We start from the raw sequence: 58,591 nt of genomic DNA, 5'->3' as shown, positions 1-58,591 counted from the left end.
TGCCAGGCTGGGAGGAGGGGCCGCTGCTCAGATCTCCCCGCTGAACTTCAGCAGGGATGGCGCGGCAAGGGGGCTCAGGGTTAGGATGCGGGCGACCGCATGAGCCCCTCTGCCTAGCAGGTCGTGCCTCGGTGGAGGGCCCTCCCCTGCCCGCTGCTTCGGCCCCCTGCAGTCCAGAAGCTGCCCAGTTCCCTTTGGCAAATTCCTCTTAATTCACACAGCTTCTGTCACTGTGGCCAAATGGGGCTCAGAAGCAGCTGGAGGCCACTCCGGCTTGGTCGGGGCAGGGCCACCAGCTCCACCAGGCCCCCAGCACCTGGCCCCAGGCGTGCTCTGTGCTGCGAATCTCTGTCCCCGTCGTTCCTGCAGACGTTTCCTGCTAGGACCGGCGCTGGGTTCTGCGGCCCCTGCTAACCACTCCCTCACGCCTGTTCCTGCCATGTCGGCCGAGCCTTCTGGGCTCCTTGGCCTCCTTCCTGACCTCACTGCTGTGCTTCCCTGACCCTTGACCCGCCGGGCTGCTTGCTGGGTGCTGGCCGCTGTGGCTCCCGGCCTTGGTCCCAGCTCTCTGCTCCTCTGCCAGGCGCCCACGCCGACCCCTGTGCCCGGGGTCCACATCCCAGAGACCACGGTCTCCAGGTCGTCGCTGTGTGCTCTGCTTAGTGGGGGCCGAGGATGGCAGCGCCGTCCGAGTGGGTCTCCCCGTGCCCATCTGCCACCAGTCAGGCCCCAGCGCACACGGGGGCTCCCGGCTCCGCAGGGGTGCGGGGCAGAGCTGTCCGCGGGGCGATGGGCTCCTTGCCGCCACCTGCACCGAGGGAGGGAGCAGCGGGGTCTCTGCTGGCCCCATCCCCATCCTCTCTGCCTGCCTTCCTGCCCTTTCCTTTCTGTAGAAGTAGGTCTTAACTGAGCACACGCACGAGGATGAATTTCTGCACGTGTGCTTGTGCGTGCGGCCCGAGGGCCAGCGGGCCCTCAGGGCTGCCCCCGGGTCCTTCCCAGGCCAGTGTTCCAGCAGCGGTGGTTCTTGGTGAGAGTGGCTCAGCGGTTCTCAGACTTGGTGAAAACAGAACCCTACCGTCGGCTCCCTGGGTGGCTCGCCCACGGGCAGGGGCAGCTCATCCTTTCCACTGTGTGCAGCGTCCCACTGGACGTGTGGAGGGTGACTTCCCGTCCACACACTGGTGGACACTTGGTTGTTTCCAGATAAACCTGCCCGGAGCGCTCTTGTGCGTGGCTTTTGCTGAACACACACACATGTTTTGTGGGAGGAGTGCCGGTCTTGTGTTACCTTTGCTAGATAGACGGTTGGCCGGCATGGGCCCCCCCGCTCACACTGCCGCCGGTGCCCGGCGTTCCACGTGGACTGCACGTGCTGTCGGCTGTGAGCACCCGCTCCCTGGGGGCTTGTTTAGTTGTGAAAATGGTATGTGTGGAAACACAGATCGTAAGTCAACAGCTGGGTGAGTTTTGCTAGATAAATGTTCACACACATTAGCCAGCGGGCCCGGGTGGCCAGCGCTCCCAGCCCCTCCAGACTGTCTGCCTGCCCTGCACACGGCCATCACTCCAGTTTTCATAACTCAGGTGAGTTTCGCCTTCACTAAAATCAAATCACGGACTGAGCTCTTGGTCCCTGACTTGTCTCACCCAGAAACTCCCGTGGTCTCTGTGGGCCGCTGCTTCCCTATGCGCACCCGGCCTGGTTGTCCACCCGGCCATGGACACACAGGCGTTTCCCGGGACGTTGGCACCCCCGTCTCTGGACATTCCTTCTTCTCTCCTGGGTAAAAACCTGGAAGTAGAGTCCCCGTGTCCTGGTGTCGTCACGGGTTTACCGTCGCAGCCACCGAGGACTTCCTGGAGTGGCCACACGGTCCACGCCCCTCCGCTCGCCCCACCTCATTCTTTGCTATGTGTGTTTGTGCTCTGCGTTTCCTGGGCTGGGTCTGCCTCACTACCCGCTGAGAGGTTAGTCATAACTCCGTCAAGCCTTCTGCCCCTTCATCGTTGGATTACCGGTTATCTTCATTAGTAGGGATTCATGACACAGTCTGGCTACCGACCCTTTGTCAGAAATATGTACATACACTTTATTGACACTGTCATTTGATCAGCCGAGGTTTTAATTTTAGTCAAGTTCAATTTATCAATTTCTTCTTTTATGGTGAATGCCTTTTTGTATTCTGCGAAATATTTGCCTATCTCAACATCAGAATGATATTCTCTTATATCTTCTAGAAGGTTTAGTGTTAGCTTTTATGTTTAGGTCTGTGATACATCACAAATTAACCCGTGTGTGTGGTCCGAGGGAGAGGTTGAGGATCGTTTCTCCCCAGTGTGTTTACCCTGTTGTTCCGACATCAGAAGACTTTCTCCCCATTGAATGATGGCGGCTCCTTTGTTGGGAAAACCATCCCCTGACTCTCTGTCTGGGTCCCCTTCTGGATGTCCTCACGCCACACTCCACCTCAGTCACAGGAACTTCAATGGAATTCTTGAAACCAGGGAGTGCGAGTCCCTTTTGTTCTACTTATTTTCTAGGTTTTCAAGATTGTGTCAGCCGCTCTACCTCCCTTGCACCCACATGTAAATTTTAAAATCAGCTCTTAAAATTCTACCGGGAAAAAAAAACAGTCCGCTGGGATTTAAACTGGAATTGCGTAGAATCTCAAGATCGATTTGAGGACAGTCTTAGTCTGCTCAAGCTGGGCGGCTGAGACAGGAGGATATTTCCTCACGGTCCTGGAGGCCAGAGGTCCAGGACTACAGTGCTGGTAGTTGGGTCCTAGCGAGACCCCATCCGGCGCCTTCTCCCTGTGTCCTCCCAGGAGGGCACCAGTCCTGCTGCATCGGGGCCCCGCCCTTGTGACCTCACTTAACCTTAATTGCCTCCAGTCACACGGAGATATGGGTTTGGGGGAGGGGGTGCCGATTCAGTCTGTAACAGGGACTTGAAAATCGGCAGTCCTGAGTCTTCTAACCCGTGAACACAGGCTGTCTCTCCACATGTTTATTCAGATCTACCTTCATTTCTCTCATTTACATTTTATAGTTTTCAGTGTACATACCTTGCACATATTTTGTTACTTTAACCCTAATTATCTCATGATCTTTTTATTTTTTTTGTGGTACGCGGGCCTCTCACTGCTGTGGCCTCTCCCGTTGCGGAGCACAGGCTCTGGACGCGCAGGCTCAGCGGCCATGGCTCACGGGCGCAGCCGCTCCGCGGCACGTGGGATCTTCCCGGACCGGGGCACGAACCCGTGTCCCCTGCATCGGCAGGCGGACTCTCAACCACTGCGCCACCAGGGAAGCCCGATCTCATGATCAACGCTATTGTAAACTGAATCTTTAAATTTACCTTTCCAACATTTCCAATATGGTAACAGACAGACATAGAGCGATTTTGTATATTGACCTTGCATCCTGTGACCTTGCTAAACTCCCTCATTAATCTTAGTAGCTTTTTGGTAAATTTTAAGGAATTTTCTATGTACACAACTGTATCATATGTAAATAAAGACAGTTTACTTCTTTCTTCCTAATCGCATGCCTTGCTTCTCTTTTTCTTCCCTTCTTGTACCAGCCAGAGCCGCCAGCTCAGGGCTAAACAGGAGGGTGGACACCGTTGCCGTGTTTCCAATCTTGGGTGGAAAGCATTCTCTTTCACTGTTAAGGGTGATGCTTGCTGTAGGTTTTCCTGGGTGTTCTTTATCAGGTTGAGGGGGTCTCCTGAAAATTATTACCATAAACTGATGTTGAATTTTGTCAAATGTTCTTTAGTTTGTCTAAGGAAATTACCATATGATACTTCTTCTTTATTCTGTTGTCATGGAGAATTACATTTTTCGATTTTGAGTGGTTAAACACACCTTGCATTCCTGAGATAAATCCCACTTGGTATGTTATATTCTTAATGTATCCTGGATCTGTTCTGCTAGGCCTTTGCTAAGCACATGATCTATGACGTACTCTATTATTTTGTAATGTCTGTAGGACATGTAGTGATGTACCCTCTCATGCCCGTTGTTGGTCATTGGCTTCTCCTTATTTTTTCCTTGATCAGTCTCGCTAGAGTCAGTTTTCTATCAATTTTATAGATTATTACAAAGAAGCACCTTTTGGATTATTTTCCCTGTTGTTTGACTGTTTCTGTGTAACTGATTTCTGCTCTTTTCGTTTTCTTCCTTCCACTGATTCTGGGTTTAAGTGTTCTTTTTCCAGCTTCTTGAGGGGAAGATTAGATGACTGATTTGGGGCCTTTCATTTCTAACATAAACATCCCATACGTTTTAACGTTGTTTTTATTTTCATGCAGTTCAAAACATTTTAGTTTCCCTTGTGATTTTTTTCTGTGACCCACGGACTATTTCGGTGTCTGTTGGCTAATTTCCAAATACGTGGAGATTTTCCAGATATTTTTGTCATTAAATTCTGATTTAATTCTGAAAACCTTCCTGTAACATTTCTTCCACCACAGATCTGCTGGTGATGAATTCCCTCAGCTTCTATTTGTCTGAAAATGATTTTATTTCACCTTAGTTTAGTTTTGGGGGGACAATTCACTGTACATACAATTCAAGGTTAACAGTGTCTTTTTTTTTTTTTACTGCTGCAAGGGTTCTGTTCCATTTTCTTGGAGCTTGTGTTGTTTCAGGCGAGAAATCTGCGGCTCTTTTATCTTTGCAACACGCCTTTTCTCTCAGACTGCTTTTAAGGTGCGTCTTTGTCACTGGTTTTCCACTATTTGATTATGACGTGCCTTGAGTGGTTTTCTTCACATTCACGCTGCTTGGGGGTTAGCATCCTGAAACATCCGCTTTGGTTGTTTTACAGTATCTTTTTAGTTCTCACCACAGTTCAGCTTGGCTAATTTTATTTACTGATTCAACATTCAACGAGTGTGGAACACCTACTGCGTGCCTGGCATCATGGTACAAGACAAAGATCTCTGTTTTCACGGAGCATATGTCCTGAGAGCAGAAGAGGAAAAACCCCAATAATCTAGTAATAAGATTACAAGCCTGTAATCTTGTGAGTGTGAGATAGAGCTGTAAGCGCTGTGAGACAAAGTACAGGAGGTTAAAGGGCAGGCAGGCTGGGCAGGGGGCGGGGCGAGGGGAGGCTTGTCACAGCAAGGGAGGCGACAGGCTGCAGGAGAAAGTGCTGGGGTGGGATGAACAGACTTCCAGGCACGGGGTGGCTCCAGGAAGCCTGACGTGGCTGCAGGGATGAGGGGAGAGCAGGAGGGAGGAGGTGGGGCGGCCGGCACAGACCAGGAAGGCCCCGTGGGCTGATAAAGGCTTTTGCTTTGCTCTGGGATGGGAGCCACTGCAGGGGCGAAGGGGTGACATGATCTGACCTTAGCCTCTAGAGGGTCCCTCTGGCTGCTGCAAGGTGAATGGACCCTACGGGTCTGAGGGCGGAGTGGGCAGGGGTGACTGCAGTGACCCGCTGAGGGGGATGGTGGCAGGGACCTGCTGGTGGCTGTGGGTGACGGAAAGTGCTCGGATTCTGAATATGTTCTGAAAGTGGGCCTGTCTGGACTTCCAAGTCGGGTGAGAGGAAGAGGGGTCCAGGGGGACTCCAAGGTCACTGGCCCGAGTGAGTGGAAGGACAGACCACCATCCATCAGCTGACACCAGAGGGCGGTGGGCAGGTGGCTTAGGTGGTGCGGGCACAAGGCTGGACTGGGCCACACAAGCATCTTGGGCAACCTGGGTCGGGGCAGGGACAGCTCTTAGGAGTTGGGCCGCACAGGGCTGGGAGGAGCTGGAAAGAGTCGGGCCTCGTTTTGTCAGGAGACAGTTACCCTGTAGCTGCAGAAGGGAAGCAGCTCTTGGTTGCTCGGAGCAAACCAGAGGCCTGAGGTCTGGGCACAGAGAGGGCGGGTGGCCACTGCCTCTCTCTTTTCTGTGTCGTTTTTTTAATTCATCTTTGTCTTTTTCCTTCTTTCTTTTCCTTTCTCTAAATAGCTACTTATTGAGATGTAACTCACATACCACAAGAGCCACCCTTTCAAAATGTAAAACTCAACGTTTTAATACAGTAAGGAGGTTGGGCAGCCACCACCTCTAATTCTAGGTCACGTCTGTCACCCCGAGAAAGAACCCCTGTGCCCATGTGCAGGCGCTTCCCTTCCCTTCCCTCTGCCGTGGGTTTGCCCCTTCTGGACATTTTGTCCAAGTGGCATCACACATTTGCTCTTTTTGACGGCCTCCTTTCACTCAGTGTCCTGTGTTTAAGGTCCCTCGTGTTGTGGCGTTTCAGCGCTTCAAGCCCTTTTGAGGCTGGAGACAGGCGTCTGGTCACCGTCGGCCAGGGAGGGGCCCTGCCTGGGCTGCGCGCTAAGGCCGCGGCGGCCGCGCTCAGGGGCGGGCGGCCTCCAGCGCCGTCACCCCCTTCGGCCCCCACCCCGGGTCGCGGCACATCCCAGCTGCCCCCTGACGCCTCTCTGTGCCGGCGCCGCGGCACCCAGAGCCCGAGTGAGGCGGGCAAGAGCTGGGGAGGCGGCGGCGCTGCGGAGGTAGGGCCGGGCGCCCGGGGCCGGTAAGCGGGCGAGCGCCTCCCGAGGGCCTGGCTGCGGCGGGGCTCCGAGGACGCAGGGGCCGCCGGGTAGGGCGGCTGGGGTGCGGGGCCACCTGGCTGGGGGTGTCACCTGGCACCTGGGGTCCCCGGCCGCGTGAGGACACAACGCCCAGCCCGGGGTGTCCCCGCCTCCGGGACGTTCGGCAACGTCTCCCGGGGAGGGTCCCCCGGACACGGCTCCCAGCGCTGCCATCGGACCCGGGAAGTGTAGCCGCCCAGGCGAGGCTAGTGCCGACAGCGGGGGCGCCACTCCTCGGGGAGGGTTGGGGGTCAGCTGCCGAGGCCCCCAGCCCCGGGGAGCCCGCGCCCCCTCCCGGGTCCTCCGAGTGGCGTCTGGGGAAGGGTCTCCGGCGCTCCCGGAGAAACGCGCAGCGGCGCCCACCCGGGCGTCCCGTCGCAGGGGCGGGGCCGGGCCGGGGGACAGCAGTCCTCCCGGCGGCGACGCCGTGAACGCCAAGCTCGCACCCCTCAGCCCGGCCCCGCCCCGTCCCCCGCGCACGCGGCTCCTTTAAGAACTTGCTGCGCCCGCCCGCCTCCTTTTTCTCGCGCGTCGCCCTCCCAGGCCGCCCCGCCCCTGCCGGGAGCGCGCCTGCGTCACCGCGCAGACCTCGGCCCTGACCCCACGTCCGCGCCTCGGAGGTCAGGGCGAGCCATTGCTTGCCGAGCTCGGCGGCGCGTGACAGGAGGTGGGCGGGGCCTCATCCGGAAGGGGCGGGCTAACTTGAGAGCAGCCGCGTCGCGGCGTAGACGCTATCGTGGCCGGGGCGACCTTCGCCCCCGCGCCGCCCGGGCCAGGGCGAGCCAATGACTGTCGCGATCTGGGGCATGTGACAGGGGGCGGGCCCTTCGCCGGAAGGGTGAGGTGAGGCGAGCGGCCGGGTCGCGCGGTAGGTATCGCGGTCCTGCGCCGCCGGGCAGGGGCGACGGGGCGGGGGCGGGGCCCGGAGGGCGAGCCCTCTCTCGGGGATGACCCCTGCGTCCCCCCCGTGATGCCCCTACCGCACCCCTCCCCAGACGCCCCCTCCTCAGTCCGGCCGCTCCCCGGACTTCAGGACGGGGGCGGAGTCGGCCCTGACAGGGCCGTGGGCAGCCGGGTGCTGGCGTGTGCTCGGGAGAGCGGCTCCCGCCCAGGCCGCCGAGGGTCGGCGACGATAAACGTTACTGTCGGCGGGCGCGACGGGAGAGGCTGCGCCCACCTTCCCGGCCCTTCTTTCCACTGGTGAAGCCGAGCCCTGCAGCCAGCCAGGCGTCCTCGGCGCCCCAGGCTCAGGGCGACCCCGGCCCCTTCCTTCCTGCGCAAGTGCTGCGCGGGCGCCCCGGCCTCCGCCGCACCCGGCCTCCGGGCGGCTCTCCGCGCGCAGGTCGAGTCGCAGCAGCTCGCTCCGGGTGTAGAGGACGCCTTGTGGCCTTTGGATGGATAGTCGTGTTGGCGAGGAAAGAGGGGCGGCGGCGGTCCTGTGGGAAAGCTAATTTAACTAAGTGCAACTTAGACCGTTCTGATCCTTGCCTTACCGCAGTGCGTGGCCAGAGGCGGAGAACAGCCGGGGCTGCAGCCTCTGCCGCGCTGGTGGGGTCGGACCGTAGACCTCCAGAGCTCACGAGCTGTTGTTACTCTTTTCCTAACTTCCACCAAAAACGTCTTGTTGGTCTGATTTGGAACGTCTCCTTGAATGGTTGTATTTCAGCATCGGGGGTCACCTCTCAGAGGCCAGGGAGCGAGGCCCCAGCCTCGCGCCCACACCCCGATGCCCAGCACAGAGTGCAGCCCAGCGAACACTTGCCGATGAAACCCAGGGCCCTGAAGTAATAGGCGGTCATTTAGCGTGTCTGCGTTCCAGGTTTCTACGTATGGATCAGAAACTTTCAGAGTTGGTGGAAGAGCTCACGACTTCAGGAGAGCCCCAAGTGAATCCCGAGAAAATGAAGGAGCTGAAGAAAATTTGCAAGTACGTCATAAGCGTTCACGTTTTAGGTGACGGCTGTCTCAGCAAGCCCGTGACAGCCCTGGGAGACTGTGGGGCTCCCCCGGGGTCCGCCCTCCCCTGCCTGTCCCCACGATCGACCCTTTGCCAGGAGAGAACTAGTAAAGGGACACGCCTGGGACGTCTCCCCAGGGCCCTGCAGCGCCTGGTCGTGTTCTGGGTAGTGGTCCCAGGTGGGGCTGTGTGGCTTGCGGGAGAACACAGCAGGGCTGTGGTTGGTGTCTGTCCACTCCCGTGGGTGTGTGGGGGGGGGTGGGGGTGGGGGGTGTGTGTGGGGGGGTGTGTGTGGGGGGGGTGTGGGGGTGGGGTGTGTGTGGGGGGGTGTGTGTGGGGGGGGTGGGGGGTGGGTGTGTGTGGGGGGGGTGGGGGTGGGGGTGGGGGTGGGGGGGGTGTGTGGGGGGGTGGGGGTGGGGTGTGTGTGGGGGGGGTGTGTGTGGGGGGGTGGGGGGTGGGTGTGTGTGTGGGGGGGTGGGGGGTGTGTGTGGGGGGTGTGTGTGGGGGGGGGTGGGGGGGGTGTGGGGGGGGTGTGGGGGGGGTGGGGGTGTGGGGGGGGTGTCCTTGAGCGCACGTGTGGTACTTATGCATTAGTTACTGTTGGAACAAAGGATGGGAGGAAGGTTAGAGGTCATAGCAGGTGGGCTCTGCAGGACCTGTTTCTCAACACCACCCCTTTTTTTCTCTCACTGCCGAGGGCCTCTCAGATGCTGGGAATGTAAGCCGAGGGGATTTACTGATCGTTCTTATCCTGTGGTTACGTAGCAGGGAAACTTAAGTGATCCTGTTAGTGATTTACGTTTTGATAGAAAATAGTGGCTCAGATCAGGTTTTGCCGCACGCCCCAGAATCCCCCCAAAGAGCAGGGTGTGTGCAGGGGCGGGGATAGCCGGTAGGAGGAGCAACGAGGGGTCAGGGTGTGCGCCGGCCTGCCAGGGCGGCTCCCAGAGGCCCACAGAGCTTTCTGGGGGTGCTGGGACGTGTGGTCTCTCCTCGGGGTGGGGTCTCTGCTACGCGAGTGCAGGGCCGGCAGGCCTCTACCCGCGGGCCGGCCGGGCGGGGAGTCTTTCAGGCTCCGCAGGCGGTCAGGTCTGCTGTGGGCACTGGGCTGTGGACAGGCGGTCAGCCGCTGAATGAATGAATGGGCCTGGCTGGGTCCCAATAAAACTGGGCACCCACGCTGAATCTCACACGTCAGGAAGTGTTACTCTTTTGACTTGTTTTAAGCAAAAAAAGGAAAAACTGTTCTTGACTTGTGGGCTGTGCAGAAATAGGGGCTGGGTTTGGCTCGCGGGCAGTAGTTCGTCCACTTTGCTCTGGAGGAAGGGCAGAGGGCTGTGGGAGGGCCCGCGTCCCTGCCACCTGTGGGTGCGTCAGGCGCCTGGTGAGGACGGCTGTGTCCTCAGGTCTTCAGAGGAGCAGCTTGGCCGCACCTACCACCTGCTGATGGCCCAGCTGAGCCAGGAGCACGCCGAGGTCCGCCTCTCCGCTTTCCAGGTCCTGGACCAGCTCTTTGCCAGGTCTCACCATTTCAGGATGCTAGTCGTTTCCAACTTCCAGGAGTTCCTGGAGCTCACACTGGGCACCGACCACGAGCGGCCCCTGCCACCGCCCAGAGAGGTGGCACAGAAGCTGAGGCAGGCCGCCACCCGGGCCATCCGCGGCTGGAACGAGAAGTATGGTACAGCCTATAAGAAGCTGGCCCTGGGCTTCCACTTCTTAACGCACAACAAACAGGTAGGCAGGCTCCAAGCTGCACTGCCCCTCCCCGCGGGGAGACCTGCCTGGCCCCTGGGGGTACCGAAGGGGGTGGGCCTCAGGGGCTCCCAAGACAGGAGGAGCGGCTTTGGGGGAAGAGCCGCAGCTTGTCCCCACGTGTAGGTAGTGCTGAGCCTTTGGACCTGGTTTCTAGGAAAGATAAAAAAGGAGGAGGGAGATTCAGCTGCTCAGACGCAGCCCTTTTCTGTGCTGGGCTCTGCGCTTGGGCTGTCCCCTGCTTTCAGTGTGAGTTGCTGCCTGGGCTGCCACAGGCTCTGGCCAGCCCGGTGGATGGTACCTACCAGTACCAGTAGCGCCAGTCTCCCCCACGTGCCCGTGCTCCTGGCCTGTGGCTGCTGCCTTTCCTGCCGCTCCCTAGGGGTCCACTCGAGCGTTGTTCTCAGGCCCCTCGGTCCAGCCAGCAGCCTTCCTTCCCACTAATTGGAGCGAGCTTGCTGCCTGCCTGCATGCAGCACACGTGGGGATGGAAGTCTTTTACGTTTTATTTTACTGGGAGATGCCGGTGGTTGTGTTCTTACCGGGGGTTAGACATCGCAGCTGAGCGTGTTGCTGTGTGTGTTAAAACAGCGCGTGTGAACTCGAGACCCGTAGAGCTCATGGTTGTAGCTGGCGAGGCTCCGTCTTCCCTTACACCAGTTTTTGTTTTTTTGATTTTAGTTATTTTATTTATTCATCTTTAGCTGTGTTGGGTCTTCCTTGTCGCGCGCGGGCTTTTCTCTAGTTGGGGCGAGCGGGGGCTACTCTTTGTTGCTGTGCGTGGGCTTCTCACTGCGGTGGCTTCTCTTGCTGCAGAGCATGGGCTCTAGGCTTGCAGGCTTCAGCAGTTGTAGCATGCGGGCTCAGCAGTTGTGGCCTCGCGAGCTCTAGAGCACAGGCTCAGTAGTTGTGACGCACAGGCTTAGTTACTCTGCGGCACGTGGGATCCTCCCAGACCAGGGCTCGAACCCGTGTGCTCTGCATTGGCAGGCAGATTCTTAACGTATGCGCCGCCGGGGAAGCTCCCTTAGGCCCGTTTTTGATTCTTGTTTTACTTGGGTTCACGATGGTCAGATCTGATCTTTACCTCCACTTCTCAGGTAGATTTCCAAGATGTGGGCGCTAGGACTCTGGCGGAGAGAAAGCGAGCAGAGGAGAAACAGAAGCGGTTGGACAGAATCTACAAGGAGAGGTCTGAGCAGGCCGCGCGGGAGATGGAAGGTGAGCTGTGGGGAACGGGGTGCCCCAGCGCCCACCGGCTGCCCCTTCCCAGGCAGAGCTCGGGTCTCCGCCCAGCCCTCTGTTCTCCCATCCCAGGGCCTGGTCCCCAACGGAGGGGCGGGGGGGGAGGCAAGTGGGCAGGCTGGCTGGGCGGAGCTGGCTCAGGTTGAGGGCTGGGGGAGGCACTCAGCCACAGACCCCAGCCCTCCCCTCTGGAGGCCGGGCAGCAGGAGGCACCCTGCAGGCCATCCACGCCTCCCCCGCGGCCCCGGCGGTAGTGCTTGAGATGTGCACCCCGCGTGGTCTGCACACCCCATGCGTTTGACGCTCCCCCACCCCCCAGCCGTGGTCTTGCCGGCCTCCTCCCCAGATCCCCACCATTGGCCAGCCCTTCCCGTGAAGGGCAGCCAGGGTGGGAGCACCTGGGGAGGAGGCCTGGCCTTAGGATAGCCGCAGAGCAGGGAGAGGTGGTCGGCCCGGGGGAGATGCCGGGAGGGTGGGGGGCGGCCAGAGCGGGACGGTGGTGGTGTGCCCCCTCGGCTGGCTGCTCTCTTCCAGAAGTACTGCCCACAGAGGCTCTCGCTGGGTGTCCATAGACGCCGCCGGGTGCCGTCGCAGCATGAGTCAGGACTGAGGGTGGTACCCAGGACGTCCTGAAGGACGGCCTTGCCGCGGCCGGCTGGGTGCTCTCTGGAGCAGGGCTCCTGCCTGCCTCTGTGGAGGAAGTGGGGGACGGGGCGGGCGGCTGGTTGCATCCCCACCCTCGACGGCCAAGTCCTGATGGGACCCAGCGAGCCCCGTCTCGTCCTCCCAGAAATGTCCGGGGAGATCCGGAGCTGCCTCATGGAGCTGGAGAGCTGCTTCCGACTGCTGGTGCCCTTTGACCTCGACCCGACCCCGGGGGCTGCCTGGCCCGCCATGGCCGAGGAGGGTGGCAGGGACGAGGAGCAGCCCTGCTGCAGCAAGACCCTGGCCGCCTGCACCCGCCGCCCGGGAGCCGCGGGTGCAGAGGGCCCGCCCGCGGAGGACAGGGACGAGGACAGCGACCCCGAAGGCTTTGTGCGGCAGCACGGGCTGGGCTCCCGCGAGTACACGCTTGAGGTGGAGCTCTCCTCAGGTGCGGGCCCGTCCCAGAGCTTGGGCTTGCTTCCCGAGCTGTGGGGGCAGGGGTGACTTAGGCTTGTGGGTCCTCATCGCGACACGCAGGCCCGGCGGTGAGGGTGGGCCTGACGCGCCAGTGATGGGGCGCCCCTGCGGAGGGGTCGGAGGGTGGCTGGGAGAAAGAAGTCATTGAGAAACAGCTCATCACCGTGTTTGTGACGACACAGGTGGTGACAGGCTGGCCTCACGTGGCTCCTGCTTTCCAGCCACCGGTGGGGCAGGGGCACTGACACCCCGTCCAACCCCATGTGGCCCAGGCCCCTGGGGCGGGGCTGGAGGACAGCTGGGCTGCAGGAGGAGCCCTGCAAGCCCCAAGGAACCGACACCCTCTGGCCGGGGCCATGGAGGCAGGGGCGTGCTGGAGGTTGGGGTGCCTGGCTGAGGCTTGCGGGCGTGGCAGAGCTCAGAGGGAGGACCCTGGGGCCCAGGGGCAGGTGCGGCCTCCATCCCGCAAGTAGTGCGGGGAGGGTCTCCCGACCGCCTGGCGTGGAGGGAGGCGTTGGGGTCAGGCTAAATCCATCGTGGCCGAGATCACAAGGCAGTGAGTCTCCTTAGGGAGTCAGGTTTGGGGTCCCGGGTGATGTGTGGCTGGGGCAGGGTGGATGGCAGTGCGGGTGGCCCGTCTGGGGTGCCCGGTGATCTGCCCGGACGGTGGTCACTCTGATGACCTGTGTGCTTGCTGCAGACAGCCTGAAGGTGCACGAGGATGAGGACAACCTGGTCATCATCCACGTGGTCCGGGACACGCTCAGGCTCATCCAGAACAAGTTCTTGCCAGCCGTGTGCTCCTGGGTCCAGGTGGGCCAGGCGTGTGGGCAGAGGGTGCCAGGGCGAGCCCGGGGGAGGGAGGGAGGGTGCCCAGCCTGCTGAGCGCTTCCCCGTCCTCGCAGCTGTTCACCCGCGCAGGGACACGCGGCAGGCACTTGGAGGGTGCTATCGACCTGAAGGCCGAGCTGGAAACCGCCCTGAGGCGATCTCGGGAGCTGGATGTCATGCCCGAGGAGGGCTGCAGGAGGGAGGTGAGTGCCACCGGCCCGTCCGCCCGTGAGGACAGCCAGGGGACCTTCCTCTGATACCAGCTCGGCCTCCTAAGCAAGCAGGCGTCCCTGGGGCCCCAGCGTTGTTCCTTCTCTTTCTCCCTGGGAACCGACTTCCCCGAGCGGGAGCCCTGGACTGAGCACCAGAGGCCACAGCCAGGCCCTCGCCACACGTGGAGGGACTGGGACCGGGTCTTGGCAGAAGGGCGAGGGAGGTGGGCTGGGCAGCGGGCGGAAGGCTCTAGTTGGGGAGGGGGCTCCCAGGGCCCAGGCAGGGATGTGTGGGAGGCGGCCTCGCTGAGACTAGGCTGCCGCCCGGCCCAAGCACCTAGTAGGCCCCTTCCTGTGAACTCGGTAGCAACGTCCAGCCTTGGGCGTTTCTCCCGTCTGTGCACTGGAGCCGAGGGTGGTTGCAGGACACGGAAGACCAGGATGTCTCTTACGCGCAGAGCGGTGTCCCAGCCTAGGGCGGCCGAGTGGGGTGGACGTGGGGACTGGTGCCCGGTTTTGGGAGGGTGCTTAAGGCCCACCATCTGCTGGGCATACAGCGCCGCCTCCCAGGTGCCACATGGTTCGGGAGCGGGGAGCTGATCTTCGATGGCTGTGTCCCCAGCAAGGCTTGTGGGGCGGGGGCAGGCGTGTGGCCCTGGTCCAGGGGCCCTGGGGACTGGGCAGGGGTAAAACCACTTGCTCCCGGACACCAGGCCCCTGTGCGGTGACCCCGAATCTCAGAGGTGGTGGCGTCCAGGGCCCCTCCCGTGGGCTTGCACCAGGAGCTGGACCTTCGTGCCTGAAAGGGACAGGGAGAGCTGGGTCTTCTGAGGGTGTTCCAGGGGGCCGTGGGGGGCGGGGAGGCGCTACAGCTGGAGGGTGTGTGTGGGGAGAGGTGACAGCCAGAGCTGGACGTCGTCAGCCATCAGAGCCAAGAAGCCTTTGGTGAGAACCAGCAAGGAAACAGGCAGCAGAGTGCACTGCGCCCCAGGGGCACCCAGAGCCCGAACCCCACAGGGTTGAGCTGTGGCACCTGAAGGGGGAGGAGGGCGGGGGCAGGGGCAGGTCCCTCTCCCGTTTCCTGAGGAAGCCCTGGGGTGGGGAGAGCGCTGTTCCTTGCTGAGGAAAAGGTCAAGTTTGAAGCTCCTCAGACTTAGAGGGGAGAGTGGCCAGCACCCTGGGCCTGGGTGCCTCATCCTTGCCCCCAGGGGCCCACGGGGATGGGCCCTGCGAGAGTTTCCGGAGCCGAGGGCCGTCGTCTGCCCTCCTCTTTGCGGGTGTGCAGCCCCCGGGGACCGGCAGAGGGTGATCTTGACCTTCTCCCGAGACACGCGGGCACGAGGCCTGGTCGTCAGCTGGGGGCCTGGCCCTGCTTCCGTGGACGCTAGGGCTCTGCTCGGTGCATAACTGAACAGGAAGTAAGTTAGTTCTGTGAATTTTGACCGAGATACTTGTTTCACGATGAGAAAGGGTGTTTTCTGGGCCCGGGGGAGGAATTGGTCTGGTCTGCATCCTCTCAGGTCTGGGGGGGCGTGTTTCTGAGCCTCAGCGGACTCCTGGCGCGGTGTCAGGGTGGAAGGCCGGGCTGAGAGCAGTGAGGGGTGTGGGGATCAGGGGTTGACACCGTGTGCCCCCTTCACAGGCACCTGAGGCCGCCTTTCCCTCACCGTGTCTGGTGGGGCTGGGGCAGCTCCCCCCTTTTCCGAGCAGCAGGCATCCTGGAGCAGCCAGGGCTTTGGGGGAGAGCCTCAAGGAGAGACCAGGCAGCACAGTCTGGTCCCTCCGGGTCGGGGGCCAGCCTGCACTTCCCGGGCCGGCAAGACTCGGAGCCCAGAACTGGTAGCAGAACCTTCCGGATGTCTTGACGTGGCTCCCTTGAGAGCCACTAGGTGAGGCCAGCTGCTGGGAGCGAGCCCTTAATGGCCCACTGCGTCTGGTTCCAGCTGGAACATCAACGCATCCTTGACGGTGGCCGGGCAGCCCCAAAGCCCGGGAGGCACGTGGCGGCACGGTCAGGTCAGAGTGCACTCTGTGCAGGGAGGCGGCTGAGGGCACGAGCTGGGGTGGCCAGGGTCTGTCGGGGTGGGCGCGTGGTCGGGTGTGGGAGTGGCGCTGCCTTGTCAGGCTCTTCCAGGAGTTGATTCCAGAGGCCCTGAATCCTTGGAGAGCGTGCTGGCTGGTTCACTAGCGGTGGCGCGGGCCTGCTGATGGGGTGATTGGGGCTGGGCCGCTGAGTGGCAGCGCCCACTCGCTCGGGTAGCCTGCTTCCCAGAATAGGCAGGCTGTGGTATCTGCGCACCTGTGCCCGCGCCGCGCGGCCCAGTGGCGATTAGAATCACGGCCCAGTCTTTCTCGCTCACTCTTTTCACGTAAAATGTCCGGGGCTTAAATCCTTTGCCTGGTGTTTACCCACTTAGCATGCGCTGAGCTGGGAGCGTGTAGTTAAATATTTGAGAATTTTAACAAACGTGGAAGAGACCGAAGCTGTTGTGACGGTCGTGCTGAAGCTTAGGCGATGGCTTCGACCGTGGAAAGTGGGTCGTGCAGGGGCTTCTCCTGGGCAGCCTAACTGCAGCCAGGCCAAGGGCCTTTTTTTCAGATTTCCTGTTTCAGTCTGTGTGTTGCCGTATTGTTTTCCTTTTGACGTAGACGTTCTGTCTTTAAAGAATACTTAAGCTAGCTTAAATACGTTTCAACGTTTGTTTTATAGAGCATCTGTCCCAGTTCCTTGTGGAAGCGGGCTGGGGAAAAATCTTAACTAGATAGATACGGAGCATCGTTTGGTAGATTTAGTTTCCGGTTCTGCTGCTAGAGGAGAGGTCTAGTAATCCGTGGCTGCTACATCTGTTAAGCTGATAAAAATCCTTCGGAAACTTTCAAATTGCCTGCTGTTTAACTGTGTAGCTACGATCACCACTTAACTTTGTATTGTGTAATTAACAAAATATTAATCTTCCCCCAACCAGTAAGTCAGAAATAAATAATTCCAAGTATCAGCCTGTTGAAGCTGTGGACAGTGTGGGCGTCTGCTCAGTTGTCGGGTTCCTCGCTTCCACGGCTGGAATGCCCGCACGGATGCTCTCGTTCTCACCCATTGGTGGTCTGAGGTGGCAGCCACAGGCTTTTAACTCAGACACACTCCCTCTCATTGCAAAAGTGGAGATCGCTCCTCTTAACTCTGGGTGAGGTTTTCTTCCTGTTGGTCGCCCAGGCGGGTGCGCGGGCCGAGGCCAGGCTGCTGTCACGGCTGTTCTGTGCGCTGGAGGCGAGGCGTTTCTCTGCTGCCGGAGCTGAGTGCTGGCTTCCTGTAGGTGAAAAGGAAGGAGCAGGGAGCAAGGGGAGTGAAATGTTGACCGTGTCGGGCGCCCCAGGGAAGCAAGGGAACTAAATCAGCTGGCAGTCAGGACCTTGTGTTCGTCAGGGCCAGTAAACAACCTTCCTGGTGACGCGGCTTCTCCATCACCACCACCACCGTGCCAAAGGCTGCTGTGTGAGGGCTGGAGCCGGGGGAGGGGGCTGCACACGTGCTCGCGAGGACGGGGACCAGGAGCGTGTTAGCTGCTGGGGGGGGCGGGGCCAGCCGTCTCCCCCACAGCCCCTGGGCCCTCCCTGCCCTGCAGCCCATCCTCCCCGGCACCCTCCAGGGTGGCCGCTCTCTTCCAAACACTTTTCGCGTGTGGTCCCGTTAATTCCAAAGTCAGCCCTGTGAGGTCGATTCCATTTTCACCGTCCTCTCACGGATGGGAAGACTGAGTCTAGGCGGAGCCGCATGGGTCTTCTGGCCAAGGCAAGGCGGCACAGCAAGCGCCTCGCTCTTGCTAGGAGGTCGCGCCGAGGGAGGAGAGCGCCGCTCATCTGCATGCAGAACAGGCCCAGGCCACCCGGCCTCGGTTGGAAATGGACGCCAGGCATTCGGTGGCCTCCCTGCGCACCCCCGGAGGCTGGCTGAGGTGCTGGGGCAGCTCCCAGGGCTCGGCCGCGTGGGGGCGGGTGAGAAAGGGACAGTCGGTCTGGTGGCTCTCAGGCCCCCGTGCGGGAGGTGAGCACGTGCTCCACGCCCCGTCCGCCTCCTGTTCCGCGGGCCCGTGGTGGTCACTGCGCGTCCTCTGCCCTCTGAGGTGCGTCCGGGCAGTGGAGATGCGCGTGAGATATTGGCCTGGCTGGGCAATTTGCACTGCGTCCAGGGAGGGCATTAGCATATAAATAGCAGATGTGATGACGGCCATCACAGCTGAGCACGTTTAATTTTTAGTTTGTAAGATGGAATGGGGTTTTCAATGCGTTCCCATCAAGCCGCGGAGACAAACGCCGCTCGGAGCTCACTTGTCTGACGAGGCCTTACATCATCTTTTTTAAAAAAGGGAAACAGACACACATGAAACTGAACAAAAGTGATTTCTTGGGTGAAAAGTAATGGACATGGCGCCCCGAGTTAATTAGATCGCACAAAATTTATTTAATGGTCCAGCTGTATCTCGGGTGTGCCTTGGGCGGGCAGACCTGGGAGGTAGCTCTTCCCATCCTTCTCAAGTAATTAGCAGCCCGCTGCCCTAGTTCTGTAAACAGATTACGTTGTATATCTTAGCTGTTTTTATTGCTTGTTTAATTATGATCGGGGAGCCTCATTTTTCTAAATCCTTTTAACTGTGGGCGAGAATCAATTTGTGTGAAACCAGAGGAAAGCCCAGGGCGTCCTCCACACCTCCCTGCGGCCTTGGGAGGGTTCAGCTTGGGGCCTGGCCCTCACCCAGACGGTTGACCACAGGGCTCGGACCGCCTGCCTGGGCCTCCGAGGCCCTGGGGCTTGACCTGTTAGGGAGGGTGGGCGCTCCCCTGGGGGCGGCCTGGCATGGCCTCCTGGCCCCCGGACGAGGGCGGGCTGCTTTCTCAAGCATGTCTGGTGGTCTTTCTTCCCAATTGGGAAGCTCAGCTCCCAGCAAACTGCTCTTGAGAACCACTGGCGAGTCTGGCCCCATTTTGAAGGCCACCCACCCTCAACCGATTCCTCCCTAGGGCGTGACCTCCTCCTAGGATCCTCGGGCCTCCCCTCACCCGTGCTCTGCCCGTAGTGCCTCTGCCCGCACCCAGTGTGGCGTCTGACCTGATATGTGACCTTTAGCCTTGAGGGGAGGTTGCCAGCGCGACTGCCTGGGACCCCTGGGCTGGCCCCTCGAGCACAGGTGGTTGCTTTCTCGTGGCCTCAGTGTCTCCAGCCATGTGCTTTCCGGAGGCCTGGAGAGGACTGTCCAGCCTGCGGGCAGGGGTCCCTTCCTCTGAACAGGCCCTTGGCCCCAGGTGTTCCAGCCGCAGGGATTGTGCCTTGGGACATCTGCACTGCTGTTCTCCCATGAGGGTAGCGTGCCCAGAGCCGGATGCAGAAGGTCCCGCTGTGTGCTCAGGACAGCAGAGCCCAGCCCAGCCCGTATGAACTAGAACTCGAGAATGGGTTCATTCAAGCTTGAGTTCAGTATCAGCAGCGAAGCCCCTGCTTCCTTCCGCAGGGCCGTGGTTTGAGGGTCACCCCAGCTGCTAAGGGGTTTAGGACGCGAGCGTGGCAGCGATGGCCAAGGTAGGTCTCGTACGAGGGCCCGGGGCCGCTCACAGCAGAGCTGTGCCCGAGGATCTGGCCGGGGACCCTAAGGAGGCAGCTCTTGAGGGCCAGACGGTCTTCCTGGGTGCGGTACGGCCTCATGGCCTCGTCAGTGAGACTTCAAGAACAGAGGGAGCCAGGCTTTAGTGTTTAATCGTGGGGATAAACAACTTTAGTTGGGGAGAAAGAAGGTATCATTCCTAATAGTTAGCTAAGCAGCTAATTATTTTTTAGGAAATGAAAATTTAATAAAAGTTCCCGGTGAAATTCAAGGGTGTGAGCAGTAAGCCTAGTATTGTATGAAAATGAGCCCCGTATTTAAAGTCTGGCACCACGTGCTATGCATTGTGGCACTCGGTCCACATCTACCTTTTAGAAAATTAAAACACATAAATTCTGTTTAGTGTTTGATACGCACTGCACTAGCTGGGACCGTAATGCCCTAAAACCTTGGGCTGCTTTCCACCTTTCATAAATTCCTGGGCAGATTCTATACAAAAATAATTTTCAGGTCCGCGGCTCATTGTTATTCAAACGTGATTGATCGTCGTCATTTGCTCAGCTCTGGAGTTAAGTGCCCCTGTCATTTCCAAAGAGTATAATTGGGACGTTTCACAGGTCAGCGGCGGAGACAGGCTTCCCTTTTGATCAGTGTTAGACCGATAACAAAAATTACAGTTTCCAATGATTAATGTCTCCGTGCTTCCCAGACGCACGCCGCGGGTTGTGTCCAAGCTCAGTGCATTTGCATCTGATTAGGCCTCGCGGGCAGCTCCTCCGTGGATTCCGGGTCCACGGGGCGTGGGGCATCCCGGGCCTGGCAGTGCCAAGGGCAGCGGCCTGGCTGGCCTCCTGCCCTGGGGGTCAGCGGGCCGGGCCCTCCGTCCTTCTTCCGGCGTGCCTGTGTGCCCCTGAGGCGTTGCTGTCAAGATGGGCTCTGCAGGGGAGGGCAAGCCTGATGGATACAACCATTGGTTGCTGTCACCCCGATAGCAGGCTACCTCTCTGGACGTTTCCTTCGGGTGGGCCTGAGAGGCTGGAGGCAGGCAGCGCCCCCCGAGTGTTTCAGGATGGCGCTGGCAGCGGGGCCGGGCTTCTGGGCGCCTTCCTGCCGTGACCCTCTCAAGAAGGACAGGCCCCCACGCCCTGTCCTGGAGTGCGGGGGGCCGTTGAGGATGGGTGAGGGAGAAGGGGAGCAGGAAGCTGCTCTGGCCTTGGAGGGGCTATGCCTCCGAGTCTGCGCGCCATGGGCTGCCAGCACCTCGTCCATGCTGCACGTGGCCCCAGCACATTGGCACGTGTGCGAGGCCGTCGGTCGTCCTGCTTTTTGGAGGGCCTTCTGGTCCCCACAACGTGAGCCCTCCATGCTCCGTGTCCCTGCCGCTCCTACCCAGCTGGGCACTGCCCAGGAGCGGGTGGGGGCAGAGGCGGAGTGAATGGGTCTTGAAAAGAATGCCCTGGGTGGTTCTTGGGTCCCTGGGTTTGAGGGGTGGGGGGGCTCCAGGCATAGCACAGTGACCCTGCCTCACAGAGCAGGTGGGGAGGTTGGCCTTGTCCAGAGGAAGCTTCCTCTTCGGTGGTTTCTTAACAAGCCGTCTTGAGGGTAGAGTATTGCAGAAGTGCTGTAGGTCACACCGGCACCACTGGACACCCAGGTGGGGAGCCAGCCCGGGGCAGGACGAGGTGCTTTGGCCTGGCTGGAGCTGGATGGAGGGCTGTCATCCAGGCCGTGCCTGTGCGGCTGAGACCTGCCGCTCGTGGGGGCTCTGTGGGCTGAAGCAGGGCCCATCCGCGCATCTCAGGGCCGGCCGGTGGAGGAGCGCGTGCAGCTCGTGTGGTTTAGGGACGGGAGCGGACCTCCAATGCGGCCGTCACGGTCGACAGTAAACCCCAACCTGGAGAAAGTCCACAGAAGCAGGACTGGGGCTGTCCGGGTCTCTGCCTGTGCTGTCCACTCACAGGTCTGGGGGTGTGTCCACAGGCGGCAGCCCCGCGGGACGAGGATGAGGACGACGAGGACTTCGTGGAGGTCCCGGAGAAGGAGGGCTATGAGGCCTGCGTCCCTGAGCACCTGCAGCCTGAGTGTGGTGAGTGGCCAGGTTGGGAACGGGAGGAGGTCCCGCCCCGGACACTGCCCTTCAGGGCAGACCTCACGTCCGGCCTGGGGCCCGCCGAGCAGGGAGCTGGCCGTGGTAGGCACTCCGAGTCTGTGCCACCTGGTCCTGAGGTTCACTGCGTCCCTGCCCGTCGACCCTGCGGAGCTGCCTTCATTGAAAACCATGTGATTCTCGTTTCCTTATTGGGGTGCTCACTGGCCTGGGCCCCTCCCCGAGGTCCGCCCCGGGTTCCCGCAGTCCACTTGGTGGGCAGGCCCTGCTGCCAGTTCCTGTGGGTGCGGCCAGGCTGTCCACACACAGAGGCCCCTGACCCACCCCACAGGCCCATGCTGACCACCCCCCCGCCCTGCAGCTTCAGGCCTCACCACGGTGAGGGGCAGCCCTGCTTGGGGTCATAGAAGTCTCAGCCGTCGGGAGCGAGTCCAGGGTTGGAAGGGCACCCTCAGAGCAGAGAGCTCCTCCTGGGCTTGGGGGAGGGTGTTGGGGGCACGTGGTGTGGTTACCGTGGCGGTAGGGCCCTTTGGGCTGGGAGGGAGTCGGGGGGGGACGCCACTGCCTCGGTGGGTGGGGCGCAACCACCCCACATTCTCTGGGCTCCCTCGCTGCCCAGTCTCCGTTTCTCAGGGGCGTCACAGGTCAGGCGGTGTCCTCCTTCCCGTTGATGGAGTCGCAGCCTGACGTCTGGCCCAGGAGCAATGACACACCTTGAGAAGGCGTGCTACCCGCGCGACCTGTCTTTCCCGTGTAGCATTCTTTTCTTTTCCAAAAAGTCTCCAAAAGCCTCTTCTGCACAGGAGGCATCTTTTGTCCAGAGGAAGCTAATAAAACCAAGATCACATGTGGGTTTGTGGCGACGTGGACAAGTTGATTTGAATCAGAGCGTGTGAGATGAGATGTGAATTTGTTAGTTTAGATGCTCAGGCAGTTGGAGTGTGAGGGCATGACCCATTAGGCGTGTCACACCAAGTTACCACACCAGCTTCACAGCCCTCCAGTGTTTGGGTCCTGCCGTCTGCGCCACGTGACCCTCCCTGGGTGCCCTAGGGTGCAGCCTCCACCTGCCTCCTGCCCTCCCGGCCACTGCCCCGCCCTCCGTCCCGGCTGCCCCAACCGCGCCATCCCAGCAGTGGGGTTCCTCTGACCACTGGGCCACTCCCCGTGCCCTCTGTTCTGCTTCGTCCTCCAGGTGCCTGGCCCGCCCCCCACGAGGCCTCGTCCCACACCCGTGAGGCTGCCAGGGGTGCTGGAGGCCCTGGGGTGCCATGACTGCCCTCCTAGGTCTCCCCTGGCTGCCCCGCCTCAAGGGAGCTCCAGCCCCGCCAGGAGGCTCCCAGGTCGCCAGGCACCACTGTGGGTGACCACCTCCAGGTGTCGCCGACCCACCGCTTGTCTTCCCAGCGGGGCCCCAGGTGTGACAGAGCGGAGCTGAGCCATCCCCTGATTGTTCGTGGGCCGGGCAGCCTGGGAGCCCTCGCACGACAGGACCTGCTGAGCTCCGGGTCTGTCCTGCGGCAGTGGGGGGGCTGGGTGCTGTCCCCCCGTTCCCAGGAGGGGTGTGGTGCCTGGTCTGGAGCACAGAGCTCGGGGCCACGAGGCCCCTGCAGGAAGTGCTGGGTGTGCCAGTCCATAACTGTAGTTGATAGTCCGTCACTGGTTTTTCAATTAAACTCAGGTGACTGCAGTAGATTCCGTCTAAATCCACAGCTGAGGAGACGGGTGCCCGTTTTCTTTCTCATTTCTTTCTCTGAATTTTCACTGAGGGGCTTTTATCTTGCCGTTAATCCTCCCATTTCTGTCAGGACGTAATCTCTTTCTCAAATTTACATTTTAATTACAAGGCCAGCTGAACTAGGTAAAATCAATAGTGTCAGGCGCGCAGCCGCCCTCCACGCGGAGCCCCGCCCCTCCATTTCCTGCCATCGATCCCGCCCGCCCCATCTGCTCTAGCGCTGCAGGCACGGAGGGGCCCCGGGTCAGTTTAAACCAGCCCGGGGGTTTGGGCATTCTCACGCCTCTTCCTCAGAGCCGCCGAGGGAGCAGATTTGAGCTGAGTCTGTGTTCGAGGCAGACGCCCCTGTGCAGGTGGGTGGGGCTGGCGGGGTTCGCCGTGACCTGTGGCCTCTGGTCTCCCCGGACTCAGTGTTCTCCCCGAAAGCACAGCACCCGGGGCCGGGGGACACGTCTGCTTTTAGGACTTTTACCTTGAAAGTGTGTCAGGGAGGTTGATTTTCTACAGCAGTGTGGGAACGGTAGTGTTGTTTTAGTGCTGTGAGTGTTTACTCTGCTTCAGCACGCTCACCCATCTTTTTAATGGCTTAAAACAACACATCAATGAAAAATATATTTCATTCCTGTAACTCTTAGGAGTTCTCGTATCGATCTTTGGGTTGCGATTGTAGCCACCTACATGAGTGCCACAGCGGCCACTTACCAGTCCCGCCTCCCCATGTGTGCGCATGCCCGTGTCGGGGTCTGCACCAGCTGGTAACTCTGCATTGTCGGTGCCCGAGTGGGGGCATCTGGAAGGCTTTGTGACTGGACCCGGGCTGTGTTGGTGACGGGGCCGGGTCCCCGCCGGCCTTCCGAGAGCACCCAGGCCTCAGGGCTCAGGGTGCTGCCGGGTGACCAAGGTGGACCCTGCCACGCCAAGTGGCTCTGCCCCACGTCCTCCACTGTCAGCCACAGGCACCTGAGAAGCAGGGGTGGACCCCGTACTCTCAGAGCCGTGCGCAAACTCGGAGGGCGTCTGGAGCAGCCAGGGAAGGCAGTTTTTCGTGAAGGGCCTGGGGTAAACGGTTTCGGATTTGTGGGCAGTATGAGGCCTCTGTCGCAGCTACTCACCTGCTATCATCTACAAAAGCACTGGACAGCATTCCGGCCGTGCACGCGGGGAGGCCACGTGCAGACACCGGGAGGACCTGGCCGTGAGGTCCGCCCGCCCTGCTGCAGAGAGCCCGGAGCTGATGGTGGCCTGAGCCAGCCTTCCCAGCCCGTCCTTTTCGCCTTTCTCCCCTCCCACCCCCTCCCACTTCCCCTTCCTCCCCCAGGAAGTACTTCCCCTGGCGCCCAGCGCTCAGTGCTGTGTCGTTTCCTTTCTGGTTTCTCACTCTAAGCGGGGGATGTTCTCGAGCCCGTGCACGTGGATGGAGGGATGGAGACGCGCCATCAGGAAGGCCAGGCTCGTGGCGTCGCGGGCAGCGCTTCGCGTCGGTGTCGGTGTTGCTCTGCTCCCGTGGCGGCCCTTTGGCCCCTGGAGCTGCCTGCCTGGCTGTCTTGTCAGTTTTCCACGTGTCCTGGGAAGGACTTCTCAGACGTGAGGCCCCAGGGTGTCTGTCGTAGAAGGCATGGCCTCACTGACCCTTCGTCCACCCCCACTGGCCAGGGCCGGGCCGGAACTGCCCGGGCGCTCCTGAGGCAGAGCCGTTCGCGTCCGTTACGCCTTCACACACTCCTCTTATGTAGCTTTTTGACGTAGAACCCAGTTTCTTTGTGGTGACGTCGGCTCAGCTTCCCTCTAGTTCCCATTGGCACAGCGAGCGTCTTTTCATCCTTTTGTTTTTTTTTCTTTTCTTTTCTTTTATTCTTAGTCTCTGTTAACCTTTTGTTTTAAGGGGTTCTCGTCAAAGTGGGAAATTGCTGCTTGTTTTTCATGTCGTCAGTGTGTCTTTTCGTTGACTTGAGTCCGTTGAGTTGCAGCCGTGTTCTCAGCTGGGGCTGCCAGTGTGCTGCGCATCTGTTTGCCAGCCTTCCTCTTCAGTTTGCTGTTGTTGCTACTGTTTTGGTTTTTTCTTTTCCCTACCTTTTATTTGCTGGGTAAACCTTTTTTCTGCGGGTTTTGAAAGCGTTCATCCAGTATAAATAAAACGATACGAGTATTTTCGCTTCTGATGGTGACGCCCGCTCGGGAGAGTTGCACTCACACTTCCCCTCACCATGCACCTCCCAGCACGTCCCTGTCCCCACGGCCTGCACAGGATGGGGCACATGCTGGCTCCCGCTCGCTCAGGCCCCCCAGCCCGGCACATTGGGTCGTCCAGGTACCAACTTACTTCTGATGGTTGTGGGTACTCAGGTTTCGGGGGAGGCGGGAGTGAATCTTACGAAGTCATTTCTTGGCCTTTTCTCCCCATGTCCCGCAGACCCTCCTGAACCTCCAGGTGAGGCTGTGTCCTTCACCTGCATGTTGAAACCTAGCGTAGCTGGGTATAAAATTCCGAGTTTGATTTTTTCCCCAGACCTTATACTCACTGTTGTTTGAAAGACACTGGTGCCTGTGGGATGCTTATGGTTTCCGAAGGAAAGCTTCTCAGACCATTGTGTTTATCTCTCGCGTTCCTAAACATCCTTGTAAGTGACTTGCACGTTCTTCCTTTCGTCTCCTTCCTGACACTCAGTGAGCCCCTCGGTCTTGCTCTTGCTCTGATTCCAGGAAGATTGGGCTTTTTATTTCATCCACTCCAGTTATCTTTCCTCTTTCTGGGGTCCAGTCATGAGGAAGTTGATGCCTGTGTGAATGCCCTTCACGTCTCTGACCAGAGAGAGCTGCCCATGGGTGTGCAGCCGCCCTGCTGTCCTTCAGCCCAGCCTGGAGTCGTCCTCTCCTCTGCTTGCCCGCTGTCTTCGTCTTCCTGGCTCCCTCTTTGTGGGGCCCTGGTGGGTCTCCAGCTCCTCTTTCCTTCTCACCTTCCAGATATTTTGTTTCTTGTTCACCTCTTTCTTGGCAGTGGTTCCCTGTCTGGAGGAGAGTTTGGGGAGGGAGGCGCTGCCCTCGCTCTCGGGATGGAGTGCCTCTGAGGTCCTAACCCACACCCTGCCCCGTGCCTCCTGGGCAGCCCCTGGCCCAGGTGCCCAACTGGGAGGGGCTGGCAGGGGTCAGGGACAGCCCGGGAATCGGCACAGTTGGGCCAGTGGGGCCCAGTAGTGTCAGAGAAGCTGCCCTCCCCCTGCCCTGGGGACCTGGGCATGGACCCTGGCCTGCAGAGGTGGCCCGGTGGCCTTGCTGCTGAGATGCTGGCATTGGGGCCTCATCTGGCTGGCGGGGCAGGTGCTGTGCTGATGGAGGGTTCGGCGCCCTCACACGTGCTGTGCTGTCACCGTGGGATGGGGACGCGGCGCCCTCCAGGGGTCTGTCCGGGGTCATGGGGATGGTGGCCAAGAGCAGATACGTCTCTGTCGCAGGGCCGGAGAAAGACCCGGCCACGCCGGCCTCGCAGGCGAGGAAGAGGACGCGGAGCAGTGAGGAGGCCTGCGACCCCACCTCTGCGGCTGCCCAGCTGCACTGGCTCCAGCGCCACTTGCCCCCGGCCTCACCCCCGAGCCCCAGGTGATGCCGACACCCACCCCTGCCCAGGCAGCCCCACATGTGCACCCCCGGCCAGGCAAGCACCTGCCAATATCTGTACTGGGGCGGGGGCTGCAGGGGCCGGGGGTCCTCAGCACTGGTGTGTAGGCCAGGCCATGGGAGTGGGCCAGGGCTCTGGGGTTCAAGGAGTCAGGCGTCAGGACACCCCTGGGCCCACCGTGAGGACCGCAGATCTGAGGCCAGCTCCCAGTGTGGTCTTGGGGTGGCCAGCCTTTTCGTAGGGCTTCAGTGGCTGCCCTGGGTTCCAGGCCCGAGGTGGCAAAGGTCGCAGCCCAGGTGTGTGACCGGGAGCTCCGGGGGATGCGGAGAGGCAGGTGGCCGAGGCCGGCTCCCGGCGGCACAGCACTGACGACTCCTCTGCTGTCTCCAGGGTGCCGCTGGGTCCAGAGGAGGCCAAGAAGCTGGCGGCAGAGCGGGCCCGGGCACCTGTCGTGCCCTTCGGGGTGGACTTGTGCTACTGGGGCCGAGAGGAGCCGATGGCTGGGAAGATCCTCAAGTGAGCGCGGGCGTCCCGTGGGTCCTGTGGGCACCCATTCTGCCCCCGGCCTGGGCGCAGGGCCCAGCTCTGCCGCGCAGGCCCTCACGCGTCCCGCCAAGCGCAGCTCTCGGGCTCTCGTAGGCATGGTGCCTACCCGGGGTCGTACAGCCCCGCCCAGAGGCCTGTGGACCTCCTTTGAACCTCCTTGTTCCTCCCTGGGGGGACGTTCCCTGTTGTCTGCCCTGATGGTTGGGCATCATGGCAGACAGCATGAGGCTTGTCTGCCTAGGACTGCTCCAGGCTCTCTGCCCAGGCCCTCGTCAATGACCGCCCTCTGGTCCTCTGACTCGGATCTCTGCGGGCCCGGCCTGGGGCTCCGCAGAGAGTTTCTGGGAAGCCGCCCCCGTTGCTGCGCTGGACGCTTTCTCTCCGGAGTGGGCGTGGGCGTGGGGGTGGGGGTGGGCGGATCTGTCCTCTGTTAACCTCCGTCAGGGAGCCCCTGCCCCGGGTCCAGGCCAGGCTAGGGAGGCGGGCCACCGGGGTGGGGTGCCTGGCGGTGCCCCCACCATACTCAGCGTCTCTACTCGTCCCGAATGGGCTCACAAGCCCAGGGGTGCCCCCTGCTCAGCCGCCCAGGCCGGCCTTGCTGCGGGTGCTGTGGTGGCCACCCCGTGACGGCGCTGAGCGTCTGGTCCGTGTGCAGGTCCGACTCGGAGCACCGCTTCTGGAAGCCCCGCGAGGTGGACGCGGAAGTAGAGAGTGCCGCTGTCTCTGAGTCTCTCCGGAGCCGCCAAATCACCTTTGCGGGGCGATTTGAGCCCGTGCAGCACCGGTGCCGTGCCCCCCGGCCCGACGGCCGGCTCTGCGAGCGCCAAGACCGCCTGAAGGTGAGGGTGGGCGGCTGGGCAGTGGGGTGGCCACCTCGGCCAGGCCAGGATGGGGCCGGAGGGGGCGCTGGGCTCCAGGCTGCTGGTGCCAGGACCTTCCCCTGGGTGGGTGGTCTGACACGCGGGCACAGGGCTGGGTTGCTCTGCCCTGGCTCCTGTGTCCCTGCCCACGTGTGTCTCCTGAGCACGCTCTGTGCTGGGCCAGGGGTCCACGGAGGCGGCACTGTGCGCCAGGCGGGGCTTTGGCCAGACTGACACCAGATCTCCATCCGCTGTCTGGCTGTGTCGCGGCTGCGCCCGAGGGCCCCTCCTTTGAGGGGTGTGTGAGCAGAGGGTGGTGTGGACCAGCCGGCCCCGGGAGCCGTGAAGGTAGGGATGGCCAGTGGCCCGCTCCCGCCTCAGAATTGCTCCGTTCTCTGCCTCAGTGCCCTTTCCACGGGAAGATCATCCCGAGAGATGACACGGGACGGCCCCTCCATCCGGAGGACAGGGCCCGCGAGCAGAAGCAGAAGCAGAAGCAGCAGCTGCAGAGGCCGGGGGGGCGCCCAGGTAGGTCCGGGGGACAGGGTAGCGGCAGCCACGGCGTGGGGGGGGCGCCCTGGACCCTGGCAGCCGACAGGGTGGCCCGTGGTTGCCACGTGTGGTCGCCTGCCGCCTCCCACTCAGTCATAACTCGCAAGCGTGGCCGGGACACGCTGTCCTCGGGGCCAGCAGAGCACTGAGCACCAGCCTGGCCGCGTTTCACGCGGCTCCTGACGGGCGCCGTGGACACGCCCACGGCCGGAAACCACCTTGTCATCGTTGGTTTGGGTTCTGGGTTCTTAAGCCTGTCTTTAAGCAAATGGAAAAACCAAGGCATGAAAAGTTAATTGGCTGAGCCCCGAGCTGCCTCCAGGACGCCAGCTGCCCCCCTCCATCACCTGCTGTCTTGCAGAGCCGTGCACGAGGGGCCGGGCAGGAGGGCTGCGGTGTGTGCGGTGTGTGATTTGCGTGCACGTGGACTGTGTGTGCGCGTGTGTGGGCAGAAGGTGAGGGTCCTGCCCGGTGGTCCCAGGCATCCTTGCTGAGCCTCTGAGCCTGGAGCGCTCTCTTGGGGTCCTACTCAGGGCCCCCATTGTCCGGCCTGTAGGCCTGTTGCGTGCCAAAGGCACCAAGACGCTGTTCTCCGCCGTTCGGGGAGCTCATGTCATCCTGGCCCGTGAGCCGGCGCTGTGTTCTGGCACGAGCCGCGGGGTGGCGGCTGCCTGGCCCCCAGAGGCCCCTGAACAGCCGGGCAGGATGGTGACCCGCAGAAGCGGCGTCCTGGGCAGGGCAGCACCCGAGCACACTTGGGGTGGGGGTGGTGGGCCCAACGGTGCGGCCCTGACCGGTGTCGACATCCCGTGGTTTGTCAGATCTGGGCTGGGGTCTGGAGGCCGTCCCGCCTTGGGCCCCTTTCCTTAAAAGAAAGGCCAGGCCCACAGCGCAGAGCCCCGAGGCAGAAGGCGGCTGTGTCTGTAGGGGTGGTGCTAGTGTGGGTTTCAGCTGGGCCGTGTGTCCTCTTTCGCAGGGTTTTTCCCTTTGTCACGAGAGACAAATGTTAGATTTCGGCCTCACACCCAGGGTTGGCGCCTGGAGCCCTGGAGGGCGGCGCGGAGGGACCCTGACCCATTAATCCGCAGGCGAGGCCTTCCCTGGTGGCCCACTCGGGAGCAAATTAAGTGCCTATTTTTGTGTCAGCCCTGAAGAGTATCGGGTTCTGCAGCCCTCGGTGACTTGTTAACAACAGGTATCAGGCCGGGGCCGCGGGCCCGCGCTGGCCAGTCAGATGTGAAATAGCATCTCTTTACTAACTACAGTATCGATCCCCGCCTCCCTCACACGCCGGGCAGTTTTCTTTTCCCGGCGCTAACCTCGGTGACAATGCGCACGGAGCTCCAGGGCCCATCAGCGCACAGGACGGCCGCGGCCTGGCTCTTATTGATTTTTTTCAAAGGCTTTTAAATTGCTCCTTCATTTTACTGAGATGCTCATTCCGTCTCTACTGGGTGCCGGCGTTTTTCCGTTGTGTTTAAACAATTGCTCCATTCACCGGGTTCCTAAACTGTGACGCCTTCTCGTTCTGGGAGATAAACTGTTTGGACAGTTTTCCTTAATCTTGGATTAATCGTTCCTGTATCTGGATTGGGCCGCCCCATATTCCTTCACTTCAAAAATCAACTCGGGGAGGCCTCGCTATCTGTCTGGGCGCGTGGCTTCTCCCCCCACTGGACGTGCCCTGCCTGCCACCCGGCCCCTCTGCCGCAGCCCCCCATGGGGCTCTTGTTTGCCTGGTGGGCGCCATCGGGGTTTGGGGTGTCCAGCCCCCTTCTGCCAGCCAGGGCCTGGGTCCGTAGGTCTGGGCACGTTGGGGAGCTGTGCTGTCACACTCCTGACCAGGGTGGCCTTCCCGAGCCAGCATCTCAGGGACCTGCACGCGACCCAGCCCTGCCCCCGACCCAGCGGACGGAGACCGAGGCAGAAGTCGCTGCCAGGGCAGTGGTGGGTGGAGTTGGGACGCGGGCCTCTGACTCCGATGCCTGGGCCTGCTGCGTTGGGAGCCCCCCATTTAGACAGTTAACGTTTCCCGTCTTGGCGAACAGGCACACTCACCTGTCTCTGTTGCAGCCGGGTCTGGTGAGACTAGGCCTTGGGGCTGGGTGACGGTTGTTTCCCCGCGGAGCACCATCTTCTGACCCGAAGGGCCTGGGCCATGGCGGGAGGAGCAGGGCCGCCTGCCTGAACCGACACCCTCATCGCTGGGGCCTGGGGCCAAGTTCTCTTTGGACCAGTAAAGAGGCCGTGGCCACCCTGCTGTGCACACCCTCTGGCCAGCACACGGGTCCGGAGGCCACGCCTGGGTTCTGGCGGGGCACCGTCAGCCTGGAGGCGGAAGCAGCCTGCGCGTGGCACTGCCCCTGGCCACCGGCCTCGGTTGCCTTCCTGCCTCAGGGGCCAGTGGAGGCGCCCACCTTGGCCTACGGGGACTTGCGCCCACTCCTTGGGCAGCCGGTGGCCCTCCCTGCCCCCGTGTCAGGGAGGGCCTGGGGCTCAGGTGAGGTCGGTGCCGGGAGTTTTCTGCAGTGTCGGGTGTGTTTGCAGCCTGGCAGGACCCTGAGCTCATGAGGGACGTGGAGGCAGCCACTGGGGTGCATCTTGGCTCATCCAGGCCCGGTGGGAAGGGCAGGCGGCGGCGGTCCGGCCTCACCGACCTCAAGCGGCAGGCGGACACAGCGCGTGCACGCATCGCCAAGAAGGTCTTCGCCAAGTAAGAGCTCCTCGCGGGGTCCCGCACTCCGCCCCAGGCCCGGTGTCGCTGGTGGTGAGAGTGGAGAAGGCCGCCAGCCCGCGCCCCCACCGCCCGCCCCCCACCCCGCCGCTCTGGCGGCCAGAGGCGCTCCTTGCGGCGCTGCTAGGTGCCCTAGAAGGCACGAGGGTGCGCCCAGGCCCCATGGGCGCCGTCCACCCTGGGCAGAGGAGGCGGCGCCAGGGCCCTGCCCAAGTCGGGTGAGCAGGAGGGCAGCTTCCTGAGCACCCCGCGGAATGCCCACGGCTCCTCACCGCCAGCCTGCCTTTGCGTCTGCATCCAGGGGAGGGCTCGGCCCCCGGGCTCCGGGCACGAGGCTGGCTCCCCGTGGCTCAGCCAGGGGGGATGGTGCCGTGGGTGCTGGCGCCCGGAGGAGCGGGGCCCGGGGGCGTCCTCCGAGGGGCTGGGAGCTGTGGCCGGAGCCTCTGTGATCTGTGAGGGAGGTCGTGCCTGATCCCTGGAGTGGTGCCCGTGTCTGGGCCTCCTCGCTGCCAGGCCCCAGCGGCTTCCTCCCAGGCAGAGGCGCTACCTCGTCACGGCAGCCAGGCTGGCCGTGAGACGTGTGTTCCTCGCCGGATGTCGAGCTCTGTGCACAGTGGGGTGAAAGCAAGCTGGGCTGAGTGGATCCAGCGTGTCTTGACCGCCTCTGCCCATACGCTGCTTCCTGCTCGGTTGCTGGGCAGGCTGCGCCCTCGTTCTGGGGTGCACCCTGGTGCTGGCAGAATTGGGGATCCTGGGAGCAGCCTTCAGGGCTCAGGGAGCGACGGGAGAGGTGCCAGGACGCGGCCAAGGCCATGTTCGGGGGCAGAGCCATTCACTGTGGTGTCCGGCTCTGGACGGGGAAGCTCTAGCTATTTCCGAGCTGTGTCGCCCGTCCGTAGGGAGCGGACGGGCAGTCGGCCCAGGACCCGTGCCTGAACCCAGCCAGGCTGCAGTGAGCAGCCCGGAGTCCTGACCGGTGCCTCCCTGATCACGTCTCGCTGTGCTTTCCCTGCAGGGCCGCTGTGCAGAGGGTGGTCACAGCCATGAACCAGATGGACCAGAAGAAGCATGAGAAGTTTGCAAACCAGTTTAACTACGCGCTGAATTAGAGCGCCAGGCCGGGTCCACTGTGATCGTCAGCTCCTCTTCTTCTGCTGATGAGCTAGGATGGGAAGGCAGACCCGGGTCTGGGCTATAACAACAGCCACAATTATAGTGTGTATTTAACGTGAAGAAAAGGTGCACTTTCTGCTTCAAGTGCCCCAGAGGTGTGGCCTCTCCCCTGCTGCGGCGGACCACGGCCATCGCTTATGGGTCTGACTGCCTAGTAGCCCGGGATGAACTCGGGTAACCGTGTCCACAGGTGGGTGTCTCGTACAGCCTGCGCCCTTTGTGGTGTGATTCAGGGTCGCTCAGCGTCCAAGACGAGTGCGCAGCCTCCAGCCCTGCCCCCCAGCCTTCTCCGCCTCGGAGGAAAACCCACATTTCACGTTGACACGAAGGGGAGCCAGCTGTTTGCTCTCGGCGTTTCCAGCTCATAGGCCTGCTGGTGGTGGTTCCACGTCGGAATCCAGGCAACTACCTCACTCTTGGTTCTTCTAAAATCAACCTTATTGAGACGTAACTCGCGTACTGTAACGCTCATGCCTTTAAAGCGTACAGTTCGGTGGCGTTAAATACACTCACGGTGTCGTACGGTCTCCACCACTGTCTACTTCCAGAACTTTTCATCACCCTCAAAGAAACCCTGCTCCCCCAGCCCCGGCCCGCTCTGGTCTCCTGTTTCTGGATTTGCCTTTGCTGGACGTTTCCTGTGAATGGAGTCATAGCAGCCTGTGGCCCTTTGTGTCTGGCTGCCTTCACTTAGCACAGTTTTCTGGGTTCTTCCCTGCTGGGGCCTCTGTCCGTGCTTCATTGCTTTTTATGACCGGATAACTCACCACTGTATGAACGTACTGCACTTTGTTGATCCGTTCATCGTGGACACTCGGGTTGTCTGCACTTCGGGGTTATTATGCATGGTGTTGCTATGACCATTTGTGTACAAGTTTTTGTGTGGGCGTATATTTTCATTCCTTTTGGGTTTATACCTAGAAGTGGAATGGCTGGGTCACGTGGTCACTCTGTGTTTAACTTATTGATTGAATTGCCAAAACATTTTCCAAAGCCGCTGCACCGTTTTCTGTCCCCACCAGCAGTATATTAGGGTTCTCGTTTCTCCATGTTCTTGCCAACATTTGCTTTTATCAGTCTTTTTAATTTTAGCCATCTTGGTGTGGAGTGGCGTATCATTGTGGTTTGATTTGACTAAGGATATTGAACATCTTTTCATGTACTTATTGGCCATTTGTGTATTTTCTTTGGTGAAACATCTAGATCCTTTGCCCATTTTAAATTGAATTGTTGTTTTTAGTTGTAAGAGTAATTTATATATTCTAGATACTAGATCCTTATATGATTTGCAAATATTTTCTCCCATTCTGTGTTTTCCCTTCTTGATGGTATTCCTTGAAACACAAAAATTCTGAATTTGGATGACACCCAATGTATCTATTTTTCCTTTTGTAACTTGTGATTTTGGTGTCATATCCAAGCAGCTATTGCTTACTCTAAGGTCATGAATATATACTCTTATGTTTTCTTCTAGGAGTTTTAAGATGTAGTTGTTCATTTTAGGTCTTTGGTCCATTTTGAGTTAATTTTTTTTAAAATTTTATTTATTTACCTTTTATTTATTTATTTTTGGCTGCGTCGGGTCTTTGTTGCTGCACATGGGCTTTCTCTAGTTGGGGCGAGCGGGGGCTATTCGTCATTGCAGTGCGCGGGCTTCTCATTGTGGTGGCTTCTCTTGTTGCGGAGCACAGGCTCTAGGCACTCGGGCTTCAGTAGTTGTGGCTCTCAGGCTCTAGAGCATAGGCTCGGTAGTTGTGGCTCGTGGGCTCTATAGTGCAGGCTCGGTAGCTGTGGCACACGGGCTTAGTTGCTCCGTGGCACGTGGGATCTTCCCGGACCAGGGCTCGAACCTGTGTCCCCTGCACTGGCAGGCGGATTCTTAACCCCTGCGCCACCAGGGAGCCCCATTTTGAGTTAATTTTTGTCTGTGCTTCATTCATGTGGCTCTTCAGTTGTCTCAGCATCATTTGTCGAAAAGGTTATTCTTTCTTCCGTTGAATTGTGTGCACTTTTCTTGATCATCAATTGACAATAAATGTGTGAATTTACTTCTGGACTCTCACTTCTATTCCCTTGACCTATAAATCCTATGCTACTGCTACAATGTCTTGATTAATGTAGCTTTGTGGTAAGTTTCGAAATCCTCCAACTTGTTCTTTTTAAACATTGTTTTGGCCATTCTGGGTCTTTTGCGTTTCCAAACAAATTTTTGAGCCACCTCATGTGTCTGTCGCTCTTGCTAAAAACAGAGAGTAATGGAATCTCACAAATAAATGAATGATCGAATGAATGAATGAATTCGTGCCACCAAAAAAAAGAAGGGCATCTGAGATTTTAGGGATTGTGTCGACCCTAGAGATCACTGTGGAAAGCATAGCTGACCTTTGAAAACCACGGGTCTGAAGTACACAGGTCCACTTACACAAGGACTTTTCCAGCAGTAGACACTGCAGGGCCACATGAGCCATGGCTGGTTGACTCCTTGGAGGAGAACCACGGGCGCAGGGGCTGAGGGTGCGGTACACGTGGATTTCTGACTGCATGGAGGGTAGGCTCGGTAGGCTCGCCGAAACCCTGAGACGTTCAAGGGCCACGTGTAATGTCATTTTAATCCTAAATTTTCTAATTAGTGAACTTAGAATATCTTCATTTGTTTAGGTTTTCTTTATATTTTCTCCGTGTTTTGCAGTTTGCAGTGTACAAGTTTTGTATTTATTTTGTTAAATTTATTCTTAAACGTTTTATCCTGTTTGATGTCGTCGTAAAAGCAGCTGTTCTCTGAACGTCGTTTTTGGATTGTTCGTTGCTAACGCCTAGAAACACAACTCCTTTTCTTCTGTTGGTCTTGTATCCTGAAACCTTGCTGAACTCACTGATTAGTTTAATAGTTGTATGTGTGTGTAGGTTTCTTAGGATTTTCTGTACACACTCTCATGTCATCTGCAAGAGAAAGTTGTATTTCTTTCTTTGCAATTTGGATTTCTTTTATTTCTTTGTCTTGCCTGGGTGCTCTGGCTAGAGCCTCAGCACGGTGCCAGATAGAACTGGAGAGAGCAGACATCCTCGTCTTGTCCCTGATCTGAGAGGAAAAGCTTTCAGTCTTTTACCATCGAATGTAATGGTAGCTGGTTTTTTTGTAGCTGGCCTTGTATCAGGTTGAGGAAGTTTCCTTATGTTCTTAGTTTGTTGAGTGTTTTTGTCGTGAAGGGAGTTGAGTTTTTGTCAAATGCACTTTCTACATCTATTGAAATGATCGTGTGGTTTTGGTCCTTTATTCTTTTCGTATGGTGTGTTACATTGTTTTTCATATGTTGAACCGCACTTGCATTCATGGGATAAATCCCACGTGGTCAGTTTCAGTAGTCTGTATATTTCTAGGAATTTGTCCATTTCATCTAGGGTATTTGTTATCGTTTGTTGACATAACAGTTGTTCATAGCATTACTTTATAGTCATTTTTATTTCTGTAAGGTTGACAGTAATGTCTCTTCTATCATTCCTGATTTTAGAAATCTGAGTCTTCTCTCATTAATTTTCTTGGTTAGTCTAGCTAGAGGGTTATCAGTTTTACTGATCTATTCAAAGTTGTTTTTCTCTATTATTTTTCATTTTTTACTTAATTTCCACTCTAATGTTTATTATTTCCATTGAGTTGCTTTGTGTTTAGTAGTTTTCATTCTTTTTCTAGTTTCTTAAGTGGAAGTTTAGCTTATTGACTTGAGCCCTGTCTTCTTTGTAACGTAGGTGTTTACAGGTATGGATTTCCATCTAAGTACTGCTTTAGCTTCATCCCGTACGTTTTGGTATGTTGTGTGTCCATCTTTATCTCAAAAGTATTTACTAACTTCTCTTGTGATCTCTTACTTTACCCACTGTTTATTTAGGAGTTGGTCCTTTAATTTCCACATCCTTGTGAACTTCCCAAACTTCCTTCTGTTATTTGATTTCTCATGTCATTCTGTGTAGCCAAAGAACACGTTTTGTGTGCTTTCAGTTCTTTAACATTTGAGACTTCTGATCTATCCTGGAGAGTGTTTTATGTGCCGCTGAGAAGATGAGTATTCTGCTGCTGATGGGTGTTCTGTCAGGTCTATAGCTGGTTTATAGTATTGTTTAAGTCTCCTTTTCCTTGTTGGTCTTTACCCCAGCAGTGAAATCCGTTATTGAAAGTGGGGTATTGACATCTCCAGCCGTTGTTGTTTGATTGTCTGTTCCTCCCTCTCTGTCAGTTTCTGCTTTGTGTAGTTTAGGGCTCTGTTAAGTGCATGTATGTTTATACTTCTTATTTCTTCCCGATGGGCTGACCCTTCACAGCACAGCCTTCTCTGTCTCTAGTACCAGTTTTTGCCTTAAGGTGTCTTTTGTGTGAGTTAGCGTAGCTTCTGGTTGTTTGCATGGTATATCCTTTTCCAGCCTTTCACTTGCATCATATCTCTGAATCTCAAGTCTTATGGACAGCATATATTTGATCATGTTTTTATATCTGTTCTACCAAGTCTCTGCTGCTTGAGTGGAGTGTTTAATCTACTTACCTTTAATGTAATTGCTGATAAGGTAAGATTTATGTCTGCCGTTTTTCTGTTTTTCTACATATCTTTTTAAATCTTTCTTCCTCTGTTACCTTTTTTTCTTGTGTGTTAAATGGCTGTTTAATTCCCTTGTAATACTTTAATTCCCTTGTGTCTCTACCACTGTTTTTTAAGTAATTTTTTTCAGTGGTTGCTTTGAGGATTACAATGAACAACTTAATACAATCTAGTTTGGATTAATAACAACTTAATTTCAGTAATGTACAAAAACTGCTCCATTAGAGCTCTGTTTCCTTCCAGCTCTTTTCTGCTGTTTTTGTCATACAAATTGCATCTTAGTAGATTGTAAGCCCATCAACATAGCTTTGTAATTATTGCTTTATGTAGTTGTCTTTTAAATCAGGTAGGAAAAGAAAAGCTTTACAAGCACAAGCACATTTATGCTGTCTTTTATCTGGCTCTGTAGTTCCCTTTCCCAGTGCCCTAATTTCTCTTTGAGGATTTGAATCTGGTATCTTTCACTTCAACCTGAAGCACTCCCTTCAGTGTCTCTTGTAGGGCAGGTCTGCTAGCAGTGAAGTCTTCATTTTTGTCTCTCTGGGAATGTCTTCATTTCTCCTTCGTTTTGAGGAATAGTTTTGCTGGATGTAGAATTCTTGGTTTAACAGTCTTTTTCTTGCAACACTTTTTTTTTTTTTTTTTTTTTTTTTTGGCGGTACGCGGGCCTCTCACCGCTGTGGCCTCTCCCGTTGCGGAGCACAGGCTCCGGACGCGCAGGCTCAGCGGCCATGGCTCATGGGCCCAGCCGCTCCGCAGCACGTGGAATTCTCCCGGACCGGGGCACGAACCCGCGTCCGCTGCATCGGCAGGCGGACTCTCAACCACTGCGCCACCAGGGAAGCCCTCTTGCAAGTCATCCCACAACCTCGTGGGCTGCAGGGTTTCTGGAGAGAAGCTAGCTGTTAGTCTGGAAAGAAGCCTTGAACACGAGTTGGGTTTGTAATTGCTACTTTCAAGATGCTGTTTGTCTTTATGCTCCGTTTTAACCACGAAGTGTCTAGTTAGGGTCTCTCTGTGTGTGTCCTGCTTGGAATTTGCTGAGCTTCTTGGTTGTAGAGATTGTTTCGCATCAAACTTGGCCACTGTTTCTCCTGAGATTCTTTCTGTCCTGTTCCCTCTCTCCTCTCCTCTCCATCATGTATACACACTTGGTTGATGGTATCCATTGGCCTCTGAGGCCTGTTCAGTTTTCTTCGTTCTTTTTACTGTGTCTCAGACTGGACCTGTGGACGTATCTTCAAGGCAGCTTAGTGATTAGCTAATGATTGGACAGAGATTTCCTTAAATGCTTTGATCCAGTGAGTCTGGTGGTTTCCCGACTAGCTGTGTGTGCGTGTGTCTGTGTTGGGCACACCTTCAGCGCTCTGCCAGCCGGTTGCTGACTCTGCCTTGGCTCTCACTTCATGAATGTTTTGGTCTTTGCTCCATGAGAAAGTAGCGTGTTATAGTTTTAATTGACGTTTCTCTTAGGAGTGAGAGCAAGCATTTTTCATAATGTTAAAGCATTCATTGTTTATCCTTTTGTGTGAATTGTATTCCATACCCTCTGCCCATTTTTCTGTTAGCTTATTGGTTTCTTATTAAGCTGTGGGAGCTCTTTATTCAGTAACGAGCTGTACATGGTGAGTCACGAATGTTTCCTCATTTTATCTCTGACTTTGCTTATGTTGTTTTCGCCATGTAGATTTTTTATGCAGATGAATTTAACCAACTTTCCATGGCTTCTGCTTTTGTATTCCTTCCCCACTCAAAGATTGTACCAAAAAATTCTTCCATCTTTTCTTCTAGTACTTTTATAGGTTGCATTTTCATGTTTAAGTCACTGATCTACTTAACATTTAGTCTGATATAAAATATGGCTCTGGAAATTCAGTTTTTTATTTTAAATACCCATCCAGGTGTCCCAACACCAGTGATGAATTCATTTGTTTTTGCAGATTTAAAATACTGCCTTTATCATTTATTGAAGTCCCTGCGTACAGTGGTTCTATTTCTGAACTTTGTTCTAGCTCATCAACTCGTCTGCCTGTTTATATATCATCATACTGTTGTACTTACTGTGCCTTGGTAGTACATGCCTATGTCAAAGCCTCTTGTGCTTCTGTTCTCTGTTGTATAACTTCAGGTGAAGTTACATAACTAGTGTTTCTATAAAATTTAATTCATGACTGATCGGTGACTGGGGCTCTTTGCATCGTATCTTTTAAAGAATCGCCACGAGTGTTTATTAAGACAGACCCACAGGTCCATGTGTTTCTGGCTGGGGGAGCAGCAGTGGGAGCTGGGCTGGCCCTCCTGGCCGGTGGGGCCCAGTGGACGGTACCTCGGGGAGCAGGCTCCACCACTCTGAGCCCAGGGCCCCCAAGCAGTGACTTGGTGCTGAGGGGGTCCTGGGTGGGTCCCACTTTCCTCAGAGGCCCCAGCGGAAGCAGAGGAAGCTGCACCCCCTCCCTTGGTGCCCCCAGTGCCCCCCCCCACCTGTCTTGTCACGTGCTTCTTGGGACCCCGTGAGTCAGGGCGGGGCAGGGGGGCCGGGGACAGCCTGGGCAGTAGGTGGGTTTGGAGCCAGCAGGGGAAGGCTACACCCCGAGTGCCTCGAGGAGCCCACCTGCATGTGGGAGAGCGGCACTCCAGTGAGGACCTGGCAAGCAAGAGTGGGACTGCCTGGGGGGGTGGGGTCCCAGGGCCTCTCAAGCCGTGTAGCAAGGGGGTGTCGGTGCTGGCGTTTGGGCTAGGCAGGTTCTCGTCAGGAGGGCGGGAGCAGTGAGTGGGGAGTCCCTGTCAGCGCGGGTGGTGTGGGGCAGTGCGGGCAGGGCTGGTGGGAGCGGGTCCTCGTGTGGCGCTGAGGGCTCCGGCTCCAGCCTGGGACCACGGGGGCTGCCGTGGGGTGCGGGGTGGGAAGGTGCTGTGCCCTGGTCCAAGGCAGACTGGCTGGGCCGGCCCAGGGAGCGGCAGAGGGACGGCAGGAGGGAGGACTGGCAGGGCTGTTACAGCGGCAGTCAGAGCTGGCTGCACAGAATGGAAAACTCCTGAGTGACAGTGGCTTGTGAACGCAGGCTTTAAATGTGCTTCTGTCCTAAGGTGGTGCCCAGGCTGGGGAGGAGGCCGCACGGAGCCACTGGCCCCCATCCCTTCCCAGTGTCAGCGTACAGGGCCTGCATCCCCAAGGCTACCTCTTGGCCCAAGGTGGCTGCTGGAGCTCCAGCCATCACTGGGTCTGCAGAAGGGGGGCAGGGGTGCGTGCCTTGGGCTCAGCCATTTCCTGTGAGGAGCCTCCCTGGGAACCCCTCCAGCAACATACACCCTGCTCATGCCAACTCGGCCAAACCTAGTCACACGGCATCGTCCAGCTGCCCAGAAAGCAGGAAAAGTTGGCTTTATTCTGGGGATGGGCGCCCAGCTGCCATCAGCTGTGTCCTCGCAAGAGGGAGAACCTGTCAGTGCCCAGCAGGGGCTTCTCCAAAGGGGGCCACCACACGGCTGTCTGGTATGGGGTGGGACATGGCACCCGGAATTGTGGCCTGCCTACAGGGGATGTGGCCGTGGAATGGACGGGACTTCCCCCCGCCACCCCGTGGACCTGCGTGCCTCAGCTCTGCACCCTCCCCTTGAGTGACAGTCCCTGCGTCCCTGAGAATGACCTGTTTGATTCCTCCCCACCCCCTCCCTGCTACTACTCCTCTGCCTGCCCCCAGGCGCCCCGAGTTGTCTGTCCAGCCTTGCCCTTTCCCTGTGGAAACATCACACCCTCCAGGAAACCGCACATGGCTGGGCAAGGTCCCTCAGCTGAGTGACACTTCAGTGGCCCAGGATGGAGACCTGGGTGCCACCCTGGGATGGGGGACATGGTAGGTCACGCTGGCTGACCTGGAGCAAGGGGTGGGAAGGGGGGAGGGGCACAGGAGGCTGAGTGATGGGCCAGCACCACTGGCCTGGGGAGGGCTGGGGGCCCTGGAGAGGGGGCCACAGGAGAGCTGCTGTGTGTAGGGGGGACGGAGCGGGAGTTCATTGGGTCCTGGGAGGCGAGTGAGGTGCGGCTGGGGGCACATCTGAGATGGGGCAGAGCTGGGTTTGGCCCTTGGGGCTCATCCTTGCCTCTGCAGGACAGGGGTGGGCACAATGGGTCCCCCCCCCACCCCGAGCTTTGAGAAGGAATCGGCAGCGTCCGCGGCAGGAAGGAGCAGCAGCAGACCTGGCAAGGGCGCAGGATGGGCTGTGGGCGGGCAAGAGGGTGGTGTGATGGGCGGGGGAAGGGAAGGCAGCGTAGACAGCTCTTTTGGTAACTTGGGCTCTGAAAGGAGGCCACACTGCAGGCAGCCGGAAGAAGCAATCCCGGGTCGGGTGGAGACACTAGAGTGTGTTTGGACTCCAGTACAGCCGGGCAAGGAGGGGTGGAGGTCCTGGGGCTGTGCCAGTCATCATGGCACTGACACCAAAGTGGGACCGTGGGGGGGGCAGGAATGAGGTGGCAGCAGGGCCACCGTTGAAGGGGGAGGGGAGGGCTGCGGCAGGACGGGCAGGTGGCATGAGCCTGCTGTGGGGGTGGGGCGGTGGGCACTGGGGATCCTGAGCGGGGAAGTGAGCACAGTGGGCCAGGGGCACGCCGCAGTCCAGGTGTGTCCCCTGAGGGTTTGGCCGTGACTGGGTAAGGCCGAGGGTCTCCAACACGCCCAAACGGAACAAAGCTGGTTAAAGTTAAGTGGGACAGGCAGGCAGGGAAACGGGTGCAGCTGCTAGGGTGCTCTGCAAGGGTGGCAGGTCTGTCAGCAGCCCCCGCAACCCCTCCCCCTTTTACCAGGAATGAGAGCGCATCCGCTAGAAAAACTACATTTCCCAAACTCCCTTGGCTAGGAGTGGTCATGTGACCAAGTTCTGGCCAATGAGATGTGAGCAGCTGTTACATGGGCTTCTGGAAATCACCTTAAAAGGAGGCAGTTGTGCCCCTCTTCTCTCTTCCTGTTTGCTGCCTAGAACGTGGATGTGATGGCTGGAGCCTCACCCTCTATATGGGTCCATGAGGATGAGGGCCCAGCCCAGCTAGGATGAGGCAGTGGAGAGCTGGACAGAGCTGGCTCTCCAAGGACCCTGGGAAGGTGTCCTAGCTGCCCAGGGCTGCCAAAGGCCAGCATTCCCTCACACAAGAGAAAATAAACAATCTCCTTTCAACTTCTGTTCATTCAGTTTTTCTCTTTCATGCAACCAAAGCCTAACACACAGCAAGGGACCACAGCCAGCCAGCTGTGGGCTGGGCACAAGGAGGGGAGGAGGGTGGGGCTCAACAGTCCCTGGGCAGGAGACTGGGGGGCAGTGTGGGGAGGGGAGCCCCCCAGGGAGGGCTCTGGGTGCCTGTGCTTGTCCGGGCTCGTACCTGCAGGGGCTGTGTCTTGCTTGCTCCTTCCACGTGATGGAAACTACTTGAGTACCATTCTGGGATTGGGGGTGGATGCTGTCTGGGGCCAGGGCTGGTCCTAGGGGCTGGAGGAGGGCCTTCCCAGAGTACATGAAGATCCTGGGGGCTGTGCCAGTCCTCATGGCACTGACAACAAAGTGGGACCATGGGGGGGAACAGGGATCAGGTACCAGCGGGGCCACCACTGCCCTCTGCTTCCAGCTCAGGAACCCCAAGCTGAGAACTGGGCAGGCAGGGGCCCCCCATAGCCTGTTGGGAGCAAGGGTGGTAGGGCCAGCTGGAGGGTCCCTGGGGAAGCAGCCAGAGGAGCCTGCACCCCCAAGTTCCCCAGGTCCGCGGCGGGTTCCAAGCACCTGATAGGAGGGGGAGCGGGGGTGCTGAGGTGGGAGCTGGGCCTGTCGGCACCTCCAGGAGGGGCAAGGGCACCCAGGCCGGGGCCAGGGCCTGTTTCTTCCCACGTGACCATGTGCAGATACCCGCAGCTCGGATGCCACTCGAGTGTGGGGAGGCTCAGATGGGCTGACACAGGGCCCAGCACGTGGTAGGCACGCACCAAAGAGAGACCGGAGGGGCCCAGGGAAGTGACAGGGTGCCGTCCCTGCGCCCGCAGCAGGGCCTGCACAGGTGCTCAGAGCAGCCCAGTGTATGCCTAGCGCGTGGGCCAATCATGGCTGTGGTATCCGCTCAGGGCTGAGTCTGCGAGCCCGGAGGTGGAGCCGGGCGGGCGGGGGCCGTTGATTCCCTGCCTCATGGCTTCCAACGGCCCCCTGCCCCCGTGTCCTGAGCCACGGGGGACTGATGTTGAAGGGTCCAGCGGTGTGGCCGCTTTGTTTCTGGGCAACCTTGGTGAGTGAGGGCAGGATGCGGGATGGGGAGAGGAAGGAGACTGGAGCTGTCGAGTCTGGAGTCTGAAACTCCCTCCCTCCTCCTCCCCTCCTGCCCCACCGTGGACAACGCTGCAGGACCAGGCCTCGTGGAGGGTCGGGGGCACTGCCCTTCCCTGACCTCTCCCTCTGCTCCAGCAGGTTCCGGCCCAGCAAGGTGGCCTTAGGGGAGGCAGGGGACCCCTGAGGGACAGGTGTCCAGCTCCTGCAAGGTCCTGATGGTTTTGCCCTCCTCTGGCCTCTCCCCCGAGCTCCTGGAAGTGGAGGCTGTGGCTTCTTGCTTGGCAGCCCCTGGCATCCTGTTTGGGCTAAGTGCACAGTAATGCTGATGATTTGAGGCCGAGAGCCCTCTGGAACCTTCTGGAGCCTTCTGGGGCTCCTCTGTCAGCTGTCTACACCCTGGAGGCCCAGGCCTCAGGGTGCGAGAATACTCCGAGAATTTCAGCAACGCCCGCCCCAAGCTGACGGGGAAGGCAGAGGCGGAGTGGTGCATGGTGGGGGTGGGGGTGGGGCTCAGGTCTGAGGCAGGTGAGGAGCCGCCTGCGGGAGGCCAGAGGCCCAGGCGGCGGGGGCTGCAGCAGTGGGCAGGGCGGTCCCAGCTGCCTCCGCCCCTCCCCGCTGCGCCGTGGTCGGGGGCTGCTCCTCCCCCACCCTTTGCCCACAGGTGATGGAGAGGACAACGTGGGGCGCCCTCTCTTAGGTGAAGGTGGTGCGTGCGCGCCGCGGCTTCCCGGACTTGGGTCTGGACGGCGGTGCTGTCACTCACCCGCCGCAGGGTCGTCCTTCTCCCCAGCCCTAGCCTCAGCCCCAGCCCTGCCCACGGTGGTGGGTGATGGGCTGAACAGCGCAGGGAAGAGTCTGAAAGCTCGCTGGTCGCACATGGAGAGGGATGTCCCCTCTGCGGGCGCAAAGCTCGGCCGCGGAGCAGCCAGGGGGCGGGGCAGGCGCACGGCTTCACCGCGCTGGCGTCCAGCGACCGTGGACACCCACCTTGAGTGCCGGCGGGGCTGCGGCGGGGACCCCCTCACCGCGCGGCAGCGCCCGCGTCCCCGAGCCTCGGCTCTCGCCTCGAGTCGGCCACCCGGCCCAGGCGCCGCCGCCTCGCGCCTCCCCTCTCTCCCCAGGGCTCCAGGAGCCCGCGTGGGGGCCGCGCCCAGAGCCGGACTGCAGGCTATTGGAGGAGAGGTGGCCGCGCCGGACTCCCGCGGGCCGGGCTCGGGGTCCGACTCAGGCGCCGTTGGGCAGGTTGCTCCATCCCGGCCAGCCCCAGCTTTCCTCCACTGGGAAGCGGCGGGAGGCCCCTCCTCCTCGGGCCGGCCTGGTGCTCAGGGAAGGCCGCGCGGATGCGCATTGGGGCGGGGGCGGGGTCGGCGCCCGGCGCGAGCGCTGCCCCCAGGCCCCACCAAGCGGGCACTGTCCCGCTGGGCTTCCCTCACCCCCAAGCGCCCCGAGCGGAGGAGGGGGGTGGGGAAGGGAAGGAGCGGGGACACGGGACTCCTGGACCGGAGCCTCAGCGCACACAGCACCGAGGCCGCGCGCCTGTTCCCAAGCGCGTGGGGGTACCCGGGCGACGCAGGATGGGGCAAGCTTGGCCACGGGACGCCGGGCGGCGGGGAAACTGGGGCCCAAGGCCCGCGCCGGGTCGAGAACCCCGGAGCGCCTCGGTCGCGCCTAAGTCCCCACCGAAGGGCGGCGAGGAGGACGGGGCGCGGGCGACGCGGGAGCCTGAGGGACTTGGGCGCGGCCTCCTGCGGTTTATTGATTAAGTAGAGTTCGGCAAAGTGCTTCCCAGAGGGCCGAGCTCGGCCCCAACGCGCGCGGACAGTCGTTTATAAATTTAAAACTCTTCTGTAGCAATCGGCTATATACAGAGTCGGCGACCGCAGCCTTACAAAACGGCCGACCGGCGGGCGCCCTCGGGTCCTGGGCGCGGCCTCAGGGGCGCGAGGGCCTCGTGGGGCTGCCCGGCCCGGCGTCCCGTCCTGATCCGAGGCCGTGCTCAGAGGTGCGGCGCGTAGAAGGCGGGCGCGCCGTAGGTCTGCGAGCCCAGCACGAAGGGCGACAGCACCGCCGGGCTCGACAGGAAGGGCAGCTGCGCGGCGCACACCAGGCCGCCGGGGCCGTGCGCCGGGTACCCGGCCGGGCCGTGCATGGCGATCGGCGCGCCCATGGGCGGCGACGGGCTGAGCGGGCTGAGGCCACCGGGCAGCCCCGCACCCGGCCCGGAACCCGGCCCCGGTCCCCCTCCGCCGCCTGTCGGCGCGCTGGTATCGGCGCCCGGGTTCTGCTTCTTCCACTTGGTGCGGCGGTTCTGGAACCAGATCTTCACCTGCGTCTCGGTGAGGCTCAGCGACAGCGCCAGGTTGAGGCGCTCGCACACCGACAGGTAGCGCGTCGCCTTGAACTTGTTCTCCAGCGCCACGAGCTGCTCGTAGGTGAAGGCGGTGCGCGCGCGCCGCGGCTTCCCGGACTTGGAGTCGGAGCCTGTGCGCTTCCGCTTGGGCTTCGTCGCCGTCGCCGCGCCCTGCGGGGTCGTCCCCGCGTCCCCGGGCGCCGCCGAGGCTCCCGGCGGACCCGGGGCTCCGGGCGAGTTCCCACGGGGGCCGGGGACAGCGGCCTCATCGACAGCGCCTGGGGGCGCCTCGGCCTCGCCCTGGCAGCCCGACCCGCGGGCCCCGAGGCCGCTGCCGCCTCCCCGCGCCTCAGCGCCGCGCGCCGCCCCCGCCTCGGGCGCCTCGTCCTCGTCGTCGGGCGCCTCGTCCCCGCTGTCCGCGCTCGGGCTGCGGCCACCGTCGCTGCTGTAGCCGTTGGCCTCGGCCTCGTCCGCCTTGCAGGAGTCGCCGGCGTCTGCGGGCGGGGACGGGGCGGGGAGGGAGGACAGCACAGTTAGGACCCGGCGCCTCCCTTCCGCTCGCCCGCCCCTCCGGCGCCCTGCTCCCCTTAACGAATCCCTTTTCCTGTTTCCGTTGCTTCTCTTCTTGCCTCCCTTTCCCCTTAGCGCATTCGTTTCCCTGCCCTCTCCCCTCCTTTTCTTCTCACCCTCCCGCGCTTTCTCTCTCCGTCCCCTGTGCATTCCTTCTCTCCAGAGCCCCCCTTCCCGCCATCTCCCGAGCCCTGCGCCTTTGCCCCAGCCGGGCAGGACGGGGCCGCAGAGCTTACGGCAGACGGAAAGATCCCATCGATCCATGGGGCAGATACAAACTTAATTAAACTCATTTTGCGTAATGTAGAAACTAGTTAACGGCCATTTAATTTATTTCAGCGTACATTACCCTCCAATTACCACAAGGCTCCAACAGAGCCAGCCAATTACTGGGCATTTAAGAGTGGGCCGGGCCAGAGTCCTGGCGTAAGGTTGGAGCCCGCTGTGAGGAGGCGATTTCCGGGGACCAAAAAAGTTGCCCTGGATCCATCCCTACCTCAAGACTTGGGGCCCTGGAACTTGGCCACCCTTGGCCCCTCGGCTGAGACCCCAGCAGGTCCAGGCTGGTCCCAACCAGGGACCAGTGGGCAGTGGGGGTCTAGAGCAGCGCTGAGACCAGCCGGGATGGGAGTCCCCACTAGGTCAAGTCTGAGCAGCAGCTCCGGATCCTCCAAGCAGAGGCCCGCGCGGTGGCTGCAATGTGAATCTCAGAAATTTGGAAGAAAAGCATCTGTCCCGGTCAGGGCCCGGCAGGGGTGGCGGGGAGGGGAGGGGTGGCGGGGAGGGGAGGGGTGGCGGGGAGGGGAGGGGAGGGCGTTTCTATGCAGCCCCTGCTCCCACAGGTGGTCATACAACCAGGAGAGAAGCCAGGGCAAGCGCCCAACACCATGCCGCCCCGTCGGGCACCAGGCCCCGGTCAGGTTGGCACGGAGAACTGGAGAGTAAAGGACAAATTCAGTCCGATTCCTCCAGGGTGACCACGGGCTGCGTGGAGGCCGGCAGGGCAGATATCCTGGCACCCACCTATACCCCTTAGCAGGAGAAGAGACAGTCCCCCAGGTGACCCTGACAGCTCCTGCTCTGTCCAGGGGTGGGCTAAGGAGGGGCCCTGACCCAGCTCCCTCCCTAAACTACCAAGAAACTGGGCCTTCCGACTGGGATGTCTTCCCCATCAGAGGCTCCAGGTGGAAAATCCCAGAACCCTGGCCAGGCCGAAAACCTGAGGGGCTCCCCTCCAGCCTTCCCGAGATTGTTCCTCTTTCATCTCCGCCCAACCGGGAGGAAGCCCAGTGCAGGTGCTGGGAGGCCCCTCGCCTGAAAAGGCCCACCCGAGCCCTGCCGGCCCTGCGCGCCTCTCCCCGCAGGGCAGAGGGCCCGGGAAGTTGGAGGGAGGAAGGGCCGGCGGAGGGGGCACCAAAAGCAATCAGGCGCCGATCGAATGCAATTCTCGATCAATAGCGGCCCCTAATAAGTGTAATAGGTTTTAATCGAGTAATTATCCGAATTTTGACCCTATAATTTAGATGTTCGGGGGGAGTTTGCAAGGTGCTTGAAAGAGATATGCATGCAGCCGTAATGGGATATCGACCAGGCCGGGGTTGCGGGCCGCCCCATTACCGGCCGCTTTCCGCCGCTAAGCACATTTCCCCTTAACTGTAATCGAAGGGATTTAATTGTTTTTCCAGAGATAACCAGCGTTTTGTCACAATTAGTCTGATTTGTCCAAAAAAAAAAAAAAGAGAGAGACAGAGAGAGAACGGGAAAAAAAAAAAGGAAATAAAAGAATGGAGGGAGGGAGGTCTCCGGAGGCTGCGGTGGGAGTGGGGAGGTCACGGGCTAGCCGCCGCGCACGACTCCCCCTCCTCTGCCACCTATTGCCCTCCAATGCCGGGGGTGCGCGGTGGCCAAACCTGTGCCGGCCATGCAGTTCGTAGCCCTGGGCCCGGCCTGGGGGAGGCATCCCGGGAGGCACCGGGCGGTGCGGGCCCTGGAGTCCGGGTCGGACGCAGGCGGCGGGAGGGCTGGTGCGGGCCCCGCGCGCTGCGAACTTTCCACCGAGCCTTGGCGCCGGGCCGGTCAGGTTCGCCGAGGGGTCCCGGGAGCGCAAACGCGTAGACGCCGCCCGTCCCTCTACCCCCGCGACCCGGCACCGGCCGTGCCCTACTCACGCGGCGGCTCAGCTCCGGTACCGGCTCCAGCTCCTCCGGCGGCGGCGAGGGCACGGCGCTCCGGCTCCTCTGAGCGCGGCGGGCGTCCCGGGGCGGCGGGGGCCGGGGCGCACGCCGCGGGCGCCACGGGGCCCAGCAGCACACAGCGGCGTCTTCTGCTGTTGAACTTGTTGGGGTCCAGGATGTCCAGCACCGAGAAGGAGGTGGGGCGCGGCGGCGGGCCGGGCCGGGCCGCCCCAGCCCCCTCGGGCGCCGCGGGCACCGTGTCGCTGGCGGCGAGCGGCGGGGCTCCGGCCCGCGGGAAGGCGGGCAGCTCAGCGCGCCCGTCCATGGCGTCCCGGGCGGCGGCGGCGGCGGGCGCGGGCGGTGCGGGCCCCGCCGGCGGCGGCGGCAGCGCGGGGCCGTCCCCGGTAGCCGCCGGGCCGCTCGCGCTCATGCCGGCCTCCCGCCGCTCCGGCCGCTCGGGCCCCTCCGGCTACTGGGCTCCCATCCCCGGCGGCCCGGGCGACGCCGCACGGTCTCGTGCCGGCGGCCGCGGCTCGGCTCGCTCCCCGTGCCGCCCCGCGCTCGGCCGGTGCTGCCTGGCGCCGCCGCCGCCGCCTCAGGCGCCCGCCGCGCCCGGCCCGCTCATTTATGGCGGCCCCGCCGGCGGCGCCCACGCGCCCACTCGCCGCACACACGTGCGCCCGCAGGCGGCCGCGGGCTCCGCCGCCCTCGTTAGCGCGCGCGCCTAATTGGATGCGAACGGTCCCGGGCGGAGGAGGCGGGTCCCGCGCGGGACACACGGACTGCGCTCCGGGCCCGACCGACAGACCCACAGCCCGGAGCCGGAGTGCGCTCCGCGAGCGGCTGTCGCGGTTCGCGGCGTGCCGCTGCGCCTCCGCTGGTCCGGAAACGACGCGCCGGCCTCCTGGGCGGAGGGGGAGGGGACAGCCCCGGCTTTTAAATAATTGCGGGATCCGTCTGCGGAGGGGCCGCGGAGGCCCCCGGGCGCGCCTTAAGAGTTGGCTGGGGCATCCCGGCGGCCGGCCGGCCTCACCCCCCGCTCCCGGCGCTCGGGGCCCTGGCGCCCTGGCGGCTCCCGAGGCTTCGGTGCCCCTCGGCGGCTGGGGCGAGGAGTGGGGTCCTCGCGGGCCGACTCCCGGGGTCTTCGCCGCGTCGTCAGCCCCCTCCCAGGCGTTCCGTGGACCTCAGTCCCGCCTCTCTCCGTCGCTCCGCTCGAGGTCTCCTCTCGTGTCTCGGGGTCTCCCTCGCTCAGGGTCTCCGGCCCTCTGTCCCCTCCCGCCCCTGCCCCTTTTGCGTCGTCAAATTAGGGCCCGGCCTCGAGTCCCCGCCGGGGGCGGGGCCGGCGGCCCCCAGGGTCGCTCATTAGACGTGGAATCGAAAATGGGGACGGCTGGAGGGTCCTCCCGCCCCCGCCCCCCAAAACGGGAACCGAAAAAATCGTACAGACGGCAGGAGGCCTACACAGAAATCGATAGCCTCAAGGAAGGAGAAACGTCGCAGCAAACTCCCCCTTCCCACGCCCGGAGAAATAAGTCCTTCGGTCCGGGTCTTTATGTGCGCACATTTGTCTACAGCGGCGAGGTTTGCACCCCAGGGCCCTGGCCCTCGGGGTGGAGGGACCGGCTGGCGTCTGTGGGCGGGACCGCCGCTGCTCCCTCTTCCCTGCGCCCGCCAACGCGCACACCTGCCGACCGCGGGACCCAGGCGGGAGCCGGCGGTGGGAGCGCGCGTGCGAGTGTCTTCCGGGTGCGCGGCTGTGTGCGCGCGGGCGTGTGCGTGAGCGGTGTGCACCGCCTCACACTGCGGTCCCCGGAGCCTGCTCTGCGAACAAGGACGGGTCCTTTGCAATTACCGCGGGCAATGATCCTTTGGAAGCAGAAATTAAAAGTTGGGAGAAATAATAGGGGACCGATTGACTGTAATTTGGGCCAAGCTCGGACATGCTTAGCCTCGAGGAGGCGGGGGAGGGGAAGGGGAGGTGGGGGTGGGGGAGGGGGCGGGGGGGCAGGCAAGACCTCCCCTCCCCCAGCCGGTCCCCTCCCCCGCGTGCTGGTCGGTCCTGAGATTCTAATCAGACCCACAACACTGTGTCCTTTCTTGCCAGGACTTGATTATTCTTTATCTTTAAATTATAAATCACCTCTGGGGGAAGGAGGGTGGATAATCTCTCATCACAGAGAGGTAATTATCTCCTTCCCACCCCCACCTTCCTGGAGGGACTCTTAGGCTCTCTCCACCCCTCCCCCAGCAAAGTTTGAATATAGATGTGCGCACGCACTCACACACACAAACACGCGCATTCTCCAGCACGCGCCCCACGAGCGCAAATCCATTCGTGAGCCCCCGGGCACGCCGCGTGGGGCTTGCGGCTCACAGATGCGCCCACCAGCTCCGGGCTGGTCTTGGGGGAGGGGCACACGAGGTCCCCCGTCCCCTGAGCTGCCGCCTGATCCCGCATGAGGCACAGCTACTAGGCACCCTAAGGGGCCAAGTCCCAAGGGCTGGGCCCTGACCTGGCTCTGGGTGGCACGAGCCTCTCAAAGGCAGGCCCACGCTCCATGCCTGTCCCTCCGCAGGTCACCAGGCGAGGCACAAACGCAGCAGTCCAAGCCGCCACACCTCACTGGGTGCGCAGGGGGCGGCAGGGGTCTGCTTTCACCCCCGTTATACGCACACGTGAGGAGGAGATACGTGAGCTCTCTTGGTAGGACTTTCGTTCAACATGAACACAAACACACATAAAATGACGTCTTATACGATGTGGATGTAGTATAATGCATGGTGATTGCCACTAGAGCATAGTAAGTAGAATACAACATGTTAAGTAGATATGTAATACGCATAAAGGAATACTATACTGTAATATACAACCGCACTGTGCTCCCCCCCGAAGCGCGTGCCCACACTCGGCGCAGCAGAGTGCTCTCCCTGCCGAGAGGGGTGGGCTGATCAGGGCTGAGTGCTGCTTGGATGAAAGCACTGTGCCTGTCCTGGAGTTTGCAGGTCCTTCCCTCCCCTTTCCTCCCTGCCCCTAAACATTCTACTGGGAGCTTGGCAGGCAGGGAGTGAATGGCAAAGTCTGCAGTCTTCAGTCTGGAGCAGGGGCAGGGCAGTGGGGTGTGAGGGGGACCTCCAGAGCTACACAGGAGACCTCGGGGCGCTTTCCCATGGGGAGGGGGGTGCTGTGCATGGACAAGGGTCAGGAAGATCGCGGCATCCTCTACTGCCCCACCCCTCTCCCATCTCTAAGGAGCAACCTGTCGTGGAGATGCGCACACCCCTCCTCCTCTCCCAGATACCTGGAAACAACCTCCCATCTCCCCGACTTCAACCTAGAGCATCTGGGTCTATAAAGACGTCCTTTTGCTCCTAATCACAATTGATTGTCAATTAGACCGTCATTTGTGCAATCTCTGCCCATCTGCCATATCAGGTTATCTCCAAGCCACCAGCTTCACTTGTGGGGCCCCAGGTGGGCAATGACAGGTGAAATCAGTGCTTAAGTTGGGGATGTCTCCACCCACCCAGTGGACAGGAAACCGCCTTCGCTGCTAAGCCCACACACACTGCACATCAGTCAGGGCCAGCTGGGGTCATTGGCGGGCTGGCAGGGGGGAGGGTGTCAAGGCAGGAACCGACATGGACAAGGGTAGAAATCTGGGGAGAGACTGGTGATAAAAGGCCTTCAAAGTGGCCCCGGGAACATGAGTGAGTGGGGGCTGAGATTATGCAGAAGAGGGGAGGGAAGGGAGGTGTTGGAAGGGGAGGGAAGGGGGAGAGCGGGGCACTCAATCTTTTCAGCCCATCGCCAGTATCCTCTCCTCGGCAACGGAGTTTTGGGAGGTTCTGGAGCAGGTGGGAGATCCCACCACCTCTGCCGTTAACTCACCGTGTGTCTGTGAACCCCCTCCTCCATTCTTCATCTGTGAATTATGGGGGTTGGATTCCATATGACCTCTAAGGTCCCCATATCCTCCGCTCGAAGGTCGAAGGGCGACAAGTTTACAGCCTTCATTGTACATGGTGGTGGGGTGAGGGGCCTCCCTTCTCATCTTGCACCTGGAAGGGCAGCAGCGCTTAGGTGTTCCCAGGGCGCCCGGATAAGTAACCCCCAATTTGAATGATGTTAGATTCATGCAAAGCTCACCCCACCCCAGACCGCCCAGGGTCCTCTCAGCATCGCTGTGAAACGTGCAGGGCAGGGGTCACCACCCCCTCTGCAAATCGATGCCTCGGCTCCTCCAGTCCGCCTGGGTCCCGCGGCTGACGCTGTGCTCTCTCTGAACGGGCTACTGTCCTGTGCGCGTGTGGGAGGGGGCAGAGGTGGAGGCAGAGCCTGGAGACAGAAGCCCCCGTGCCCCCTCCTCTTGCCTGTCCACCCCCAAACGACCCACACAACCGCTTTCTCACCTGGAGTTTGGCAAGTGAAAGGGGAACTTTCTGCTTATTTGTTTGCTCATCTTCTCTAAGGTATACCTCTCCTGGGGTCTCCTGACTATTCGAGAAAGGGTACCCTACACTCAGAACACCAGAGAAGGGAGAGAATACGGGCTACTGTGCTGCAGATCTGGGGACAGGAGGGCCCCAGCCCCGCGCAGCCCGGGCGTCGGGGCGTCTTCAGAACCATGGGCAGCGCGCGCGGAGCCCATGTTCAACACCGCGGACAGCGCCCCAGGCCCCAGGCGCCTTCGCCTCCCGGCACCGTCAACGCGCTGTCAGCAGCCCATTCACCTAGGCCAAACCACGACCTACCAAAGGGCAGGGGTTTTCACTGCCTGGGTTTGAATCCGCCTGCTTGTAAGCTGCATGAGTTCAGAGATAAAGAGCAGGTAGCGCTGGGCCTGGTTGGAGGCAAGGAATCAGATACAAAGGTGAGGTTTAAACAGGGCTTCCCTGGTGGCGCAGCGCTTAAGAATCCGCCTGCCACTGCAGGGGACACGGCTTCGAGCCCTGGTCCGGGAAGATGCCGCGGAGCAACTAGGCCCGTGTGCCACAACTGCTGAGCCTGCGCTCTAGAGCCCGCGAGCCACAACTACTGAACCCGAGTGCCACAGCTGCTGAGGCCCGCGTGCCGAGAGCCCGTGCTCCGCAACAAGAGAAGCCGCCACGATGAGAAGCCCGCGCGCCACAACGAAGAGTAGCCCCCGCTCGCCCAAGCCTGCGTGCAGCAATGAAGACCCAATGCAGCCAAAAATACAATAAATTAAAAAAAAATCCATAAACCCTTTAAACAAAACCCAAAACAAACAAAAATCAACAATGGGAGTGATTTCAGGCTGTGGGGGACCAAGGGTGCTGGCGTGGAGGCAGGGGCACCTGGCTTCGGCACCCGGGCTGTAGACACAGCGCCAGCTCCCTCTCCCGGCCTCAGAGGGCACCCTGGCTCCAACAGGCTTTCTGACCAGACGGCAGGCCAGGGGTGGGAGTCACCCGCTTGCAGACGAGCAAACCGAGGCTGGAGGGGACGGGTGACGTGCCCGCACGTGGTGGAGCTTTGATGTGAACGCTGGGTCCTTCCGGTGCCAGCGTCTTTAACGTGCACGAACAGATGCCACAGGGAAGACAGTTCAGGTGGGGTGACGGGGGGGGGGGGGTCCCTGCCTCTGCAGGCCTGGTCTCCAGGTCAGGTGGGGTGCCCGGTGACGGGGGGGGGTCCCTGCCTCTGCAGGCCTGGTCTCCAGGTCAGGTGGGGTGCCCGGTGACGGGGGGGGTCCCTGCCTCTGCAGGCCTGGTCTCCAGGTCAGGTGGGGTGCCCGGTGACGGGGGGGGGTCCCTGCCTCTGCAGGCCTGGTCTCCAGGTCAGGTGGGGTGCCCGGTGACGGGGGGGGTCCCTGCCTCTGCAGGCCTGGTCTCTCCTTGTCCCCCTTGTGGCCTCTGTCCTCTCCAGCCTCTTTGCCTGTCACTGTTCATCTCTGAGGGGCAGCAGGGGTGTCCAGGTTTGACCCTGCCCAGCATGGCCACCTTCCCTCCTGTCCCTCAGGGTCCAGAGCTCCAAGCTTAGGCATTTTCACTGTCAGTGGTCACTAGAGTTATTTGGGGTTTCTATGGATTTTTTTTTCCCCAGGGTAATGCCCAAGACCTCTCTGTCTGGAGGTGGATGGTGAGAAGACCCTCCCGAGTGGAGGGTCTGGGGTGCCTTTGGCCCTGGGTATCAGGATCTGCTGCTGGTGAGCACCTCTCCTGCGCCTGCTGGAGCCCAGCCCCGCAGTCTATCCCCATCATTCTAAGACACAAGTCCAGTCACACTCCTCCTCTTCCAGAGACTCCTTAAGGCCGCCATGGCCCAGGGCCGACTCCGGGCTCTGCAGCCTGGCGCCAAGGGCTTCCTGACTGTGTCCTGTGGGATGTGCTGCCTGGCTCCGCAGTCTCTGCACCCTGTGCCCGGAGCTCCGCAGTCTCTGCACCCTGTGCCCGGAGCTCCGCAGTCTCTGCACCCTGTGCCCGGAGCTCCGCAGTCTCTGCACCCTGTGCCCGGAGCTCCGCAGTCTGCACCCTGTGCCCGGAGCTCCGCAGTCTCTGCACCCTGTGCCCGGAGCTCCTGATGAGCCTGGACGGTCTGGCTGCCGAGTGCCTCCGTTGGCGGGGCCCCTGGCTGTTGTCTACACAGATCCTTCCTGCGCACCTTAGCGTTGGGTGCCCATCCGAACCCCGAGCTTCGCTCCGTCACGTCTTAACGTGTCGTGAGACCTTTATGTGTTCACTTTTGGCCCCAGGCTGGGGGCTCTTGGACATTCTGTGTGAGTCTCACCCACTCCGTGTCCCCCATCAAAGCAGATGCAGGACGCAGGATGCAAAAGCACGTTCACGCTGATGAGGAAGATCGAGGAGCGACGTGGGGGGCGGAGCCCGCGGCCGAGCATCGCGCGGCCACCCCCGTGGCGCTCTGACTCCCTAGTCTGTCTGTCCTGCCCTAGCCGCCTCGGCTCTGTCCTCCACTGACAGTGTGACCTGGCACTGATCAGTTTTCTGCCTGGTGCAGTGGATGCAGGTGGTGGCCTGCCCAGACCCCCAGTTCTAGCTGCTGAGCGTGGTGGGCCAAGCTCACACCACGATCTGCTTGGGAGAACTGGCCCTGGCTAACAGGCGGCGCCCGTCCCCGGGGACCACCCTTCCTCCAGGGGCAGGGCTAAAGGAGGGCATCCTTGCTCTGTTCTGTCCCTGCCTTTCCTGCACTCCCTCCTGGATTTCTCCTGCCTCAGTGAATCGCCGGCGCCTGAATCGCTGCCACTGGCTCTGCTCGGGCCTCCCCGGGGGTCAGTGGTCAGGAGACAGACCTGGGGAGTCTTTGTACAGGGAGGAATGACACCCCTGCTGTGCCGAGTGCGTGTGTGGACATCTACAGTAATGCGTCTCCCCTACCCCCAGCCCCATGCCACTGGAAAAGCTCCAGTTAAATCAGAAATGTCATCGATTGGATAATTTAGCCCCAGCTTTCCCTTCCCTTCATTGTCCCTCCCCACCAAGGCCTTCCAATGGGGAAACGATGCTTCCCACCTGCTGAAGCTGGGCTTGGCCACGTGAACTGCACGGGCAGGAGTGACCAGGCCTTCAGGGGCCTCTGAGTTTCTGCCCCTTGCAGCTTCCAATCTCTTCCATCAGAACCTGCTCCAGGGCACTGAGGGTCCATCAGCTGGGAATGGGAATGAAGGTATGGAGGCTGCCTGAACCCCACCTGATGAATCCGGCAGGGGAGGGGGTGCCAACTGGCAACCGATCCTGGTCTGCCACCAGGAAAGGAATGACCACTGCTGTGGACCACTGAGATCTTTGGGGCCGTTTGTTACACAGCGGGATTGCAGCAGAGCCCTGACTGATACAGTCCACGCAGCAGGGCTGAGAAAACGTGGCCTTGTCAGCACCCACCCACTTGTCTGTTTGGTTCCCGGCTCACGTGGCTCTCCCGTCCGTTTCTCCCTCTGTGACCAGACCTCCACCTGTCCACCAGCTGGCTCAGCCACCACAGTCACAGTGTGTCCCTCCCGCATGCCCATGCTTCTGCACTCCCCACCACAGGCCTGACAGGGTGAGTCCCGGCTGGGTCTGGAGGCAGCAGAGAGCAAGATGGGCAGTTCTGCCCTCGAGGGGCCTGGGCAGTCACCCAGCCACCAGGGAGGGCAGGCGGAGACCGCCCACCGGACACCACCTGAGGGAGGGCGGGTGGGGGTGAAGGTCAGGGAGGTGAGAAGGTGCCCTTTCTGGCCCAGAGGAGAGCGAGCAGGGAGCTGGGTGGGTGCTGGGAGGAAGGGGTGGGGTGAGTAGGGAGCGTCCAGCGGGGTCTGAGGATGCGGGGAGGGCGCGAAGGCCGGGTACATAGGAGGCGCTCAGTAAACGAAGGCACAGAAGTCGTAGGCGCCCAGCGGCCCTACCACACTCACGGGGCCTGCGGCCGCGGGTCAGGAGGGCATGTGGGGGGGCAGTCAGGCGGCGTAATGAGCTTAATTGAGGTTAATGCCTCCTGCGAGGCTCCCTGATTATTAAATTATTATTATCACACGCATGAATCATAATTAGAAGTTTGAGTAAGGCTCCGGGAAGCCTCGGAGCAGCGACTCTGGCGTGCAGGGCCCTCCTGGGGTCCCGGGGCGGGGTCCGCGGTGGGGAGGGGCGTGTGCACTCGGGGAGCTGTTGGCGGCCCGGGAGACTGCGTGCCCAAGAGGAAGTGTCCGTGGGGTGGGCGCGTGTCCGAGGACGGCTGCGCATCACCACGAGATGACGTGCGCGCCCCTGGGCCGCTGAGCCGCAGGACGGGACCGGAGACGCGGCTGGCCGGGCGGTGGGGGGGGGGGGGGCTGGGGAGAAGGGGCCCCCGCGGCCCCGCCCAGCGGCTTCCCCACCCGCAGCTGCCCTCCTGGCCCGAAGCCGGCGAGGGGGAGGCTTCGGGGTGATGGGCCGGGAGGAGCTCACGCTTCTCCATTCCCTCCTCTCCCGAGGCCCCCCTTCCCTCCCCCCCTCCACGGTCCCCTCACGGGTGAGATTCATCCCTCCCCCGCTGCTGTGTCCGCACCCAGGAGGCCCGCAGTGAGTCGACACGGTTGAGGATGTGTCCCTGTGGTCCACGCACCGGTGCCAGTGTGTCCGTTCACACGTGTGACTCTGCGTGTGTGTGTTTGGGTGTCCACGTGTTTGCGTGTGTCCATCCATGTTGTGTGACTGTGTGTATGTGCCCAGAGTGGATCTGTGTGCGTGTGTGTGTCTGGGTGTATACGTGTGTGTGGTGTGGTTCTGACTCTCCATCTCTGTAACCTGTGTGGGTTTGGGGAGCCCTTTGGGGCGCAGACCAGGCGGAGGCCACCCTGAGGGGCCCCGGTGGGCTCCCCCTCTCCAGGCCAAGCTGCAGCACGTCTTGTCCCCGTGTTTGATTCCAACCCCTCAGCCCTGTCCTTCAGCCCCTCCCCCTGCACAGCTCAGCCGGGAGAATCCCTGAGAAGATGTGCTGGGGAAGGATGGGGGGAGCCAGGGGTCCCCAGGGGGAGAGACAAATCGGTCCTCCCTCCCCTGCCCTCTCTCCCCCACCCTCTCTCTCCCTCTCTCTCCACTTCTCTATTTATTTTCCTCTGTTGCTGAAACATATTGAAGGGGGAGAAAAAGGAAACATTAAGATCCACTGTGAGCCACACAGCGGTTTAACGATTTCAAATGAGCCCCGGCTTGGGTGAGGACCTGACAATTCGCCGTCAGGGTGGCAGATGACGGCGAAAATTACCCGGAATCAATATTCTCGCCGGGTGTCCCGGGCTGATAAGCGCCGCCAAGACAATGTTGACTATTAAAGTCGACAGCTTGAGAGATTACACTATTAGTTATGCTATTTTTAATAATCTATAATATTGGGGCTATAATTAATTAATTATACGGGTCAGATAATATCTCGGGCTGGAATGAGGTCTGAAGGACCTATTACGGTGGTAATGAGAAAGGAGGAATCTAATCTGGGGACAGGTGCAGGAGGGCCGCGTGCAGGCCGA

At 60.2% G+C, this 58,591-nt stretch overlaps 2 protein-coding genes across 4 annotated transcripts; one reads left to right on the top strand and one right to left on the bottom strand.

Moving 5' to 3' along the window:
• The first annotated feature begins 7,424 nt into the window (after positions 1-7,424).
• On the top strand, positions 7,425-39,407 carry UVSSA (UV stimulated scaffold protein A). Of its 3 annotated transcripts, XM_060013102.1 has the most exons (14): positions 7,425-7,478; positions 8,430-8,537; positions 9,974-10,304; positions 11,423-11,543; positions 12,358-12,660; positions 13,390-13,502; positions 13,595-13,723; positions 21,304-21,409; positions 26,618-26,762; positions 27,172-27,297; positions 27,983-28,166; positions 28,592-28,715; positions 31,287-31,452; positions 32,489-39,407. In XM_060013102.1, exons 2-14 carry the CDS (start codon positions 8,440-8,442, stop codon positions 32,580-32,582), a joined length of 2,040 nt encoding a protein of 679 aa, XP_059869085.1. In that variant the 5' UTR covers positions 7,425-7,478; positions 8,430-8,439; the 3' UTR covers positions 32,583-39,407. The 3 variants fall into 3 exon arrangements, with proteins under 3 accessions (XP_059869085.1, XP_059869086.1, XP_059869087.1); XM_060013103.1 differs by lacking the exon at positions 7,425-7,478 and having other exon boundaries at positions 8,454-8,537; positions 10,065-10,304; XM_060013104.1 differs by lacking the exon at positions 7,425-7,478 and having other exon boundaries at positions 8,481-8,537; positions 10,128-10,304.
• A 6,121-nt stretch (positions 39,408-45,528) lies between these two features.
• On the bottom strand, positions 45,529-49,056 carry NKX1-1 (NK1 homeobox 1). The gene is made up of 2 exons (XM_060013110.1): positions 48,621-49,056; positions 45,529-46,376 (listed from the first exon to the last, which is right to left on the bottom strand). Exons 1-2 carry the CDS (start codon positions 49,054-49,056, stop codon positions 45,529-45,531), a joined length of 1,284 nt encoding a protein of 427 aa, XP_059869093.1.
• Between the last annotated feature and the right edge of the window lie 9,535 nt (positions 49,057-58,591).

Source organism: Delphinus delphis, chromosome 5, assembly GCF_949987515.2.
Source record: "Delphinus delphis chromosome 5, mDelDel1.2, whole genome shotgun sequence".
Classification (NCBI taxonomy): Eukaryota; Metazoa; Chordata; class Mammalia; order Artiodactyla; family Delphinidae; genus Delphinus; species Delphinus delphis.
Note: the sequence above shows the minus strand (reverse complement) of the source record. Positions and strands in the feature narration are given on the sequence as shown.

Coding starts and splice junctions, on each gene's coding strand:
- NKX1-1 (XM_060013110.1), bottom strand. CDS start 49,056: ATGAGCGCGAGCGGCCCGGCGGCTACCGGGGACGGCCCCGCGCTGCCG. Junction 46,377..48,620: donor TACCGGAGCTGAGCCGCCGC/GTGAGTAGGGCA, acceptor CCCCGCCCGCAG/ACGCCGGCGACTCCTGCAAG.
- UVSSA (XM_060013102.1), top strand. CDS start 8,440: ATGGATCAGAAACTTTCAGAGTTGGTGGAAGAGCTCACGACTTCAGGA. Junction 11,544..12,357: donor GGCCGCGCGGGAGATGGAAG/GTGAGCTGTGGG, acceptor TCGTCCTCCCAG/AAATGTCCGGGGAGATCCGG. Junction 13,724..21,303: donor AGGAGGGCTGCAGGAGGGAG/GTGAGTGCCACC, acceptor GTGTGTCCACAG/GCGGCAGCCCCGCGGGACGA.